This window comes from Lingula anatina, chromosome 2, assembly GCF_051362555.1.
Source record: "Lingula anatina isolate TDL-2025a chromosome 2, LinAna3.0, whole genome shotgun sequence".
Lineage (NCBI taxonomy): Eukaryota > Metazoa > Brachiopoda > Lingulata > Lingulida > Lingulidae > Lingula > Lingula anatina.
The window spans coordinates 18481601-18542548 of NC_141768.1; the positions used below are offsets into that span (position 1 = coordinate 18481601).

The 60948-nt window shown below is 34.2% G+C and overlaps 3 protein-coding genes and 1 long non-coding RNA gene across 10 annotated transcripts in view; 2 read left to right on the forward strand and 2 right to left on the reverse strand.

Moving 5' to 3' along the window:
• LOC106171104 (thyroid hormone receptor beta-A) overlaps positions 1–7012 on the reverse strand; it is a 20562-nt gene extending 13550 nt beyond the window's left edge. For 2 of the 3 annotated variants that reach the window (XM_087004435.1, XM_013551256.2), the window contains exons 1-2: positions 6717–7012; positions 819–899 (exon numbers count right to left, since the gene is read on the reverse strand). In XM_087004435.1, coding sequence (XP_086860561.1) covers positions 819–899; positions 6717–6825 — 190 coding nt within the window. In that variant the 5' untranslated portion in view covers positions 6826–7012. The remainder of the gene's footprint in view (positions 1–818; positions 900–6716) is intronic. The other variant, XM_087004436.1, reaches the window with a different exon arrangement.
• Positions 6991–12992, forward strand: LOC147763448 (uncharacterized). The gene is made up of 2 exons (XR_015332819.1): positions 6991–7135; positions 12012–12992. It is a non-coding gene; the product is annotated as an uncharacterized LOC147763448 (long non-coding RNA).
• Positions 12993–20894: 7902 nt separating this feature from the next.
• Positions 20895–53304, forward strand: LOC106171053 (retinoic acid receptor gamma). 5 transcript variants are annotated; one of them, XM_013551165.2, is made up of 12 exons: positions 20895–20909; positions 21139–21298; positions 38733–38792; positions 46210–46327; positions 46734–47027; positions 47566–47765; positions 48033–48174; positions 49176–49348; positions 49622–49798; positions 50319–50523; positions 50711–50869; positions 51124–53304. In XM_013551165.2, exons 4-12 carry the CDS (start codon positions 46258–46260, stop codon positions 51222–51224), a joined length of 1521 nt encoding a protein of 506 aa, XP_013406619.1. In that variant the 5' UTR covers positions 20895–20909; positions 21139–21298; positions 38733–38792; positions 46210–46257; the 3' UTR covers positions 51225–53304. The 5 variants fall into 5 exon arrangements, with proteins under 5 accessions (XP_013406619.1, XP_013406616.1, XP_013406621.1 ...); XM_013551162.2 differs by lacking the exon at positions 20895–20909 and having other exon boundaries at positions 20985–21298; XM_013551167.2 differs by lacking the exons at positions 20895–20909; positions 21139–21298 and adding an exon at positions 36516–36664.
• A 471-nt stretch (positions 53305–53775) lies between these two features.
• On the reverse strand, positions 53776–60145 carry LOC106171055 (Golgi reassembly-stacking protein 2). Its single transcript, XM_013551171.3, has 10 exons — positions 59957–60145; positions 59317–59397; positions 58833–59036; positions 58473–58559; positions 57951–58081; positions 57501–57654; positions 56376–56457; positions 55774–55875; positions 55310–55459; positions 53776–54940 (listed from the first exon to the last, which is right to left on the reverse strand). Exons 1-10 carry the CDS (start codon positions 60017–60019, stop codon positions 54762–54764), a joined length of 1233 nt encoding a protein of 410 aa, XP_013406625.1. The 5' UTR covers positions 60020–60145; the 3' UTR covers positions 53776–54761.
• Positions 60146–60948: the final 803 nt, after the last annotated feature.

Sequence of the window (60948 nt, forward strand, 5' to 3'; positions counted from 1 at the left end):
TTCTTCCTGAAACAGTAAGCATTCTGGTACCTTGTTTCAAGAAACTTGTTTGCTTTCCCAATACTGTATAGTTTTACATGTTATAGTAAAAAACTTAATACTTAAAATTTGTAGGGTTGTAGGGTTGTGACCAATTTTCTTCATGAATTTTTCATTCAAATCTTTGCAAATGCCAATACCATCTGAGCTTATATCAATCCATTTTTATCTGCCTTCTTAATCAATTAGATCATTAAAGGTTTTTATTGTTACAAAAAAGGAAAATATATTCCTGAAATAATATATTCATTACAAAAAGATATGGCACTTCATCAAATCCTCCATATTCAGGTACAAAATAATATATGAATCATATTTCTCCTCAGTGGGACTTCAAAGGGAAAAGATGTGTTTAAGATGTTCGACTGGTTTCACTCATTTTTGTTCATGAACACTATTAAAACCCTTTCAACTCTGTTTTTTAACTTGCATATTTCCAAGGCCTTTTGTTCAAGTCATCTTAAATTTCCCTTATGTTTCAAAAGGAAATGTTATATTATCCAAAAGCCAAACTTGAAACAAAACAAAATATACCAACAAATATAAAAATATAAATTCTAAATCCTTCTGGAAGAATAATTGTTGAATTCAAAATAAGGTTACAAATTTTTGACAAAAAGTCTCAAAGTCAGATTTTTTGTCCTTTAAAATGTCTAATCAACAAAGGATTTTACAGCAGCCTTGCATTTCAACTGCCCATATTGTTTCAGCTGTTTTTTTCAAATTTTAGAAATTATTATATATTAGTATGTATGTATATAGTGTGATGTTGCACCAACCTGAAGGACGGTTCTGTTGTGGGTTTCTTGAGGAGTCAGGACAAGGAGGTTCTAAGTAAATCTTCATACTGTCGTTTCCAACTAAATTTCATGTAAAGAATATAAATATGGAAAAGGTGATTATACATTTTCAAACTACAAAACAAGAATAACTGTCATCATCTGTTCTAAAGAATACCAAACATAAAAACCATCTTCATATTAATGGGCTATTTGGTGTAATTAAATATTCATGCTATGAACAGGAAATTTTCTTTCAATTTACTAAAACTGTCGACATCACTGACTTAGCATGCTATCTTTGAGACGCATCCTAAAATAAAGATTCACAAGCACCAATCTTTACCTTGCCGTTTACAAAAATATATTTGCCAAGCTGATTCACATCCTGGTAACAGCCCTAGATATTGCCTGAAAACCTCCAAATACTTCTCAAGTCATGCTACAGAAAACAACGCTGAGCAGATCTCTCACCCTAACCTGGACTGGACTGAAAACTAATATTCTTACACCACTGTCCTACTGCCCTGACTATGACCTCATTGGCGATAATTCCATCCACCGGTTTATAGCAGGTCCATGTGCATCTTAACAGCTTGATATTCCACATTACACCGAAGGTGGACTGCTGCACCTTGCGTAAGACCACCACCTCCCTAGACTCTATCAACCATCCAAAAATACCATGCAAATTTCAATTTCTTCCCTCTCTGTGCTTTTGAAACCATTTTGAGAAAGAATGCTGGGAGCCTGAATGCACACAAAAAAGAACTTCCATGCGGAGTTTGCCTGCCAATAGAGGTCACCACTGCCTAAATATTTTTCAGACTGGTTGGCAGTTTCATGTTTGTGTGCAAATAACTCCCTGGCCTTTCCTTTCATTATATCCAAGTCCCTATCATATAAAATTACAAAATGTCATTTCAACTAATCTAAATCATACTCTGCTGAGAAATAATGAAAGTCTCCTGAAGTAAACAAATATTTCCCTTTACAAAAGGTAAACTGCTAATTTGTAACATTTGACAAAAAAATTAATCCCTGCCAGAATGTAATGAGTAATGAGAACATTTAAAATCCTTACCGAAAGAATGTTTAAAAATCTAAATTCAGCACAACTAAATTTTAAAAAAAGTTAACACAAGTTTTATCATTTATTTCAATTTGTTTTTACAAAATTCATATGCCAGCTGGCAAATATCCTTGTCATTTTCCTCCCAAATTGGCTAATCATCTTTCAATAACATTGGTAATTAGTGAAAGGGCTTGTTGGACTTTCTTTCTCTCTCTCTTAGTTAATACACAATTAATATAAATGCATACATACATGTGCATAAATTTATTCATAAAAACTAATTTTTTTAGGATTCCTAATACATGTTGGCTATGTTAAATCATTTTAGCAAATTTAGAGTGGGGTGTTTCAGTTGAGTCACATTTAAGATACAATTATGCAGTAAACTTAAGATTAAACAATATGATAAAAGATGAAATAATTAAAATTAGGCAGCATTTAAATATAACAGTTTAATTTTGTGTGATGTTTTATATAAGCGTAAAAACATTCAAAGTTGAAAACAATATCATGTAACTTTTTTCCTGTAGCATAAGTAATGAAAATTTTAAAAAATCAGTAAATTGGTCATGATTTTTAAAACATTAGATCATCAAATTAGAGGATTTCATTTTTACTTTTCAAAAATAAATACAATAAAATGAAGAATTCAAATAAATTATCCAGTAAAAATATGTACACAGTTTTCATTTAATTTTGACAGAATGCACATTTTTACCACCAATGTTTTCAGAAGTTCAGCATTTACTGAAAAATATACCTAAGTTTCTGATTAGTATTATTTATTAGAACTGATTATTTGCAAAATGTATAATTATCTAAACCTACTCCTATAAATTCCTACATTAAAAAAGGATATTACCCAATTAAATAAATACCTAAAAATTTGAAAATTATAAAATTAGTAAAGAAAAGGAACAATATGAAACCCTTATTATATATATATCATTCCCTTATGGAATGCAGATGATTGTTTGAAAACCACACAAACGTCTTTCAAATATTTCAAATCTGAAGAAAACACAAATAAAAGAAAAATTTCATTTCTAAATGAAAAAAATTATTTTTATAGAATACTGAACACAAAAATCTGAGTACCACTATTGTAGAAGAAAAAAAATTATCAAAGTCTGTATCAACTACATTTTTGATATAAAAGCAACAAAATATTTAAGTATATAGCAATATTTCTTAAGCTGATGAAATTCTTCTCAAACAAAAATATTTGTTCAGAAAAACATCTTTTTTTTTCATGTCAAATTAATTTTTCTCTTTCCAATTAACAATTTTCATACATTTAAATTTAAGTGGTGCACAATTTTAAAACTTTACTCAAAACAATTTCACTCATTTATTAAAACATTTCATTTCCAAGGTAACATTTCCTGAAATACAATAGTCTTCTTGCTTCTGAAACATTCGTTTTCCATGACAGACTTTCACATCAACAAAATATCAAGCGCAAAAATCCAACCAGTAATTTTACACAGCAGCAACAACTATTCCAAAATGTTCATTTCGCCACCTAATCACAAACACATTTAGTTTTGTTTGTTCGCCATCTGTCCATCTGACCTGCATAATCAGAGTCCATTTTCTGTCAGGTGAGCAAACAACAGGAGCTGGTTACCAGGCAGTAATCCAGCCAGAACTTCTGGATTATGCAATGGCCAGATAGGAGCCATGTTTATTTAACCTCCAATGGGGTCAAATCAATGTGACCTCATCAGATATTGGCAAAATGGCCAGTTTCAAAAATCTATAAGAAACCCCAATCCTTTTGAAATAGTGCTGCGGTCCCCTGCCTGCCAGTGTTACATAATGTTTTTGCTCTCTCCCCTGAAATGCTCACCCCTCCCAGGGACAAAACGTTAATTTCGAAATTCACCCCACTCTATGCCACTGTCTGCGTCCAGTGAAAAGAGCTATATTGATTAGTGCTACGTCCACTGGTCAGTTCTCTGGTCATACAGGGTTCAACCTTCATGGGCGTATGGTTTCCATAGAAACACCCATCTATATTTGATTTATTGCAACAGCTCAGGTAATATGGTGCATTTGTCAAAGCAAGTTTGCACTAAGAACTGCCAATGTCTGCAGCAACATTAATTTTTTAAATTAACATTTTAGTTATAATTTTATTTCCATTGCTCTTAACTTAGAAATTGCCTGAGTGTCTCCTATCAGTTTTCATTAAGCCTGCCCTTTTCCCACCCAGACGATGTGCAATCTGTGACATGGTATTTCATTTTTCCATTCCATAAAAAAAGATGATTTATATTTCCTCAAGACTGACAAGTATGGGCTGACGCTTAGCTATTACATCATCTTTCTGTCTGACCTGTCTAACTAAATCAATAAAAAGTGCTAAATTTTTCTGCCCGATGCACCAAGAGAGTTCCAATTTCAGCAGCTGCCGCCAAAAGCAATTTGCCTTTATTCAGCCAAAAATTTGCTTATTTTCCTAACCATTTCCTGAAGTAATCACCCAAAAACATACTCGGAAGCAAAATGTTTCAAACCTTTCAGAACCCTTAAGTCCTCCTTTTGCCTTTTTTTTTATTTTTGTCTAAAAATGTGAAAAAAAATGTTACATAACGAATCCTACAAAAAATGCCAAGTAGGTTGTTGAAGATTCTTTTCTTAATACTCTGACATTTACCTATTCATTCCAACTGATAATATGAACAGTTAACTACATGCATGGCCAATCCTAGTGCTAGGTCAGCACACTCAAAGACTTGTCTGAAAAATATGCAAATGAACCAGTCTCTTTTTGCAAGGCCACAGCTTAATATTCCATCAAAAACACATTCCCACTCTTTTTTTTACTTCCCTTTTATTTAAGTTTCTTTCTTTTCATTAGATTAATATATTCTACCTTCAACACATCAGATTACTAACAAAATATGCTGCCAGCATCCAAACCTGTCTGGGTATTATGTAATTTTTTCAACTCAAAGGCCACTGGGTCACAGTTGTTTACAACTAGTGCACAGCCAATTGCATACAGCCTGCGGCATCCTATATCATCAGGCATGCGCAGAGGAACGATGCCTGGACAGAGCCATATGTATTTTTTTTCATGTTAATGACAGCAAGATTCCAATACCCACAGATAAAAAATTCAACATACTTGCTTGTCACCCAGTAACCTGCTTTCTTATCATCATCTCAATAAACAACATCACTGGGTTTCTTAACAGGTCTGTAAATTTGATCCGCCCTTTAAATGTAGGACAAAAGTTGGTCGGATAAATAAAAACAGCTCGACTCTCAATGTCACCTTGGCAGTGAGGCATCTATCACTTTTTCATATCTGACAATTGTTTGCAAATGGTCAATAACACCTTATCAGTTCAAACTAACATGGCTGTCTGGACGCCACCCCCCCTGCCCTTAGATGATGTAATAGGTTTGCCCTAGATCGACCTGGTCACTGACAACTGACCAGAGTAACCAGACCAAGACCAGAACCAACTCTTGTCAAACTTTTGAAATCAAGACACAGATGTAGCTACAGACCAGTGAGCTGCTCATATTTAAATTCTGTTTATGTCCTTATCAAGGCTTTCTAGTTCTACCCCTTCTAACTGCTGTCCCTACTTTTTAACAATAAGCCACCAACTGCAAGAATTAATGAACATTACACAATTTGTATCAATTATCTGAATATTAGTTTCTACACATAAGTTACCTCTCTCAAATTGATTTGTTCATTGAGGAGTTGAAAATTAAAAGATTTTTTAAAATATCATAACATCTTGGGCTAAATAGTCAATAATGCAAAATGAAATGTATGTTATCTTAATTATATTGAAAAAAAAAAAAGAAAAAAAAAACCTCAAGAATTCCAGTTAAATTGCTAACATGACTCTCAGTCTTCACCAGCCTCTTTTATCTGAAAGTTGCACAGAAATCTGAAGACTAGTCCTGCTTTGAAATATTTTGCTTAAAAGCCCCATGAAATGCAATCTTACCCAACAGATACCCTAATATTACTTTTAACGAATATTTTTATCTAACTTAATCAATTTAAATGAAAATATGAAAATTGCATACAGTGATATCCGTACTTTAAAACAGTAACTGATATAATTTTAATCTACAATGTTAACAAATGCAGATTATCTTTATGACACCAGAATTGACAACATATCTACAATATGCAGCTCAACATTGCCTCAAATTAACTTCTCTTGAAGATTAAAAAATTTGTTTTTTTCACTATGTTTTACCCATTTCTATCATTAAAAAACTTTCCCACAGAAAAAAAAACATTTCCTATGCTCACTATATCTCACTTTCAAAATAAATAAAATTCAAGGAAACCTTTTTTATTAACGATATACATAAAAATGCTGCTCCCTGTAAATAAAGTTTGTCACAATTTGCATCACTGTCCTTAACCTGTCCATTGTAACTTGTATGTGATAACTTCACCCACAAATTTTAATTTTCAACTTCACATAAATGACAGTTGTTGATTTTTGGCCAACTATAAGAAGCGAGAAAAAAAGCTTAAAAGTCTTTCGAAAAATTAAGGTTAACTCTTTTAATATCTCACGGTTTCGCTAGACAAGAAGAGCAGCTCTCGTTCGAGGACTGACCAGTTCAACTGCGGTGAGTGGGGATTACGTAATAAGTATGTGGTATCGACGGGCATTTTCAACGATCTATGTTTGGCACTTTCTTCCGTCGAACGGCTGAAAAACGGCACATTTTTAAGATCCAATCCGTATTTCCAACATGGCTGCAGAAAATTGTGTAATCAAACTTGTGCCTGACTCGGCAAAAGAAGAAGCAAATACTGAAAGGCTCACCTTTTGGTTTTTTTCTAGGTGGGTCCCCGTATGGTGGTGAATACCCAGCCATCATGTGCTGGCCATCACTCCGTGGCGAGTACAGGTTGGGTGGGAGCGGTAAATTCATGAAAAAGATGTCGTTAGCCGTCTCTCTCCGAGATTTTGATGGCCGGTATTATCTCCAAACCTTCCTCCTTTCCGTTTCTCTGTTGTCTCTACATAAATCTGCCCAACGAAGTCCACCGTCTCGGCCACAAGAAAGGTCATCAGCTTGACCTGATAGGGTTTAGCTTGGTAAATATGGTTGGGCGGTGATGTAATAGTTAGCGAATGAATGCTTGTGGGTAGACCTTATTTTCAGATAGGGGTAGTAGGTTGTGTCGTATCAAGACAGTGCCTTTTCGTGATCTTTTAATGTTGCACGTGCAGAATGTGATGTAAGTATATTGATCTTATCTTATAATCTATTTCAAAAAAGTTAATAGAATGTGTTGAGGTTACAAAGTCAGTAAAAGTTCCCTAACTTTTTAAACGAAAATTTGCTGTTATTTTAGTGCGATTTGGTCTTATTTTTGGTAAATGTGAACACATGTAAAATAAACCATAGCAGTAAAAATAATTTAATTGTGTGATTCGATAAAAACCAAAAAGGTCCTGATCCTCAATTCTGCATCTAACAACACCTTGCTTTCAAAGTCCGAGCACCTGTATCCCCTTCACTATATTGATCAGGATCGCTTTCAAATATCTAGACTTTCACTATTTTAAATCAATGATTTCATTCAAAAAGTGGTTGATTTTATGTTCCCATATGATAATATATATTTTATTATGAAAATTTTATTGATAAAATGAAAAATTCTGTGAACAGATTTTGAAATTATATTATCAACTTTTGATGATGGTCAATATGATTTGGCATGGCGTTAAGGGCATTACGCGTGCGCATTGCTCTTTCGATTTAGGTCAACGGGAGGAGTTTCGTTGATTGACAAACGGTAAATGATGTAATCGCGTGAAGTTGCACACCCGTACAATCCAATGTTAATCGTGTAATGCACTTTGAGTGACCCTGAATATACTATAGATTTACTTATGGACGACCGGAATGACCATAAGTGTGAATTAGCAATGTTATTCAATCGAGGTCATCTTGTCCGCGTGAGGTTCGATTCGTTCAGTTCCTAAGTATCTACTAATAAGAGGAGCCTAGATAATTTTTGCTATTGATTTCGGGTAATAGGCCCAATGGCTTTTTTTATCCAACAACATGCGGGCGACAGTAGAAAATGTACATAATTTATATTGTCGTCATACCTGATTTATATTTGCAGACGGATAAGCATATGCCTAGCAATATATAGGAGATATAGGGGCCTACAAATGATCTTAAATTATCAAAGTGTAATAAGCGAAGTAATATTGACTGGCGTTTAATAAATGATTATCGGATTAGCAAATGGAATAAAATACACAAATAAACAGACAAATGTGGTAGTAAACGAAAAGATAAAAATGGTTAGCCCATAGAATATACTGTAATATATAATTTACCAGTATATCAATCAATTTTCAACCAATTAATCCCTATGTTCGCTACAACTTTGCCTTCTCATGTCTCCTAGATAGGTCTACTAATGACAAAATGTATTAAAGATGAGAACCGTATAAGAAAATATCATTGATTTTGATACTGTATGTGGTCAGTGGCCATCAATGTCCACTGAAAAATATTGATCGTTATGCCTGTAGCGCCAAGTCAACGCCAGGAAAAGATCCTGAAAAAATATGTGGTGCATAATGCAATTATAATTTTACGTACACCATTGTCTCTTATGTAATTTGTCTCTTATTTGTGTATATATTTATAAGTATTGTACAAGTTTAGGGCCTATATAGGAAATGCCCAGATCAATACCAGTTGCGAGAATATTTATATGCGTTGTGTGGTTTTCTTCCTCTGACGGCATTTACCATCCTTTTTCAAATTTCATGATATAATGTAATTTGTCGAGATGAAAATCTGCTGGTCAGATATACACCTTTTTTTATTAATTATGTCTTCTTTCCTTTGTAAAGTCTCTTATACTTACGTTTACTCTTGTTCAACTAGATGGAAATTGATTATTTGGATACACCAGTAAACTAATTATGTTGTTTATCGTTATATTTATGTATATTATTTCCATAAATAACAAGGTAAAGCAACCGGGAGTGTAAAATAGCATCTAAATGAATGCAAATAATTTAACAGAAATTTTATCCTAAATAAAATCTCGAGAAAAAGACTACTTAAAAACTTGAATAAAGGTGCCCAAGGTAATTCAATAACGTTGTGAAACTTTAAGTAAAAAATACGTCTGTATCTATGATTTTTAAAATCTTTAGGGAAAAAACTTATTCAAGATCGGCCGTAGCTAAATTGATGCAAGCGGTGATTTAAATGTTTCCATTATACAAATTAAGTATTGAAAAGCATACTAAAATGAAGAAGAGGACGACCCGAATAATTCTAGCAGCACGCATGCTGTGTCATCACAACTTTTTTCAACATATTTTTTCTTTAAAAAATACAATAATAATAATAATAATAATAATAATAATAATAATAATAATAAAATACTGGACGTTCTGCACTGATCAGAAAAAAGGAAAAATAAACGTTTCGCATTGCTTATAGTTTTGGGCTTTGGTATAAGAACTCACTGGGTTTGTTTTGATTGAATTATCATCTCCAAATACATTTTTTTTCTCTTTTCTATGCTTTTACTTAAAAAGAAAGAGGAGTAATGTGAGATATGAGTATGAAATTGTGGACTGAGTTGGCAATTAGTTAAATGATGCTTTGATGGACATTCACAAGGAATTTTATTATCATTATTATCATTTTTATTGCAACAACATTTTAAATTCCGAGTTAATCCTCACAACCCAACCAACTAAATTGTATAAAATAGACGAAATAATTTATATTGATCACAAGAATATAATATTAATTTTATCTGTAGAGAAAAATACTGTACTTGTTAAAACATTTCAAAATAACGACTTAATCGCATGTGAAAATTGCATTTTAGATCCTAGGTAAAGTAAGTCATTGTTTCCATATTCTTGTAACAACAATTAACGATCAACTGTTTGACAGACGAAGCCCTTTACATTAATCAAAATATCTGCCCAACATTATGTAATAATAGAAGCCGAAAAAGGGCAAGTTAAAAAATATTATCAAGTATCGCTACATCACATTTTGAGAATAAAATGTCACTAAAATCAAGTCTTTCTGTAAAGCAGTCATTACGTGGAGACTAATAACGAGTGCTGTCCGGGCGATTTTACAGACAAAGATACCCCAGTGCCTCACCCACCTCAAAATTTATCATAGTTAAATTGGTTCGTGTTTCCAATAATTCTACTAGGTAAACCCACAAAAATCAATTAATTAATTAACATAATCCAGGACCGAAGGGAATTCCATTAAAATCTGCTGGATGGGTGCCTATCATTTAATGTCGATCCTAAAGTTTATCTATTCATCTAGTTTGTCGATTTACGGCCATTTTTTTTTTTTTTTTAGTAAACCAAAATATTAAATATTTCAGTCATAGTAAGGACAAAATTTTATGAGTAAACCAAAATATTTAATATTTTATGAGTAAACCAAAATATTTAATATTTCAGTCAAAACAAATGGGATTTGTTCCAAATTGTAGGCAATCCTATTTTTTTTACTATAAACTGTATAGGACGGATGTTGCGTTACTACAAATGTGTGTCCGATTTTTGTTATGCCCCTATTTCACACAGACCACGAATCCTACGAATCGCCAGGAATTAACTAATTTCTGGATTCGTGGTTGAATCGTAATCAGTTCGTGATTGATCAAGAATTGCAAGAACTGACTACGAATATATACGAATGTTAAGAACTTCACGAACTGATTACGATTCAACCACGAATCCTGAAATTTGTCAATTCCTGGCGATTCATGGGATTCGTGGTCTGAGTGAAATAGGGGCATTAGGTAGACTTCACTCTTCACTTTTTTCGCAACTTCTCAAGGTAAAAATATTGACAATTTCCTAATTTTGTAAACTTAACCACTACTTCATAAGCATTAATATTGTTGCTATGGCCAGTCAAAATTTGGGTCCACTCGAACTGATCTGATTTTGGGTTCAGTCGGTTCATTTCCACAAGTAGATTTGTCAGCTACTCGTACATGATGTATGACATGCCCTGCTGCAAGCCGTTTATATTTTAAGCATTGTAAGCCGTTGCCATTGGGAGTTAGCACTTTGCTGCAACTGCTGAATGTTTTAAAATTGTTATTTTAATTCATTTTGAATGTGTTATTTCAACGAATTAGAACTTACAGCATTAAAAAGTACGTTTCTATCTAGGAACCATCATAGTAATCAGTTTGATGAGTCCCGGTTTCAGGAATAAGACAAGCACATGACAGGAAAGTGCATAAGAATGCAATGATGAATTCAAATCTTTTAATGTTAAAAAATCTGTTATCCCGGCTTTCCACAAATTACAGTATACCTGTAACCATCTTCAATTAACATTTTTGGAAACGGTCCTAAATTTGGTATCTGATCAGCTGTTGATTAATAAACAAAAAACTTCATATTTAAGAAGACATTTATTTTTCCAAAAATCGCTTTTCTCTCATATGTAATGCCACAGATGGTAATGACTGACGTCATTTTGTCCCACTTTTTGCCATGTACAATACAAGCAAGGACCTCTCCCAATATCCACATAATGCAATCTCAGGATGACAAAATATCTGTTCATCTCAGGCAGAATATGATTTTCCATTTATTTCTGTGATTGTTAAACTGCACAACACACACCTAGTCCTCCTCCGATCGCGTCCTGATGAGTGACCTATGCGCGGCCAGTGTGGATTAATCACCCCGCCATGCCAAGCCCGCGACCCAGTGAGGAAACCGTAATTAACGTCTCTTTTCTGTGTAGTGAAAATTGATTTGCCACGATTTGCCGTTGTTGTGAAGGAAACTTCAGGAGATCGGGGGAAATAAAGACACACTTCACCTATATTAATTTTTCTCTTTAAAGTACCGCAGGTTTAGAGAAATGTGTGTAAGAAATAAAAAGATGCTTGTGATGCTCGCAATCGTATCTTATTGTAATGGGAAACCTGTGCATGGACCATCATCTCCTCCTAAGGCCTCCATAATTAGATAATCTCCTATAAACCTTATAAAACAGACATCTAATGAGCGATACTCAGCCATATGAGTGATATTCAATTTGTTTGAAATTGATTTTTCTTTCAGTGGGATTGTGCAATGTAACACAAACAGTAGACCTGGCAAAGGATGACCTTGCTGTCAGGTGTTGAGTTGCATACCAATAACTGAGATGGCCGCTGCATGAACCCGACGCCTTCGTTCAAGTCAGTGCACCAACAAAAACCCCATATTTGTCTCAGTGCCCGAAGATAAACAAAACATGATGGTGGAGTAAGGGGTCGCGTGATATTGAGTTATCCAGCTCCTGCGTGATGCTGTCACTTAAAGACCCCTGGTCGGGGTCACCGATCACGAAGCCTTGACAAGGCTGAACACGCCTCATACACAATTTTAATAGGACAGATATATAGCTCAACATATGCTGTGTATTAAATACAAAATGATAAAATTACTTGTTATAATTATATTATCGTAATATTGACAACGGATAGGTCTGATACCTGTGGACAGCAGGACAAAAAATGTTCCCCTAAATTTTTCTTATTTCTTCCATGCCAGCAGTCAATCCGAGTGCAGCGATGTGGATTTTGGTTACATCTTCCCCCGCCCTTCACCCCACCACCATATTCCCTTACTCCTCCCCCTCCCCTCCCCCTGGCGAATTCCTGGATTCATCACTGAAGAATAAAACATTTTGTCATCTACCATACAAGTCAATTATTGGATAATTAAAATCCAAACCAATCCTCTTTACAAATTAAAGCAAAGCGCATTTCTTCTATTCAAAACGAATGTCCCGCTGGCGATATACGTGGACTTTGCATTTGCATGTTTAAAGAATTAGTCACATGGAGCCCGTTTTCGCAGAGGCATCTCGCTACTCAACAAATGGACTCATTATGTTATAGCAGATTGGATAACTAAAATAGTAACAGCTGACCGCGACTTCACCTCTCTGAAAGTACCATCAACAATCAATATTGTTTGAACCGACAGTAGCTGAATGTCTACAAGAAGCCGCACATGTAATATAGTAATGAGTAAATAAAACAAAATGAAAACCAACGATTTATACGCGTCAGAGGGCTATTGCGTCTTCAGACTTAGTCCAGATAGCAGAAGTGAAGTGAGGTCATCAGACGGGGAGCATAAAGGCTTCAGAACGTTGGTTCTAGTGTTCTTGTTGCCTTTATCTTTTTTGGCAACATAAAAGTCAAGGACACATCTGAGAGAGCTAGAATTGATAAATAATATTGGACATGAAATAAATAATAATTATAATAATAACAAATGAACTTTTATTTTTTTATTTGTTTATTTAAATTTATTTTAATTATTGTTATTATTATTTTTTTTTTTTTGCAAATGATTTTTATATATCTTAAATTTTGCACCGATTTGTAACTTAATTTCACTTACTTAATTGTATTAGTTTAAAATATTTTACGTTGACGTTATGAGCTGCTTGCTAACCATGGGATGTTAAGTAGTTTTTCTTTCTTTGTCGACTACATTTTCAGGATAATATCCATGGATTGTTTTATATACGTCTTATTAAAGAACTATTTTTACATAGCATCTAAAATTTCCCCAGATTTATTCAGAATGCACGGTTTCGTTATTTCACCCCTACTATATTTCATACTTCTTTACAATCATATATCATATATGTACCGGTGTATTGGTTATATAATGTATTGCTTTTTTAACTCCTTCCCAACGCTTCCACCACTTATAGTCCTTGATCTACCTTAAACTCTAAAAAGATTACATATACTGTATACATTATATGTAATATTTATCCATTATCTTCAGAATCGCCGTCCATCATTTTGAAGAATTATATGGTACTATTTTTAATTCCTTTGCTTATGGTCAGGATAGAATAGTTTATTCTATTTTTTTGCATATTCCATTTATTTTATCGCCAAATAAATGGATAAAAGTATGACAATATGGGAAATGCAAAGGGAACAATGGTCCTACAACTTTTTCAATGTATTGTTTCACGAAAATTTCGCACAGGAACTTTGCTAAATTCATTATTAATTTTGGAATGTGACCAAATGAAGTTACACCTCAAATTATTTTGAAGTTACCAAAGTTCCACCTCAAATTGGCTATGATATTAAGAGAAAGTAGAATAAAAACCAGCAAGCACACACAAAAATGTACGATTAATTATGTGCGAAATTTCTGTGCCAAAGCACAATTAGCATCCAGTTATTCTTAAAAAAAAAAGCTTTTAAATAATTCTATATAACCATGCCAATCCATGTACACAATAACGAGCTAGCCAAGAGGAAATACTGTCCAAGGCCAATATTTCAAGCGTGACCGTGATAAATAGTGCTTTTTTAAAAGAAAAATTGTAAGATAAGGCCCGCAAAATAATAATAATAATAATAATAAACTGTGAAATGGGTCAGGGTTTCAAGCCGTTTAAGGTGGGGAGTAAAGGGTCATCCATTCACAGGGCGTAAACAGCTCAATCCATTTTCACTTTTCATAATCTTGTCCCTTAATGCGTAATCGTCCTTGCCACCTGATTGTGAGTCTATTGCCGGTTATCAGTGGCTGACTGTCAGTGTTGCCCTTGGGCGCTGTCGGATTGAAAAAAAAAAAACGCACACACACCGTTGAAAACAAATTGCCGTTGACTGGTGGAATTTGTCAACCAATACAAAAAACTGACAGATGTATTCATTTTATCAGTAGCCTTAATCTGCCAAGAGAGAGACCGCAAATAGTTACATTTCTGAAAAGGAAACAAGACAACAAAAAATCTTGCCATTTATCACAATCGGTTGTTCCATAATGTCAACCATCTCAACTAGTGCAATAAGAAGATAGGGGTGCCACGTGGACGTGAGCTTTCGTGCCAGAAGGTGTGCTGGGGCGGATCCAGGCTTATTTTAAGGGAGGGGGGGGGGGGGGGGGGTCCGAAACAACAGGCCTCAGATGCGAAGCCTACAATCGCCCCCTGGGTGTGGGGTTCGGGGCCTGCTTAAGGGCCCCTAAAATTTTTTGGTGTTTTGGAGAGCAAACAGTGCTCTTTGGTACGATCAAAAACTATGATTTAGCTAGTCAAAATTTTAATTTCAGGTGGGGAATATTGGTTTGTTATATTTTTCAGAAACCGGTCAGGACCTCCCTGCCCCCCCCCCCCTCTAAATCCTCCACTGGGTGTGTGAGTTTCGCTGGGGGTAGGGTAGAAGTGTATTTCAAATAGTTTACTGTTGAAGAAATATTCAAACACGTATTCAAACGTTTTTCGAGGCAGTACGACCAACGTACAGAAGCATAAGCACTCCTTTGTCTGAAATATTGTTGACAACACCGAAAAAAATGAATGTCATCAGAGACTTTAATTAATAGTGTTTCATGATACTATAATGCTTTTAAACAAAACATGAAAACATTTTAAAATGATATTAATAACTCTTATTGATGCTTGTTAAAATCAACATTTATTTCAATTCATGGAATAAAACAATTGCAAACTTTTTAACGATAAAGTTATGATTAAATTGTGCCCTGGTACTATTTCTCTCATAACACCACTGTGTCACCACATTTACGAAATATTTAAAGTGGATTACATGCTTGTGATTCTAATGAAAGCGAGCTTACATTTGGTAGTTTTGAGATGCAAGAGCCCAAACGCATGTGACCATAAAAAATTTGATATGTTGAACCCTGGGTTCTGTACCATAACTTGCATTGCCCAGCTCATTGTGAAATCTGTTATATTTTTGACAAACAATCTAGTTGCAAATTAGTACCAAAACTAAACGAGTGTTTTAACTGAAAACCGTAATGTGACTAAAACATTGAAATTCAAGATCTCACACGAAAACCTATAATAGCAAGAAGTGCATTTTCGTCAGGTGATTGAAAGCATAATAATAATAATAATAATAATAATAATAATAATAATAATAATAATAATATTATTATTATTATATTACATATATTAGCATCATTATTATTATTAGTATTAGTATTATTAAAGATTGATATGGAAAACGCTTTCGGATTCAGTGGTTTGAATTAATGAATAAACATACGGTTGACATTCGCGGAAGTGTCAAAAGTGCAATCAAAATTCGTTTCAAAAAAGATTTCACAGCAATTTGTCACGTACAATATTAAATATTTCTCGCATAATTAATTCATGTACTAAATGATGCTTTATTAAGAATAAAAAGGTAAATAGATGAATAAATAAATGAGTTCAACATCTTTCTGGTGTTTAATTCGTTTTAAGATAATTCAAGTTGAGAAATAATCTGCGGCATGGCCTGCAGAGACATAGATATTGAAAACTAATGATTTTCATGGTTCAGCGGCTAAACCTTAATGCATAACTATTGCCATACCCTATAACGCCAGGTCATCGATCTTTCATTGACCAAGAGTTGGCAATGGTAATCAGTAATAAAACAATAACGTAAACTCTCGGCGACTGTCTGGCGTTCGCTGTGGTCTGGGTTTGTCCATTTTTCTCATCCCACTGCGACTTATTCTTATTTCCTATTCATTCGTAATAACAGATAGAAATTAGCAAAGAGAACATGATCAGAATGACTAAATTTGTTTGGCAGTCAAGAACAGTAACTCCACAGTCTTCATTCTGCTTGACCAGCTCATAGGGCAAAGGCGTTACTGATTGCAACAGGTGAGAAACCCAGTGGATCCTATTGTGATAGTCTCAGCGTGTTGCATCAACATACGTCAGAAGCCGGGGTCAAATGGTTTTAACACCGCATCGTGGCCTGCCAAGGAAGTTAAAACATTACAAGAACGAAGAATGGTAACGTTGTAGAATTATGAAGTTGAACTTTTTTGTTTTTTTGGAGAAAGAATGTTACTAAGAATTTTTGTGAGATGCTGTTATTTCTTTTACGATAGTTGTGACGCAAAGTGATATAAGAATGAAAGATGCCCACGCAGTTGTGTAAGTGTCATTGAAATTAACAGCCGTGAAGCATTGGTTTCATAATTTCATTGCAAGAGCGTACTGCAGAATTTGCTTTTAGACAATTGATTAAGACTTTCTCTGAAAACAGTTTCATTATTCCAATCCATATGTTCATTTGACATCATTGTCAAAATCTCAAGAAATTATTACCCCTGGGTGAACTTGTTAACAAAGGGGGGGGGGGGGGGGAAGAATATTTAAGGTTTTCATCTCCCTGCCTCAGTCAGTCACAATCCAACAGTGCAGGTATTTTATTAAAACAAAAATATGTTTTAAAAAATCCAGATTGAAATATGTTTTGTTGTGGGGTAATAGCCAAGAATTCGTGAGTTGATTGTCTTGAAACACAGTATATCCCAAGATTCTTGTAATGACACTAATATATGCACTTTCCCCTCAAAACATTAACTCTATTAAGCAGCTTATGTATATATATATATATATATATATATATATATATATATATATATATATATATATATCACTGTATTAATTATGTATTAATTACTGTAGCTGAGAGATGCCTTCAGATATAAATGTGTTGTTTAAATTGTAGATCACTCATGACCATGGGCTGGACAGAATTGTAATTGTCCACTTCTGTGACTAAATTATTCTGTATTGTTGCTTTTAAAGTAAGTAGAATGTGTGTAGGTATGTTCAGGGTATTAAAGGCAGGCGATTCATTTCTTGTTGAGGCAGTGATGTGACAAATACATACATGTATATCAAACCATAGGTCTGTAGCCTCTAATGTGTCAAAGAAGGAATGGAAATGCTTTTTTCTGAAAAGTGAACTTTTTTTAAATTACCCCCCTTAGTTGGCCCAGATTGAGAAATGGCACAGGACCTAGATTAAATTTTGATTGGACCTTTTTCAGCTACTCTTGCTCCCAACACCTCCCATCCTCATTCCTATGGACCTGAACCAGCTTCTTATGACAGGCCTACCCAACTACCAGACTCGGCACCTAAGGATCCTGAATTAACCGGTATATCGGACCACGCTACCCGTTTTCAAGGTGTGTGTCAGATCGCATTTCGGAGTATCATACCCCAGAACAAATTTTGTAGCACGACTGCGGGCTCATCCACACTCGGCTGAACAACCTTAAACTGTACTCTTACTTTAGAGTACTCTATTTTATTGTCTCTATGGGGATATATGGGGACTTTACGACATTCGGTTTGAATGTTTTAACCACTTTTGATAGGGCTTTTTTGCATTGTATTAGATTAATGTGGTAGTCTAAGGTTCATCTAGGTGGCTTTCAAAATTATGCACCCGGTTTTAAAATCATATAGCGATTTTACGACAATCGTTTACTATCCACTCAAGGTGACAGCCGAGCATGTCAGGGCTCATCCTGTCGGTGTTCTGGCTGATACTCCGAAATGCTATCTGACACACACCTTGAAAACGGGTAGTGTGGTCCGATATACCGGTTAATTCAGGATCCTTAGGTGCCGAGTCTGGTAGTTCATGGGTAGGCCTGTTATGAGCTGGCTCACATTTTAACATTAATTTTAAGAATTTATAACTTCAAAAAATACAGGATCTATAAAATTTACAATTTTCCCCATTGAAGGTAGCATAACTATGTTGCCTTTAGCTTTATTTTGGATTAAAAAAAGAAATAAAACAGCATAACACCTTCATTTGCATTGTGGAATATTAAGAAAAGCACAGCCTCCTTATAGCTGGTCTTCAGGCTACAGTATACTTAAATGTAGTAAATTATGTCAACCACTGTCAAGACACGTGGCATGTATGTTGATTGTTATTTTGGCTATATGTTATGGCCTATCTGACACCATCATTCACAGCACTGCATAAGTGGCCTTAGGCTTGCAGCCAAAAGTTTGCTGGGGTAGCGCTAGCAATTTTTTTCGCTTAGCCAAATCATCACTTTTTTGTCAATTTGTTATGAAAAAGGTTTTAATTTGACTAAAATTCATCAAATCAAGTCATTTTTGTTTAGCCAATTTAAGTCAGTTTTAGCATTTGGCTAAATTGGCGAGTGCTAGTGCTACCCCAGGTTTGGATCCTGAGTTTAAAAGATTCATAGAAACTATACCCCCTCCCCCCCTCCCACACACACACTCTTACATGTACTAGTATATGTGACTGCCATTTTCAGTGATATTTTGCCAATGATGAAGAAAGCTTTTTTTTATCTGAAAAAACTGCAGTGGTACCCTTGTATATCAGATACTACTTAAAATTTTACATTTTCAAATTTTCAATTTAAATTTGTAAACTAAATTGGATTTAAACAAAATATTATGTAGATCTTCGCCCAAAGCAGAATAGGGAAATGAAGAAAACTTTTTTTGTCTGAAAAAACTGCATTGGTACCCTTGTATATCAGATACTACTTAAAATTTTACATATTCAGATTTTCAATTTAAATTTGTATACTAAATTGGGTTTAAACAAAATATTATGTAGATCTTCGCCCAAAGCAGAATAGGGGCTAAGTTAACTGGTAGGGCTCATTTCTATTAAAACTATTGATCTACACAGATTGATCCAACTCTGTGGGGACTTCAGCTGAATGCAACCAGATTAACATATTAACAGGGTTCCTTTTGTTTCCAACCTTCTTGTATAATCTCCCGTTTTTCTGTATTCTACTTAATGCCAGGAGGAGGCAAGTCAATCTGTTAAACTGATTGCATTCAGCGAGAGCCCCTGCAGAGTTGGATTGATCTTTGTAGACTGATATAGTTTCAATGGGAATGAGTCCTAATTCAGTAAATACTAGTACTCCTTTAGAAGGTACAATAACCCTAAGTAAAGTAAACAAATCACATCAAGAGATGGAGAACCCTTTGATGTTAGACAGAACAGTATTCTCTTACTTGAAACATATTGAATTTTATTGATTGAATTGATTGCATTTTATTGATCATTTTGTACTACATATTACTTAGTATTACTTAAGTGTTTTTTATTCAGCATAGAATATATGTGCAGGTGGTCTCATAGTAATTTTGTTTTTTGTTTGGGTAGTCAACAAATATGTAATGATTTTTTTTTTGCCAAAATTTTTCAGTAATGGCTTAAAAGAAAATTTTTTCAGTATGTCAGTTGGTATGTTAGCTTATCATTTGGATATTTTTGAAATTGTTTTTCAATAATATTTTGTACACAATAAGTGCACATTTTATATACAAGAAGAATGGCAATTTAGCACCAGAATTGTAATCTCTGATGGAGAGAAAGAATAAGATTCATGTAAGTGTTTTTAATTATTCTAAAGATTTTAAAACCGTTTTAAAGAGGAGATGGCCAAAGGAAAATTCTGAAAATGCAAAGAGAATCACTATTGAGCTTTCAAAAAAAAAGCACTTTTTGAAGGAATTTCAGATGAAGTTGATTCTTTAAAAAACTGCAGAAAACTCAAGAAAACAACCCTGTGGTTACAGGGAATTTAACATTTAACACTCAAGAGCCAGTTTTGACTGCAACAAACAGAAGACCAGTACCAGTGGCTCATATTTCACATTCCTTTTTAACCACATCCTTAGACTTGATTTTACTGATGACTATTTGTGTCCTTTGGTGCTTTGTGTTTTTTTCTCTCCTCTGGCCAGCTGGTGAGTGCGAGAAGCTATTCATATTAATTGGACCTTCTTTTTCTATTGCTGCTAGCCAAGAGTATTGATCCATAGCATTCAGACCTGCCCATAATGGTAGAAGTTACATAACACATGCTTGCCCAGTATATTCAGTTTCTTGCAACCAGGGTGTACTGCAATTTGCACTTTGATTTAGTTATATTATTCCATTCTTATCCCTCACTGAGATCCTTTTTAGGGCCTGAATATTCATGTCATTCATGGGCAATTGTGTTGGGTCCATTTCATGCAAAGCTGACCTCAGTGAAGCATAATATGGTCCTAAGTCAGGTAAAGGAGCTCTAGGCCGGGAGTTTGATTGACAACACAGGTTTCCTTCTTCTCTACCATTTGGCCAAGCTATTCAGCCATTGGTCAGTCTAGACTGTGTAATTACATAATACGTCTATTTAAATTAAGGCTTGGATAGCATAAACTAGGTTAGTAGGGTTAGGCATATATTGGTACCTTAAAACTAAGTGGGATTTATCATCGGCATGACCAGGTTGCATCATTAGGAAGTTTGGGTTTGATAAATAATTGTTGACATTGTCTACAGATTTAATAGTTTAATGAATTTATTTTCCGTTTGTTGTATTGAAGGAGAGAATAGTTGTGCTCAATCCAAGGTCAACTTATATGGATGTTAAATGAACTCGGCCGGCCGGAGTGGTCAACACAGTGTGCCCATATAGATTTGGTCAGTATTCGACCAATACAAGCTGCCCCGTAACTATGAGAAGGTAGCAGCCAATGAAGATCGGTAAGTTCTCTATGTGCAAAGCAAAGTACATATATATGTTTCAAGATCAGCATTTGACTTAATCATAACAAGTGCACTTATTCTTCCATAAACCTTATAATATATACACGTGCTGGTCAGCCATGCATGTGAGTTAGTTAAGAGATGGTTTGACCTATATAATTTTATATCATTCAGAGATCTGTGTGTAACTATATTAGCTATGTAACTTAAGTCATACCCAGTAAACATACTGCCTCCGATGTAAAACAAAACCAACAGAACCTATACTGTTGTATAATAGTTGGTCTAGATTCCACCTGTGTGTTTTGGATGGACATGCAAGAAATACATTTGCAAGAAATATCAGCTAAGACCTCTGACACATGTGACTTGACCAGAAGGTGTGTTGTTTACTAGTTATATGTGTAAGTCTTACAGGAATGCAGTGGTGTTTGAAGGGGATTTCATATTGGTTTGAATATATGCACCTTACCCAAACCTTCAAGACAACGTAGATAACAGCATAAAGTACCTAATTTACAGTCATATACAGATTCCATGCAGATTGGATTTATAATATATGCAGTTTGTTTGTGTTGCTAATTTTTTGTTTCTATTTAAGTTGATTTTATTCCTTTGGTAAATTATTTTGAAAAATTATTTTTCCTTACCTGATTGCTATGTTGTTTCGATAATTAAAGACTAAAATGTTTAATTTTGTAAGACGTGGGGAGAGCGGGGCAAGATTTGGATTAAACTTAATTCAACAATATTTTGTATTAGTTGTCATTAAAATTTTAGTTTCTTTATATCAGATATTCAATAGTAATGATTTCCTTTTGAAAGTCTGTACACTATTGAGAATTTTAAGACAGTTTGCACCTTAAAGCAGTTTATTCCATTGGCCACATGGACCACTAGGCTTCAGAAAACTGCTAGTAAAAAGATGAAATTTGTAGACTTGTAGTTTATAAAAATTAATATAAATATGAAATCCATGTCAGACAAGTTACTTGAAAAAATCCAATGTTCTTGCAGGTCAGATTCCAAATCTACTATAGTCACTTGGTCAGTTCAGTACCACTGGTGATGGATGTGGCAGGTCACAGTATTATTATGGATTAAATTGATGTTCAAACTGATTTTGCTATTGAGAGAAATATCAGAAGAATCAGTTGGTGAATAGCATAAGAAAATTGCAAGATCAGTTATTCAATGAAAACTAAAACGACTAATGAATCAGGCTAAGCAGAAACCTTGATCAATGAAAAGGAATGTACTCATTGCCCTTTTATAGGTACATGTAATTATAAATGATTCAGAAAAAATATATTTTATTAATTGTGAATTACACTATACTAGATAGATTTAGAAATCCACAGCTGTTTTCTTTTTGTATGAGAGATGCTATGGAAGCTATAGGAAACGAAGTTCAATGTCATTTATCTGTTATTAATAGCTTTTGGAAATTGTTTCATTTAGAAAAACAAACATTTTTGTTACACCACATTTTAGTGGAATTTCTCACAAAATTCAAACAAAATTAATCTTAAGAATTTCCCAAAACATTGTTATATATTTTAAATCCCTATAATTGATATAAAATCCTCACTAATGAGTTTCATTATGTCAGATTTATTTTTAAGATAGTATTGCGAATTTGAAGATAATAAGATGTTTGGAAAAATTTAGTTAAAAAAAAAATAAAATAAAGACCATTCATTCTGTTTACAAGAGTCAAGTACAGGGTTTTTGTTCCTTCTTTGTTCACTTAATTGTTCTATACAACCTATAATACATTTCCCACCAAGTGAATATTGATTATAATCTGTTAACCAGAAGCATGTTGAAATTCAGTTCTTTTGATGATGTGACAAATTCTTGTGTCTTTCATCTCTTCATACAATAATAACCAATACACAAAATTACCAAGCCACAAAACGAGATACATCCTTTTGTCTAAATTGAAGTGAAGTTTTTGCTCAAAACCCCCACATGTCACAGAACTATGATATGAGTTGAAACTTTTGTGAAATTGAAACAATGGTAGTCTGTTTTACTTGGTGAAAACTGATTTAATAATTCCTAATTCTTAAATATTTATTTTAAGAGTATTTTTACTGGGGGTTTTTGAAAGGAAAAAATAGTTTTTTTCATTGATGCCAGGAACATTCATCTTCTGGATTTTCGGCTGCTGTGTAGATACCCTGAACAGGTCCTTACTAAATGCTTTGTTTTATATCCTTACGTTCATTTAATTAAGTTTTTTTACACTTTTTAAAAGATCTTTGTCCAGCATTGCAGTATATTCAACCAGTTTATATATTATTAGTTCTCCCTTTATTTTCATCTACCAAGGATCTAATGGCATTGATCAACATGTTTTTTTTTTTTTATAAAATTGTATGTTTTTTTATCCAACAAGGTTTTTCTTTTGAGTTGATGTATGAAAAAGAGATATATAAATTTGATTCAAAGTAAATGTGAAATAACAAACAATTTATCCTAAATATTAGAGTACAGAAGAAAACTTTGCCATGTGTTTCTTAGTGTGGCTGATTACAATAAATATGGAAATTACCTAGTCATATTCTATTATATCTGATGTATTAGCCTAAGTGTGTATTTTAATCAGGTAGTAATGATAAGAAATATGTATGGGCCTAGTATATGTTTCAGAGTAGAGCTCATAGCTTGTAACACAAGCTGGTTGTATTGTATCACTCTCATCTTTATCTTAAATACATTTTGAAATTTAGCTCCATGAGGTCATTCAGAATGAGAAGAGCCAAGTGCTAGCAGGTCCATGGCCTAAATATGGCGGACCTATATGAAAGGAAGACTGCTTAATTCTGTAATGGTCTCTCCGCCTCTCACACGCCTCCCCACATATCGTCCATCGACTGGTCAAATTGAGCCGAGATTTAATTACTGTGCCCCTGCAGGGACGATGCATGGGGAGGCATGAAAGAGGCAGAGTGACCATTACAGGATTAAGCGGTCTTCCTTTCATGTAGGTCTGCCATATTTAGGCCGTGGACCAGCTAGTACTCGTCTCTTCTCATTCTGAATGGCCTCTATTTCTAAAAAGATACTAATGCATGACAAATCATGAAAGAGAATTTTAAGAAATCCTGTATTCTCTCCCTAAGCCTTTATTAATCTGAGAAATGAATTTAAGGGAACTTGTACTCACAATTTAAAATCATAAGTAGAAAAGGCATCCATATTTTATTACTAAAAACAGTTTACAATATTTGATGCATAAGATTTAGGCCTAATTGTGCTGTTTCAATTGCAGTCGAAAGCACTGGTCTGCCATCCTGTCCTTCGGGTCATCACCACCTCACAGACCCAAGCTCCCTCACACAGAAGCAACACACAATTTTCCCATCATCTTGTTATATTTTATATTTTATATATAGGTACACAATGTAGGTTCTTCCTGCAAAGAAAAAAAGAAAAATAACATTTTCATTGGGTAAGTGGTATTTTTCAACGAATAACCAACCTTTGATTTGCCTTTCCCGATTCTCACCATAACTCTGGTGTAATCTAGGAAAATAATAAGTCCTTAGCCCACCCTATAGATTTTTTTTCAAATTCTGTAATCCTTTGGGGTTAGTTCTCACTGACTTCTGAATTCCGCGTGATTTAAAACTGTTAAGTTGGTTGATGGGTACGTAGCCACAAGGTTTGTCAAAAGAGGGGAAATTTTATTGTTTTTGGCAATATCAATTCATACTTAATTAACTTTTAAATTATGAGTCTTATGTTTTCAGATTAATGCAATGATAAGTGGTTTGCGTATTTAATGGTGTTTGAAATCCTATACTTTTCCTCATAAATGGTTATCAAAAATTTCCATGTAAGTATACATTTCACAGCAAAAATCAGAAATAAAAAACATACAAGAAGAAATAATTTTTGAGTCTGGTTGTCATGTTCTTGTGGTGCCCATTACATAATATACAGTTTGAGGGCTAGACAGTTGGTGTTAGTCTCAAGGCTCCATTACCCCTGCCAAATGTACTGTAAGTCTTTGACTTCATGAAGGCTTAGCTAAGGCATGTATGATATTGTGAAATACTTTGAGAAATAGATTTTGGTAACATTTTAAGGCATTAAATTTCAATGTCACACACCTTTCACACAAAATATTACATATTTCTGGATCATTTTTTTATATTTTATCGGGATGAAAAATATTTATGACTGTCTCTTGTTGTGGTGAGCTTTTGTTTGTGTTCTGGATTTTGGGTCATTGAAGTACATTATAAAGTTTGAATGCTTTAAACATAGCATATTTCAGTGATATGATGCTAATATATAATCAATAACAAAGTTAACTTTTTTTCACTAAAAATTTGCCTCTTATGACATAACTTCGAAGTTGGTTGAATATCCTTAAGTATTCTCTGAAAAAAAAAATTGAATAAGTTGAGTATCAGATTTCAGGATAAGCAATCTTCTTACCCTTTTTTTGGGGGGGGGGGTGAGAAGTCTGGCAGTTTTGTTGAAAGATGCTAACAGTCTTTTTGCTGTTAAAAATTTGGCAGCTGAGAAATTGATGTAAGTTACTAGTTATTTACTTTTTGAAGAATTTTGCACCATTGACAGGCATTTGGGAACCTTGCAATAATGTACTTAGCCTGCTGAATGATTATTATAACAAATTATTACACGACATCAAGGATCACTTTCAAAAACCTTTATTATTATCAGTGTCATAATAATGAAGGAGAGTAAAACCATGTAACTATTATGAGTACACTCAACAGAGAATGATATCACTCCTGTAAAAGATGAAAAATGACATCAGAGACATACTTATCTTCATTGCAAATGGAGTGGGAATGGGCTCAGATTTAACAAATTAACATGCCCCTTCTTATTTTCAACATATTTTTATAATTACCAGCTTTACTGTGTTCTACTCAATGCCAGGACGAGGCGTCTTAATCTGTTAAACTGAATGCATTCAGTGAGAGTTCCCTTGAAGTTGGATCAATCTACATCAACTGATAGTTTCAAAAGGAATTAGTCCAATGAGATGAATGAGTGCAGGTACTGCAGTTAATTCTCAGTAAGTTTGAACAAAATTGATTTTTATTTCGAAGCAATTTTTTTATTAGTAATAACCCCAAAAAAATGTTTCATAAATTTTTTAAAGGCCTAAAGTTCATGTAATGGAATCTGTAATATCTGTCTTAAACCTAAAGTAATTAATAAGGTGAGACGTCTTCTAGTTGTGCTAGCATCGCATGGCAGTCTGACAACTAGGGATTGGTGTTATTATAGGAAGTTATATATATATGCCCTGTTTTGATGTACATATAATTATCAGCAATTAAAAGAATCTATAATTTTAGAATCCTAATGATTCATTTACATGAAGGAGCGCTTGACTCTGTATTCATTATAGGAATAAATTGATGTAATTTGGTTATTCTAGAATTGCAAATTTTTCTTAAAAGACAATTAAGGTCAATTAACTTTATAATTAGACTTTTTTTAGATATAAAGCTCTTAAAAGAGACCTTGGGATGGGGGAGATAATTTAATTATATTAGGTGTTTACACATGAAATAAAAAAAATTAAGGATACTATAAGCATTTCCAAAAAGCTTCTTATTTACTGCTTTATATACATTCTTTTGTAAAACAGATAAATCGTTAGCGTTCAGTGACTGAATTCAGTGACTAAATTAATTAACATTTACACACATGTCATCATACAGGTGACGTCATAAATGTGATTTTGAGGTAAAAATGAAAAAAAAATGGGATTGAGGTCCATAGACATGTGGTCAACTATGCCAATTTTTGTGATAAAATCTTTAGGGATGAAGTTACGCCCCATACCGATTGCTGTCTCACCTCAAAATACAAAGGTGTGAAATTGATAATAAAAGCTTTGAGTTGCCTATGCTTATGCATGACAACAAGAAATATAAACGGTTTATTAAAACGCAGATATTTTATATTTTCAAGAAGATTTATTATTGAATAATTAGATGCAGGAAAAATCTCATTTTCAGTATCTGGATGATAATAAACTTTACAGTATCCTTAAGTGTATATGCACATACATACCTTACTACTTACATATAATATCTAAAGTAATTATGGTAGAAAATATTTAAGTTATTAAGATATATTACTATCTTGTCCATTGATGTATTCCATATTAAAACCTCAAAAAAATTATCAATAAACATAAATGTAGACTAAAGGTGGTTGAATGGGGGGGGGGGGGGAGGGTTGGCATATTAAGCTATGAGCATCAATTCGAAAGATTATAATATTATATACATTATATGTGCCAGACAATGATCTGTATGTGAAAGTTTAAACATGATATGCAACAAATGAATAAATGAGGCCTATTTCATTTGATAAGTGTAGTCAAGATTGCTTTATGAACAGGAATTGAGCTTCTTATTCAGAGAAACCTTTTAAAAATTCTTGCATCTCTCTGTGCATCCAAGCCATTAACATGAGTAGAAAAAGGGCAGGTATAACCTCCATGCATTGAATAATGCCCCAACATATTGCCTGCTGTGACAGATAAACTTCTTATTAACTAGGCCTCAACATACAATTTAATCTAAGATATATCCTGTGATAAAATATCTGACCACTACTAAACTTGGAATCTTGATTTGATGGAGTATAATTTTCATATACATAATGATGATGAAGGTGCATGTTCATTGTCTTATGATTTACCAAGAGTAACATTAGGGACTGTTCACAATGGATTTTTTCAACCTAGCTAATGTGTTCTAACTCCACAGGGCCTCTTGCTGAATGCAATCAGATTAGTAGACTAACACGCCTTCTCCTGGCGTTGAGGAGAACATCCAAAGTTTGTGATTATAGATGAAAATTGAAAACAAGAGGGGGCGTGTCATTCCAAAAATCTGATTGCATACAGCAAGAGTCCATGTTGAGTTTGTGCACATCAGCTAGGTCATTAAAATTCATGGCCTACGGTCCCTTAGATACAAATGAAGATGGTCTCTGATATCCTTATTGCTATGTTAGGTTATTGCACCACCAGAGAAACCTCTCTTAAAAAATCCTAATACTCACTGAGGATATATCTGTAACAATTTGTTTGGTTTCCTTTTTAAAGACACCTGTATATACTGAGTAGACCTTGCATGGATAAGTCAGTCTCTGTATTGGAAGACCATTTGAGCATAATTACGTATAATACAACTTTTCAAATTCTTGAGCCAACATCACTTGACAAGTGATGTTGGCTCAAGAATTTGAATGAACTTTATCTTTTCTTTTTCCTAATGTGAAAGTTTGAATTCATATGAATGACATTTTCATGCAGTTTTTGTAATGTTTATTTAATATTTTACAAAATCACATATCAGTTAAATCTCCTTTCTCTCTCTGTCTCTCAGAATATAACAATGGTTTAGCAAAGAAAAGAAAAGAAAAGCATTTCTGACAAATCTTTGATATTCATGGAACTACAGTTCATCATTTGTAGAACCTGAGCATGTGAGTGAGTGTGTGTGTGTGTGTGTGTGTGTGTGGGGGGGGGGGGGGGGGGGGGGGGGTCAAGTTGGAGTCCTTCCCCTTCTTTTAGCAATGCACAATAATTTACAGTGTGAATGCACAACATCTGTCAATTTTTTTTTTTTTTGGAAAAAATGTGCTTAACTTTCTTGCCTGAGGATCAATAAAAAGACTGTCATTTTATAATGTAAGTAAACATTGCATGCGGTACATAACCATGATTTACTGATAGTTCTCTATACAAGCTCCTGTGAAAGTTACCATTAATGTTGACTGCCCTCATCTGCCCGTCTTATCTGTAATGAAAAGACTATAATTTCTTTGTATGTTAAAGATATGCAAAACATGCTGAGGTTCACACGGGTTACAAATGGTGGGTGTAAAGCTGTGCTCACATCAGAACTAATATAGTAAAAAGTCTTTCTGATGTCAGTAAACAACTAGAACTTATAGTCAAAAGTCTTCCTGATGTCTGTAGACTGCAAGAACTTAGTCAAAAGTCTTCCTATAATGTCAATAGATGGGTAGAACTTGGTCAAAAGTCTTCCTAATATCAGTAGACAGCTTAATTTTATCAAAAGTCTTCCTAATGTCAATAGAAAGCTTTTAATTATTATAGTAAAAAGTCTCTCTAATGTCATTGGACAGCTATAACTTGGTCTTCTTAATGCCAGTATAGACACTTACAGCTTAGTAGACAGCTAGAGCTTAGTCAAGAGTCTTTTTTAATTACAGCTAGAACTAAGTCAGAAGTCTTTCTGATATGACAAAAAAAAACCTATTTTGTGCATTGTCACCATAAATTCTATTAAAGGGAATCTGTGTTACATATCATTCTCTAACTTACAAGAATGATTCTTATGAGTAAAATACAGCATTTATTGGAAGATCAGTTTGATTTGGTTATTTTTCTTCCATTAATCCATTTTTTTGTGAAGTTTTTATTTTTCACATATTAGCATTTTCAGTGCATGACTTAAAAATCCCTATGCTAGTTACATTTTCTGAATGGCCATTTAAACTATGGTACATAATTAAATATTAGTGATTGCATTGGTAATCATTATGTAATGTTACATCAAAACCAACAAAAAAGTATATTGTGCACTAGCACCCTTATTTTCTGCTTGTTGTCTGTACATTTGACAGCTTTGCTGCCTTGTTTTTCTGAATTTATATGAGTAGGACATTTTTTTTGCATTTTCCTTTATTATAAAACTTACTTTCAAATTAACATATAGACTTTTTTGGTTATGAGGAATGAAAAGTCAGTGGGCAAACACATTGGGCATGTAGTCAACGAAGTAGTAGCCTGAAGGAAGACGTATAGCAAATCATTTATGGTAATTAAAATGAAGTGACAGCAATGGCCTCCACCATATTGGATTTTCTGTGTCATTTATTGGAAAATTCCAATGATTTTACTCCACTGGCAATTCAAGGTATCAATCGATCTTCTGCCAGTGGCACTGTCTTCTTAGTGAATGGTTCCCTTTGAGCGCCATGTAAATGGAACGTAAGTTGTTTTCTTTGGCCGTTGTAACATGAATAATCCCTCCTTAAGCAGTATTACCAGGAATGATATGACATAATTGATAATCAATTGTCAACTCAACCTAGTTGGTGACCCATTCTAAGAACACTGACCCTGTTTTTGTCTTTTTATCCAAGCAGACTACGCCTTTGTGACATCTGCTATGAAGATGCTATGTCAATGAATATTGAAGTTCAAAAATGTTGCATAATTTCAAGGTGGCACACTGTGCTCTTGACTGGCTGCTCTACTAATAATAATACAATACATAACCAATTGAACTCAGCAGTTCATTGTATTCAAGTCCTAAATAAATAAAATATGTATGTTTTCTATTTGGGATCTAAAAGAAAAGAAAAAAGGTGGTGCTCCAGGCCTTATAATTTTCAAATACACATGAAAGAAGTTCTTAAAAGTCAAGGTAATGACATTACACAGCTATCTGCAGACAATAAAAGAATTACCACTATAAAAAAGTTGGGTACATTTACATGAAGTCTTACCTTGTGGATCCAGGTTAAAATTAACAGCATGTTGTTAAGTTTTTTTTAGCTCTAGATTTTAAGTGTACATAGTGATTGGCAGCTGATGAATAACAATCACTGATGTCCCATTTATTTATTTATTTACTAATCATAAAAATGAACAAAAATTTTATAGGAAAATATTTATTCTTAACTATCGATAAATGTAATGTTAAAACTAGTTTTTGAACAAAGAAAAAATTAAGGTGATGAGTGTGATGATTTCAGTTTGAAAGACTTGCATTGTTATTGAAGAAACATGAATATTACACTTGAAAAAAGTTTATAAGGTACAGAATATAAAAAAGATAACATAATGATGGTTATATAATTCTTTTATGTCAGTATGAGTTTCTTGCTTGAAGGCTGACATCACTCTTACTCTATGACCACAGCTGCAGGCTTTTTCCTTCTTGCGCATTTTATATTCACTTTCTCTGCATGATCTCCTGTATTTTAGTGCATGTCTCTTTCTGCCTGTTATGTAACACTCGCCTCACTGCCAGCAAGGACTCACTGGGAAAGCCATCATAAAGTTTTACCTTTGTCGTTTAACAATCTTTTTGAAGGACAGTTATGCAATTTGTCACTGAGTACATTAATGGTCTTCAGAGCATCCTTCTCCTCATGGCTTTGAAATTATTGACTTTCAAGTAAAGATGGAATAGATAGTGATGGGATTGTAGAGTTATATGATGGGAGTTCTGTGGTATTTTTAAGGCAGGCAATTTCTACAAAGTAGTGTCAGTCACAATAAAGATTCAGAAATATTAAGAAGAAAATGCAAAAAAAAAAAAAAAAAAAAAAAAAAGGATTGATATAAGATTGATACAATTAATTTTAAATGGATAAAGAAAAATATTTGTCAATGTTTAAATTTGCACCTTAACATATGATGGTTATACTGCATTACGAAAATGGAAGTTTTAGCAGAAGTGGAGACTGGTGGATTTAGCATATATTCTCCAATTTGCCAGTATTTCCACATATTTTTGAAATATTTACATCAGTGAATATATGAAAAAAGAAGATAACATTCTCATACATCTCTGGATATTCAAGAAGGATTTTACATTTTATGAAACAATGGCTGATACTGTACTGTACTAGTACTTGGTATTAATTGCCTGTCTTACATAAAGGTAGAAAACTAAATTTTGTCATTAACATTGCATTTATATATATATATATATATATATATATATATATATATATATGTACTTGTTCATATTTTTCAGGCTGAATTACACATAATTTTGGTTAAGAGAAAAGTATAATGAAATATAGTTTAGAATGTGCAGGTCCTCCCCAAAAAAAAGTAATAGCAGCTTAACACTTATTTGTTTAACATTACTTTTTGACTGAATAAAATCTTTCCAATTCTCTCCATTGACCAAAAGATTTTTGGATATCCTAGGTTTACTATAACTCATAGCAATGCAGGGAAGATAATAGACAAGACATTATGCACTTATCATGGGAATTAGCATGTCCATACTAAGATTAAATCTCAGCTAAGTAAATTGACTCCCTCCAGTTAGAACAAGGGATATTATATATGAATATGTCATAAGTTTGAAAGATTGGCCATGTTTTTTCAGCAAGAAGCACTTGTACATGTTGCTCCTGGGGCTCTTATATGACTTTTTCCGTAGAGAAAATAAGGGAATGATGTCTTTAGAAAGGCTTTAAAAAGTAATTTGGAATATTTGCTGGCACCTTTGGTCATCATATAGAAATCACTTCTTGGTCTCAGCTGCAAAACTGTTTTGATAATGAAGCAAAGGGAAAGCCAAGGGATCCATTATTATGCAAATAGAGAGATGAACTAACTGTCAAGTATTATGTAAGCACTTGTATTATGCAACCCCTTGGTCAGTACATCACTGTTCCTTCTATTCAAACTGACAGCTCTATCACTGGGTGACCATTAGCTTGGCTGTTTGAAGTAAGGAAATGAGAATATATCTTGGCCAGCACAGGTTTGGCAGATGGATTTTATTGACCAATAGATAGATATCTAGATGGAAATATATGTAAAATGTATGTGTTTTTCCACACGATACCAAGGTGCAAAGGAATTTATTGTTAGTCATGACAAGAAGATGAAATAAACATGATGCTGCATGTATACCAGTAGCGAGGGTGATTTACGAAAATAAAAGTCAGAGAAGGTTGGGATGGTGAGACAGGATAACTTACACAATAAATTCTACCATGGCCCATCTCTCAGATGCCCCTTTGCATTCGAAAACAACATGCACCATGTCTATTTCCTATATGTTATTAAGCCCTATAGCAGCGGAATTGACAAAGCCCATGCCGCATACGTCTTTTACTACAGAGCCCGAAAATGACATGGCTGTCTGTTTCGCCACTTACTTAACTCCATAGATGCAAGATTGACACAACCCATGTCACGTTGTCTCTTACTGTGGATTTTTGAGCTTCAAATAGCTATGTTATAAAACTCGAAATTCACATGGTCATGCCTTGTTTGTCATTCACTGAGACCCATAAATGCGAAATTGACCAGGCCCGCGCTGCATTTGTCTTATACACACATTTGTCTTATAAAACACGAAATTGACGTAGCCATGGTTAATTCGTAACTTGCTGGCTCCCATAAATACAAGATTTGCCAAGTTTCATTTGTCTTTTACTGTGGAATTTATGCTTTTAAATGACAATGTTATAAAACACTAAATAGACATGGCTTGTGTGATTATCGCAGTTGTGTCAGTTTCGCATCTATGGAGTTTAGAAAGTGGCAAAACAGACACAGCCATGTCATCTTCCTGGCTCTAAGCTCTATAGTAAAAGACAAATGCGACATGGGCCTTGTCAATTCTGCTGCCATAGGGCTTTATAACATACGAAATAGACACGGTGGATGTCGTTTTCTAATGTTAAGGGGCGTCTGAAATAATGATACAGAATAATCAAAGCATTCTAACACATTGTTGCTGTAAATACCATTGACCCACTTATCTGAAATTAAAGACTTTAGGAAGACTTTGAACTGCACCCTAGGTTTGTGTTAGTGTAATGTATAATTGTATTTTGATATGAAGTTGCCCATGAATAGTTTAAAAAGTTTATTTGAAAAATGGAAATCCTTAAAAGATGTAATTGAGTTAATTTATACATGTTATACTGATAGATAGAATTATGAAAAATTCCTCTAGGATCCTATAGCTTCACACCTTGGTCACAGTGGCCCATCACAGTGAGTTGTAATTTTTTGCAGAGGTCGGGAGAGAGAGAGAGAGAGAGAGAGAGAGAGAGAGGGGAGGGGGGGGGACTGCACATTCAGGCCTTCCCAACTACCAGACTCGGCACCTACGGGTCCAGAATAAACCGGTATATCTGACCACACTACCCGTTTTCAAGGTGTGTGTCAGATCGCATAAAAGAGTATCATACCCTATCACAAATTCTGTAAGCCTACCTGTCATCCGGGTATCGCGCCTCGTTTTCGTCAAGTAGGAGTCGCATGAATACAACAGACGACTCCCTCAATCAGGGGGTGGAAACGCGCTACTTATATGATTAAGACGAGCCTAGCCGTCAGTACCGGTTATTGTTTTGTGACCTTGAGGAGCAATTAGGTTTGGTCGTTGCGGCACGCATCAACAGTAGATAACTACCACACCTGGGTCTTTTGTTTTTGACAACTGTTCACTCGTCATCGAGGCGCTTGTTCAAGACTACAGGCTGATATCTACTAGTACTACCAGTGGCTTCATTAGTAACGTTCCCACAATACTTAAGTTTTCTGTCCGTGCGTACAAACCCTGAAAAAGGACAGCCTCGCTGACGAGAACAATGGACGTTTCTCACCCCTCTCTAGGATTACCCCTGCCCTCAATCTCGTCCATCCCGGTAGTCACGAAAATATTTAACCCCCGACAGAATATGCTTCTGCTATCAAAATTAGGTCTACTTTTCTAAATTAATATATAAGTTTGCAAGTTCTTATTTACAAAACATCATTGGCTATGTCCGAACCTAAATTTTATGTTAAAAATTGCGGTACTGTCAGATTTTAGCATAAACAGAGAAAATTGCAGCAGCGCATGAATCTAGATGAGATGCACTACTTTCCAACCCCGCTTAGGATCATTGCTATCACTCAGTGTGGTGGCTGATACTCTGTAATGCGATCTGACACACACCTTGAAAACGGGTAGTGTGGTCTGATAAACCGGTTTATACTGGACCCGTAGGTGCCGAGTCTGGTAGTTGGGAAGGCCTGACATTTGCCATGTAAAACTTAAATATATCAGAAAAATTGACGTTTAGTAATCCAAAAATTTGCTATTCCCATTTGGGAGACTTATGTTCAACTCTAGTTTATAAATATGTCTAATTGGATTATTATTAATCCAAAAGTGAATATTACCTGTATATAAATGATGATATAATCCACCTTGCTATTTTACTGGATAATTATCTAATGTGAGAAATATGAATAATTCTAGCTGTTACTGGAACTTTTAGCAGCTGGCCAACCTTCCAGTAATGTATGTCTCATTCTTAATTATTCTACTGGATGACTAACAACAGTCATTTATTATTATCTAGTGTTATGAAGCAGTATAGATTACACACACACACACACACACACACACACACACACACACACACACATCACTACCACTAGTTTCTTATATGACTTATGGTCCACATGCCAAAGGATAAACCAAACAGTCATGCAATCAGCCAAAAAAGCTTTATTACTGCATATATTCTGTTTAATATATGCACAACTGTTTTATATCACTTCTTAATTACTGTTGATGTCTTTCCATATTGAAAGGTACTAGTAGTATAAGGACTCATTTCTGTTGGTCTCTGTAGATTGATCCAACTCGACGGGGCCTCTTGCTGAATACGAACAGTTAAACAGATTAAAGATCCTATTGTTTCCAGCATGACCACCAGCTTTCCTGTATTCTACTCAATGCTACAAGGAGGCGTGTCATTCAGTTAAACTGATTGCACTCAGCCAGAATTCCCAAAGAGTTGAGTTGATTTATGAAGACTGATGGTGTCTATGGAAATGACCACTAAAACGGTGAAAATAATGGGGCAGATCAAAATTATACAAATATTACTCAAAAGTTCACTTTTTTTGTGCAATTTTCACTCTCCTAATGCTTCTTGGGGATAAATTTTTTCAGAAAGATCTAATTTCCTTAGTTAAACTATTTACATTTTTGCATTCATTTTCTTCATAGATGTAGTGACACCATTTCATGGACAAATGAAATGTTTTTTCCAAGATCTTTTGCATTAGCTGTGGAAATAGCAAACTGGAAAAATAGCTTTTAAATGTAAACAGATTAATTTTTATTTGTTCATAGACCATTCTGATTTCTTCCTTTTTATTTCATCTTTTCAAATCCGTCTTCTTTTGCACTGAGTGAATAATTGAGAAGGAGCACCTTTGTAAACCAAGCACACTTTAAAGAGTTTGTTGAATAGGAACACAAATACAATCCAGCTACTTATACATATATACACCTTGGTCCGGTTCTGAATGACCTTTCAGCTATACCAGCTTGACCTTTAAGTCCAAACACCAATCAGAATAGAGTGGATGATGTTACGTAATTAGTCAGACTGAATAACCAGATCAAGTGAGTAAACATACAGGGCTGAGTCCAAACCATTATGGCGGACTGCATGCTTCAGAAGGAAAAACATATCATCTGTGGTGGAACTTAGGAAACAATTAACTTTGAAGTGGACCCACCTCAGTTACATGAACATTGTCAGGTAGATTTTAGTTCTTAGGTCAATGGGAAATCTGAACCTTGTGAGGAAAGGCTTAGAGAGAAGCATATAATGTGTTGTCCAGCTGCACCAATGACCCTAGCTTTAATATGATATATAAGTGGTCAGTGGCCACATATATTCCTGTCCTGAATTGATGTGTGGAAGAGACTGACTACAGTTAGACCCACAGCAGTGCAGTGTTGTGGATTATGTAATTTGTGTCTGTCTGAATTGTGGCTGAATCTCAGCTATCATTTGCTTATTTGATACGCACAAGCTGACAAAATTCATTTGGTTATATGAGGTCTTTACATTATGGAGGTTATATTGGCCTTCTGAAATAATTATGTACTTCTATATTATTCATACATTCAATATACATTCATTGTATCAGAGACATGGTGACTTTTGAGACTTGGTATAAAGATTGCCTTTGATAGCAACTTTTTTAATGTTTGTCTTTTATTCAGAACACGCCTTTGAGAGATGAGAGAGGCCCAAAGATGGTAGACTAAAGTATTTGTAGGTCGTGATTACATAATACTTCTCTCAGACTGGTAGGAAGGAATCAATTTCAGCTGTGCACCATGCTGGTCAGATGCATCAGCTTAAAATTGGTTTGTTAAAAAAGAAGGAAAGAAAAAAATAAAATAAAAATTTCCCAACTAATTGGTGAAAATGGCATTGTATTTATTGTGTCAATTATGCCAGATGATACTTTGATGCTTTAAAACCAGGTATTATTTTCAGCATTATCCCAGGAATTTATACATGAGTAAATGCACAGATAAAATAATAAAAATAATTAAGTTTTTTTTTTGTTTGTTTGTTTGTTATAGCATATTTTTATAAAGACTTTGACCAAACTGTTACATAATTAGAATAATGACATACTGATATGTTAATATTTAGTGCATATACTTAAATTATACTTAAATTACAAATATACTGTACAACCAGTAGTCTACATTCAAGTTAGCTAGATTCAAAACTGCTAATTTTTAGATGTGTAATGCTTACAAAGGGGAAAGTATTACTATTTGACATACATATTGATATGACTGTAAGCTTTGAGAAGGTATTAGTGGCCAACAACTGGGTTTGTGTGTCCATGAATCAGAATGCAATCAAGATTTACATACATATGCTATTAAGAATGAATTAATTATATATTAAACTAGTAAAGCATTTCACTTTCTTTGAGGTTTGTGGATTGTTATAACACTGTGCAAAGTCTTTTAGTATTATTGAAGGCAATTGACCATTTGATAAAACTCATTTGATACATGAAATCATATGTAGTTATAGATCTTAACGTGAAAATGTTATTGGTTTTACTGTCAGCATTTGTTTGAACTTCTTAAGAACAATAATTTGGCAACTTGGTACATACAATTTTATATCCTCAAAAAAAAAAAAAAAAAAAGGATTGCTGTTAATTTTTGAGAACACCTAAAAAGCAAATTCAAATGAATTCTTGTGAGAAAATATTTGTCAATCTGAGTTACCAGCTGGGCTAATTTGTTTTAATCAGGTAAAACCCCCTTTGCATGAGAGACTCACTTACAGTCCACCCAAGCAGACAGTTAAGGCTTTTTATATGTTGCCCAAAAAGGAAAAATGAAATATTTGTTTGTCTATATTTTGTTCATTCTGAATTTGAGTTAGTTGAATTGAAAGTTCATTTAAGTGTGAATAATTTCATCTTTGTTTGAATAGTTAAGAGAATCATGATACTGATACAAAGACACTAGGCATTTTCATAAGCTTTAGCCAGTTGGCTGGTTATTTGTTATAAATGACATGTATGCGATTTCATATTAAACAAATTTGTTTAAAAAGAATCTTTGATTTGATTTTATTCCAGTAATCTTTTCAATTAAAAAAAAAAGTTTAGTGCCAAAAAATCTTTGTGCATGAAGAAGATTATCTAAATGGTTGAACAAAAAGCATGAAGCAAAGACATGCAGACAAATGCTATCACGAAATGAGGACTTATATTTTGCTTTGCTTGTTTGTTTAGTATGTCTGTAGCATGAACTTAAACATGGGTTGTTTTCAATTTCAGGAACCTTCTGCAAATGTACTGCTTATTAGCTTGCTTAGGAAGATAGGCTTCTTTTATAGGGTAAGTGCTTGATTTAATTATTTTGTCTTGAATCAAACCTTATATGGTGAGTTTATCATATAACGTAGTTCGAAATGAAAAAAATATTATTAAATAAAAACATCTAGATTTTGCTATTGATTATTGATTTCTAAGGATATTGAATGAAGTGCCAATAAAACATTATATTTTTCATTAATTTTAGCCACTGATGGCAGTGATGCTAAAGTGAATTGGTAATTAATGATACTGTGGGTTTCAAATACAGTATATGATAAAAAAAAAGCAAAATGTCAAATTTTACTTTGAAAATATAATGCCAGTATAACTTAATGTGTCTTACTAGCAAATGCTTACATATTTGTGCATTTCTTGTTTAATTTTTATTTGTGTCGCAGGCCAGATTGAAATCCAGACAGATTTTAAAAAAGTCAGAATTGTAAATTCAATTTGGTCTAGGCAGATTTCAAATCGGTATAGGCCAAATTGAAATTTCAGTATTGCCTAAGATAAATTAAAATATGCATAAGATAGATTAAAATCTGACTAGGTAAGACTGACATTTCAATATAGCTAAAGAAATGATTTCAGAAAGATATTTTATAATTCACTCTGTTAATTATAAGGGTGTTAGTCAGAGAGTAGTATAATATACCCAACCTTACTTTTGTGCCAGAAAAAGAAAGTCAATTATTTAAATGAATGTCTGGCTTGAGTTGGTTATCATGCATGTGCCTATATATACTGTCTCTGACTTACATCCAAACTATCCCAGAACAAATTTGCCTACAAGTTTTTACCTATTCTCTAACTTCCAAACTCTTCCAACAGACTAACCACTTACATTATGTAAAGGTAGTTACAAATTGTATTTTTAAACAAACTATGGTGTTTATCTCACTCTGAAGTATGAGAATAAGGACAATAAAAACTTAAGAACATCTATTAGAATTTCTTTCTTGACCCATTTATGACCTAACCTGAAAATTCCATCTAAATTCATTAATAAGTTTTTGACTGAATCCTGTTATTATTTTTCTAAAGAAACTTGTTTACTATCTTCTTGAGATATTATAATTTAATGTATAGGCCTTTTATCTTCTCCATGAAGAAATTGCATTGTGGGAATGTGAGTCCTTGTTATGTCAAAGCACTTGTAGCTGTACTAAGTACCATGCCTGGGTTTATGTACTGTGTCCTGTTACAATAAAAATGGGTGAATTTTAAAGGTTCCCAAAAATAGGGGTAGAAAACATTGATAGAGCCAGAAAGAAAGGGAAGTTAAGCAGGTTAATTTGGGCCAAGAACAGGACACTGTGTTTGCGACAAACATTTCAAAAGCAGGAAGAAAACCTATAATAGTAGAAAACCAATAATATTTAAATAAAAACCAAAAAAAGGTTAATAAATTGAGGGGAATTTGGCAAGACATCCTTTGCATGTCAGTGAAAATGAAATGTCTAAAAATGCAAAAAGAGACAGAAGAGGTCATAATGATCAATCCTACTGCATGTAGTATTCAGACCCTCACGAACTGCTAAAATCTGTCAATGGAAATAAAAAAAGAACTGGAATTATTTATGAAATGGAGGAAAATGTGCATGCTCTTCAAATATAATTTTCAGAGAAATTAAAGCATCTGAAGTAATAGTGGGCTTATTTGCAACAGGTGAATAAGAATCCAGGGGAAAACCATGTGTGTATAGAAAATCATAAAGATCTGAAGAAAAAAGCTGAAGGTTTTTGAAAGTCTGTCAAAATAATCCTATGTGTTGGATTTCAATGGGTGTGCTTTCATGTGAAAGGTGTTGGATTTGTCTTATTATAACATAACATTTTATGTTTCCCAACATTGCTGTGTATTTTAAACTTTAAATTCTTAGCCAAAAATGACACTAAAACATCGCTTAAATCTGGGACACAGACATACCAGTCCGTTTTTAAGCTCTCAGAAAAGGAAAGTTAACTTACAAAGCACCATCACAATATCTAGCATAGACTTTTAATTTGATACTGCACAATTAAAGTTACTACAAAATGTCTTTTACAGTTTTATAAACTACTCATACATTTGGTAAAGGCACTAAATGAATAATAAATATAATCTAGCCATGTATATGATAAGTAATACAAATATATTAAGTAAAAAATTTTAAAGTGTAGAAATAAGTCTTTGTTCTATCTTAAAAATGTTGCGAAGTAGGAAATGTACATGGAAAACATATATCTGATTAATAAAAAGAATACACCTGAAACCATTAAATAATTTGCAGTATTTCTTTAATTTTGTTTTGGTCTGATGGATTTAGTTTCAGTTTGACAGAATTTTCACACTTGACAGACCGAATGGCATTTTTTATCTGTTGTAAAGTTTGTACATGTAACAGTGTAAAACATGGTAAACTGTGTAATTATTATTTAGGAAGGTGTCGAAATTACCTGTCTCACCTTTTTAACATATAGCATTAGAAGGTGTTAATTACAGAGGAAAGCCCACAGTTATAGCTCACCTTACGGAACAACTGAAGTAACAACTGGTGCCTTATCTGGTGCCAAATCAGTTATCCAACAAACAGTCTGCCTGTCAGTTTTACCTGTATACATGGTAGGTACAAGTAAAACAATGCAGGAAATCTTTGCACTTTATTTTTATGTACAGACACTGAATCAATGATACTTAAGTATTTTATTATTAAAAAGTGATGGTCATTATGTTGTAAAGCATTATGTAATGTTGCATCAAAATTGAAGAAAACCCTATTATGTGCACTGCTGCCACACATACCATTATAGGAAAACCATGTTACTTATGATTCTCAAACTTACTAATAAGAGTCATAGGACTGAAATGCAGCTTGAGTTGGAAAACCAGTCTGATGGCATTATCTTGTGGAAGCAATGCAGTTCTTAACAAAATATTCGGCATGAAGTCAAATGGTAACCAAATGTTCTGAAGGTTCATGTTATGTATGGTAGATAATCAAAAATTGGTGGTGATTATACTGTTAATCATTAAGTAATATTGAATAAAAATTGACAAAAAACCTACTTTGTGTAATGCCACCACAAACGTTATGAAAGGAGATTGTGCTACTCATTATTTCATAACTTACTAGAATGATTCTTATGATTGAAGTACAGCTCAGATAGGAAAACCAGCTTGATTGGATTTTTAATTTTTTCCTATATTTATGCAATTTTTTTATGAAATTTTCATTTTTCTCATTCCAGCATTTTCTAAATATGAACTTAACTGGCCTTATGCTAGCTACAAATTTTACTTACATCGGTATTACCTGTTGTACATAATAAAATTTGGTGTTGACTTTGCTGGAAAAGCATAATGTATTACTGCATCAAAATTGACAGTAGCCTGTTTTGTGCATCACTGTTTTCTGCTTTTTGTCTGTACATTTGAAAGCTTTGGTGCCTTGTTTCAAAAATCTCTTCAAATACCCCACATGAAATGATATGGTATTTATATAAATGAAATGATATCCCCGCAGCTTGCATTAAACATGTACCCATCCATAAACTTGATAAACTTGTGTATGTGTTTGCTTGCTACTTTGATTTTATAACAAATATAATGGGTCTCTTTCACATGTCTTCATTGCTGAAAGCATTTTAAAGAATATTGAGTATAACTATAGTCCAACATCACTAAAGCAAGTGCAGCCAAGGTTCGGCGCTTAAGTGAAGCCATGTTGTACATTGCATCATATTTAAGTTAAGTAATAAAACATTTAATTGCTTGCTTCACTGTCCAACTAACTCTGTCTCATTGCCTGTAGTTGACACATTTCTGTGCTTCAGCCACCTTTTTAGTTCTGGCAACGTGCATGCTTAGAACAGCTTTTTTATGCATGCATCAGGTACGTCACCCTCACATACCGATGCCTTGCTGAAAACATCAGAGGACTACAGTGACCCCTGTGGTGCACTGTTCCAATAATGTGCACTTTTCATTTCTGCAAAAGATGAAAAATACCTATATTCAGCCATCTCTAAAAATGTCATCAGTGTGTACCGCAATCATGAAAGTTTTGTTTTATATCTGGTATAAGTTTGTTTTCTCAGAGAATAATTGTGTTTCACTCACTCTAAAGATGCATTTAAAGTCAGATTCATCCTGATGCATTTTTGATGTGACAGCACCATAACATAACAAAACATAGTTTATTTTTGCATCATCTAAGCAGATAAGGAAATAGATCTGAACATATTGATCTACCTTATAGATGCATTTGAAGTCAGATCAAAGATGCATTAAAAGTCAAATTTTTGCCAAAAAACTTGACCAGAAGTCACCATAAAGTTTCAAATAACATAATCTTGTAGAAAAACCAAAGGACATCATTTTTTGAATAATGATATTTGAACCGATATTTTCTGCTTTCCTTCTGCTTTGGAGTGAGAATGATGATTATGCAATGCATATGGAATACTACATCATTGTGTGAATCTTTATTAAAGATGCATATGAAGTCAATTTTTTGGCATAAATGCCAACCAAATGTGAGCATATAGTTTCAGATAGTGTAGCTTTTTTTTAGCTGACCAAGAGATAAATTTAGTTTATGACTTGGCTTGTTGACTTAATGGCTTATATGTGTTGCTGGGAATCCACGAAACTTTCAAATACAAATAAACCCAAATATAACCAGAGTCTTCACACACACACACACACACACACACATGCATGCTTCATAGTCCAAGATAACTAAAAACTTTTTTAAAAAAATGTCTGTTCAAAGTCTTTAAAAGATACATAAAAAATAAACAAATAAGTAAAATTGAGGCATATTTCTTCCACTTCAACCATGACAAAAATGTCCTTGAAATCTTACATGAAGTTTCTTCTTAGATGCATCTTAGCAGAAGGAGTCTTATAATGAAGGAAACAGAGAATCATTACACTAATCTCTTCGATGGTCAGTAGGTCTCAATGGGAAATTTTACAATAATGACAAATCAACACCCAAGACATACTCCTGGCTAATACCAACCACATATTGCCCGGCCAATGTAATTTTCTGATGGAAAGATAATGTCTTGAACAATAGGTGAGTATCTGTGGTCTTAGTCTGCTGGGACCCCTATGCAAGTGGAACTCAGTTTATTCCGGGAGATATGATCAGCCAGAGTGGTGCTGTAAAGAAGATAAGTTACATGAAGTTTTCCTCTGTTGTTGGTCAGACTTGCCTCATACCTGCTGGCTTTGTGAAAACAGGATATTTTTATCAGTATGTGAGAGATTTCTAACACGACGGAAACCCAGCGGGTGAGATGCTTTTTCGTTAGGAGTGTTGTTGGCAGATAGTCTCACCAGTACTTCACCTTGTTTGGAATTTTAAAACATTTAGTGATATATCTGACAGCAAAAATGTTTGAAACTGATATAATATGGTATGTTGCTTTAAACTATTTTTCCGCAAAGTTTGTAGTCAACATTTTACAGTTTCTGCAGGCATTGATTGAAAATGGTCACTCATTTGTGCTGCCATCTGGTTTTTTGTGCACAGACTAGAATTGTTTTGTCTGACTTGTCAACACCTGATAAAATTATCTGGAGATGGATCCAATTTTTTTCAGCTGAGAACTTTAATAACTTAAATCTACTATACCTTAGTTATGTATTCTGTGTAAAAGCAAGCATGAATGCTGAATCCTAGGATTGATTGTTGTTCTAGAGCACAATTTAAAACTTTCTTGGGAGAAGGGATGTTCCACTTCTAATCATTCCCAATTGATGTGTGCATTATTTAACCCTGTCAGTCACCTTGCTTGTTTTCTGTAAAACAAGAAAGCTTATAGTATAAAAAGAAATTTGCTTCAATTTAATACTTATTACTGTTTTAACAACTGGAAAAAACATGTTTCCATAAGTATCCTAGAAAAGAGCAGTCTGGTGGTCAGTCTATGTATGGTTTAATATTGATTTCTGATAATGTGAATGAAATAGACTGAATCTTGCCACGTCTCTATTTCATTAAGAAAAGATCTCTTATCTTAATAGCTTTTTATATTGCTTGTATAAATTGTTGGTTAGTATGCACATTAATTGTCTTCTTAGCTTCTTTGCGCGCACTTGTGTTCAGTTTTTGACAATACTCTTTAAACATGAGGAGGGAAAAAGACCTTTTTGTCCCAAGAAAAAAATTTTTTTGGTTACACAGTTGTTGGGTTTACTTGTTTTAATTGATATACTTATTATTTGTCTAAAGAACATTCTACAGAGCTATTCTATCATCTCATCCCGACATAATGAATAGAATAATTTTAAGATAGAACAATGAGGCACTCTGTTTATGTCAGTAAAAGATTTCATATCACTTATTTATTGCTTTTTCTAAAATGTCAGACTTAATAATAATGTAATGAATTTTCCAATGCCAATCATTTTAAAACACCAACATGTTCAACACTTCTCAGTGAATGAATTATGAGTAGTTCCTTCATATTCAAATTGAAATAGTATCAGTGTCACTTGATGACCAGGTTTTTCTCATTTGTCTGTTTAATCTTACTTACAATATACTCATTGTCAAAATGAGTTCTATATATCTTAAGCAGTTATTATATATTAAAAGTCATTATCTGTCATTATTTCTTAATATATTGCCTTCATCCTTTTGGAGAAGGGCAATTTAGATTTGAGCAATAGTTATCCTAATTTAAATGATCAGTTTCATGGGTTGATGATCCTTGAATGTCCACTGGTGTTTTATCAAAAGAAATTTGGCAATACTTAATGTTACTGCCAACATGAAGAACTTATTATAAGGTCCTGTGTATTTTATTTGATAAGGATTATTGTTATGCTTTAAGAGTGCATTCAGAACAACAGACTAACAGATCTGCAGATCAAATATGGCGACCCACTAAAAAGCTTGCCATTTTATTTCCAATTAGTCAATGAATATATTCCCTGCGGGTCACATTCAGGTGGTTCGGCCATATTTGATCTGTGGATCTGCTAGTTTGCTGTCCTGAATGCTCCCTAAGATGAATGTAGTAACGCTGTTCACCTTTGTTATATTTAGGTTAGTCAGTCCATTTGTAAATTAGTTTTTTGTCATTTTGTACCCCTTTTAATTTTGTTCTTTGAATCTAGAAAAGCATGTGAGATATGTACTGGTAGGTCCCAAAATGTCTGTAACATGGACAACACATAATACTGTGCCCTGGAATGACAGGCCTGTATGAAAGTTCACAACCAAACTTGCTAAGACAAAAAATAGACTTAAGATCCATTTCCATTTAAGTTGGAACCACCCAACGTAGTAAGTAAGGACTATCAGAATTGACTAATTATGTCACCTTAGGGAGACGTGTAATGGCACTACTCTCTGCAAGGATCACAGATGGATTATTAAAAATTTTTGCTAAAAACCTACTTTGTATGCCCACTTAATCTTTCATTTTTGTTTTTTAGGAAGCATAGCGCTTTTACATGCCTGACCAGGTTTTGCTGTAACGAGTCATGTACAGTAGTAGTAGCAGCAACAGCAATACAAGCAATGGTATGCATGTGGAGAGAACTGCAGCAGACAGTGAGTAGTAAACATGCACTAGAAAACATTCAGTTGGTGTTTGTGTCATCATCTATACTCTTAGTTTAAGACAGTACAGATGATGATTCTAGTCCTGCAGTTTCAAAGGGGTTTCTTTTTCTCAAAAAGTGGACCTTTTTAATGGACAGGCCAGGACTTGGCTACAAGAGGGAGTCTAGTCCAGAGAGAATAAGCCAATTTTATGAGTGCTGTAATTTCAGTTGATTTTAAACTGCTTTAAATTTTTAGTTTTGTACAATAATACATTTTGTTTTAAGTGATTAAGAGGTTAACAGTTTTCATTCAGACTTTGTTTTTTGTTCAAATTTGTCAAAATTGAATAAAAAAGTTCTTAACTTAAAGTGATTCAGCAGCATGCAATATAGATTTTTCACTTTTCTTTCAGGCCTTCAAACATACAGTTCTGTGTCAGCAGAACCCTACAGCTATGGCAAACCACTGGACAGCAGCGGTTGCCTGGGCGAGAAAGATCAGCATTATAAACACTTCTTGCACCAATCACTACCACACCAAGCTCTCCCACCTGGGCATCACCCTCATATTATGGCGTCAGTGGGTAGCCATCATCCTCTGCCAAATCCTCCCATTACTAGCCCACATGGTCACCTGCTTAGCCAGCTTCAGAGGCCGCCTGCTAACTTGATGCCACTACACATGGCTTCAATGCCTGATCACAATGGCGAGTGAATTTTGTGTTAGCTTTAGCTTTTGTGGCGATAAACAGTATCTGAACTATACTATTTAGTGAGGGGTGGGGGGGGGGGGGGGGGGGCTTATAATTTCTGTTATGAAAGGTCTGCCTTTTGGTTACTTAAAATTTGTTTGGTCTTGTATTTAAATATAACAAATATTTCAGTATGAAAATTTTCCTCATTATCATCAAATTTAGAAAAGAAAATCCCCCATGCTTATTTTTACTGAAAATTTCATATACTGTAGAAGAATTGAGATAATTTTATTGAATTTCACACATAAATAATAAGTTCCTAGAGTCATAAATGAACAAGCAGCATCAGTAGTGAATTATCAGCTCACACTCCACAGTAATATTAATTAAGAAAGTCAAAAGGTGTAGCATTGCAAAGAGAGTACAATTAACCTAAATATTATTATTCATATTATATTACTCCTTTTTTTTATTCAAATACATACTAAAATCTACTTAAGATATTTTTTTCAAGTGTATTGTAAAGGTGTATATATTTCTCTTTTTGTAGGTGAAAATCACATATACCGCCAAGCACAGTTGCCCACATATCACCATGCCATGAACTATGATATGTATTATAATCAACACAGTCCAAATAGTCAATCTCCCTCTCCACCGCCACCGCCACGGATTTATAAGCCGTGTGTTGTATGTGGAGACAAATCTTCAGGTTATCACTATGGAGTGAGCTCCTGTGAAGGTTGCAAGGTATGATGACTATGGAATTGGAGGAATTTTTTTATTTACAGGCTCATAGAAAGAGGGGTTGGGGTATTTGTTGTTACAAGTCTGTTTTTCAGTCCTGATATAACTGTTCATTTGCCAGGTTTTGGCCATAATTATCCAATGATTCATCTGTAATGGCAACCCTTCATGTTTCGCAAGCATGTTTTACAGTGATATTTTACACGTCATTTTACATGTAGCATTATGCTTTTCAATCTTTCAAACTTTCTAAAAACCCATGTGCTGCAGGGGTTCTTTCGAAGAAGTGTCCAGAAAAACATGCAATACACCTGCCACAAGGATCGCCACTGCGTTATTAACAAGATCACCAGGAACCGTTGCCAGTATTGTCGTCTGCAGAAATGCTTCACCATGGGCATGTCCAAAGAAGGTATTAAATTGTTCCCCAAAAACATCATTATATGGATCATAATTGCCCCATTGACATTTTATTTTACCTTGTTCCAGTTTCCCGCATGCCCTTCAATTAAAAAAAAATTGATTAAAATCACAATTTATTTATCGTTTGTTGCTAAAATTCAAATGCAGTTGCTTAAGTTTGTTCATATTGCATGATAAGAACTCGCTGTTTACTTGTAAAAGTGCACCTATGCAGAGTTAATTTGATAGGAAATGGTAAGTCACATCACCAGTCAACCAGATAATGTGAGAGATGCCTGAAAGATTTTAACATCTGACTGGCAATGACAGTAATGACCAGTCTAGTTTTGTAACCATCTATTAAAACTGCAGTCCCAAATCTTTTGTTTATGACTCTTTATTGCATTAACTTATGTGATTTAATTCATTTATTAAATTACACCCTTAAAAACATTATTCAGTTCCTTTTAAATTACTTTTTTTACAGTTTTTCAGAATACTGCTTCCAAAGTTTTTTTTTCATATTTCTTAACTTGGCCATGGGTAATTGTTTAGATAAATGATGAAAATTAATGAACCTTGGGTAGATATTCTTGCTTAATGCTAATAATTACAGATGTGCATTAGCACTCTCAGACTGTTGTTTTCTGACACACACTAAAATTCTAGCAAAAAAAAAGTGCACACCCTTTTATGTTATGGCCAGGTCTCTTCATATATGACTAAGAACTGCTCAGGTGTACTGTGAATGTCAATTAATGTTAATTACTTCTGTCTCATTTTATCCAGACCAGCTGTGTCTTGTTAATGCAAAAGACAAGCTTATTTGGTATCTCAGTGGTATTAATGTATGTTTTTTAAAAGTTAATTTATCTCAGAACATAAGTGTAGAAATGAAAATACTTTCCAACATTAGCCAAGAGGAATGTGAAAATCAAAAACATCTTTTAAATGGTCAGAATAATTCATTGAAATGGGTGGAAAATAGAAAACTTAAACTTCTTATTCCAGCTGTCAGAAATGACAGAAACAAGAAAAGAAAAACTAAATCTGAGGACTGCGGATCAACATCCCAAGAACAAACAAATGAGCTGAAGCCCGAGCAACAAACTCTGCTAGAGGGGATTGAGACTGCACACCATGAGACTTATACTAGTGTAGAAGAGGAGGAGTATCATACTCTGGTATGTACTGGAAAAACTATGATAAGGACTCCTTTTTGGTATAACTTTAAGATTTTTTTTTTTTAAGTTATGGACTGTATCATAATAAAGCATGGCCTTAGAATAGATGCCTAATTGATCTAAAACTTTAAAGTTCACATGAATAACTATATTTCAAAATTTTTAGGGTGCTTGTCACCATGTTTCTTCTAATTTTTTAAGATTTATTGAAAGATATGTTTGACGAACAATCAAAAAACAAATCAATGAAAAAAAAAACCCTTTGCCTTACAGGAAGACCTCAAAGATAAAATAAATGATGAAAATTTTAATCTCTGGGAGCAAGTGACAGAACTGTCCTCAGATGGTATTGTTAAAGTGGTGGATTTTGCAAAGAAAATCCCGGGTTTTTCCTCGGTCAGCACTGGTGACCAGATAACACTGCTCAAGGCAGCATGTTTGGAGATTATTGTGAGTATCTGTGCTTTTGTTGGCTTCAAAAGATCTAAGAAATGTACCACTTCCTGGCTAGGAAGTAATTTCAAACATCCAAATCAATTTCTCAGGGATTTTAATATCCTGTTTTAGCTGTGTGCCTGCATAGTTTTAAACTCACTTAAAAGCACCTTTTAGATACAGGCAAAATGAGCATCTTAGGAATTTATTGGCCTTGTAGAAATTTCTGTTCTGTATGAGTCCTCTTGCACATAAAAATTTTTTTGATGCCACAGTGTCTCCAATAATAGTGTTTAAAGACTGGAAATCTACATGAAACTTTAAAAAAAGATAAGATAATGGTTCTAAAAGTTTCACATATTTAAGAATCATTAACCATTTTCATATGATAACAGCATTAATTATTTATTCAATTATGTCAAAAGAAATCATTTTCATGTGATGATAAAAAGAAGTATTTTTTCACTTATGTCAGAAGTAATCAGAAGATGGAGTATTTTGTTTTGAAAAACATTGTTGCCTATTTCTCCTTCAGATATTAAGGATGTGTTCTAAATTTGAAGTCAACCCAGAGACAATGATATTTTCCAATGGGCTGAAATTGTCCAAGGAAGAATTCAGGGATTGCGGTTTTGGATCACTGACAGAAACTATATTCAGTTTTGCATCTTCTCTCAGAAATATGGACACAGATGATGCTGAATATGCAATGCTCGCTGCTATTTGCTTAATAAGTGGAGGTAGATAAATTTGACAGGTTTCAATTTATATTTGAAATATTTTTCTATCTTTTAAATATCTTTACTGCAGTTTCTTACAGATGGCTCTTGCAAAGCAGTTTGTTAGAAATTGATTTATTCTGCAGAGATATCCATTTACTTTTTCAGGATTTGAAAATTTTAGTTACAAAACTTTTCAATATTTCAGATCGATCTGGACTTGAAGATCCAGAAAATATTGAAAAGCACCAGGAGCCTCTTCTAGAGGCCCTGAAAAACTATGTGCATAAGCGCAGACCCACGCAGTCTCACACCTTTGCCAAAATGTTGATGAAACTTACAGACTTAAGGAGCATCAGTGTTAAAGGTGGGGATATTTTGAAATTTCTTTCATTTTCAGTGAAAGCATGCAGTATTTATGGAGAAGTTTTGATAATCTTCTACATTTTTTTTGTAGTAAATTGCTTTTATATTCAGAATATAGACCATGAGATATAACTACTTAGGTATGTGTAAAATTCTATTTGAAATATAAATAAGGTTTCTTGAAAAAATGTTTCAGTCCTGCATTTTTGATGAACAAAAGAAAAAGGTTATGGCTCATTGTTTGTGTCTTTGTAGGTGCAGAACGTGTGCTACATTTACAAATGGGCCAGCCAGGGGAACTGCCTCCATTGGTTATAGAAATGTTGGACAGAGCTGAGAATGTTTGTTTACCATAACAGACGGGTAGAAAACAGAACAACTACCTCTCTATCACAATACTCAGAACTAGATGTTGTAATGCTGATGATATGATGCAATTTAATAGTTTATTTTTTCTTTCCTTTGTAGTTCTTAAATGCATAGCCAATAGAATAGGTGCACATGTGGGAGAGAGAGAGAGAGAAAGAGATAGTCGAGTTAACTGATCACAAGTGTCAATTGATTATCAAAGCAAGGGGTTAGTACATATATGAAGTGCTACAACGATTACTTTCAATAGTTCTGTATGCCATATAATGAATAGTTTTGCTCAAGTAATGTCATAAATTTTAGATCCTCCATCTGTGTCACACCTCTCTGTGCCTAATGAAGAATATCCCTGCCTTGTTTTTACAATAATATACCAAGGAACAGGCAGCGATTAAACCATTCATTGCATGATTCTATGTAGTAGTTAAGAGTATTAAAAAGAAGTTGAAAATGGTGATTATTTTATTTTCAATTTTCTTTATCCTTGTTTCTTTCTCATTGTTAAAGGTGGAGATGCATTATTTTCCAAGCACAAGTTAAACATTTATTATTATTATCATCATTATTATTCTTAAGGGGAAACAGGGTCTCTCTCTTTAATACGCAGTATATTGGATGTTTAAGGATTTATACCTTAGGACAATAGACTGTCCTAGATGTGCTCAAGATGAGATTGTACATGTTAAAGTACCGGTGACTTAAAGTGTTTAAATGTGTACTCTCATATGTAAATTCTAGGGCTAAATGCACGAAGGTATTTTTTTTTTTCTCATAGAGAAATATAATGCACAAAGACACAGTGGCAGGGAGCTTTACACAAAGTTTGAAAAAACATAATGTATCTTTCACAGGTCCCTGGAGGCGTCCATTTTGTTGTTAAGGATTATCAAAAAATGTTTTTAAAGGTCTCTACTCAGGAAGTTGTTTATAGACTCATGTCTATTGATGCATGACATTAGGATTTATTTATCCTGATATCTGTGAATATTATTATGTAGTATAGAATATAATAATAAGAACCGGTGGAATTTGATAGTATTGTTGTACAGTACTTTTTAAGTGTAATTCTGTAGCTTATTATTATTATATTGCATAATGATAATGGTGGAAGTTGAAAATAACAGTAAACCATATCTGGATGTTGGGAATGTTGATTATCAATTAGTTCATATTAAATTTGATCCATTCTGAAGTGAAATATTTAAAGAAATAGATCTTATATTTGTAGTAATTGTTGATTGTAACTTTTATTAGACTAGTAAATGCAGTGTAGTGTGTAGACTTTTTCCCTTATATGTGTAGGAGGCAAGGCATATATTTGACTGGGTTGGGACTCTGTATTGTTGGGGTTAAATTATTTTTTTAGCATTATACAGGTGATATGCAGAGTTCCTCTTGTATTTTATACAAAGCAGTCACATGCAATGCAGTACTACTTGTATATTGTACATAATGCATTTAACGTCATTATTGTTGTTGTTATTATTGCTGTTGTTCCTATTGTGTGGGATTTTCATTTAGTATTTAAAACAGTACAGTCCAAGAGAGATAGAGAACAAAGTGAGAGCAATTATCCCATCTTGGATTACTCAGTTTGCACAACCTGTGCTGCCACCTATAATGCTCTTAAGAAAACAAATCCTCTCAAATGCAATCAAGTCTTATACCGGTGACATCTAATCAGTTACTTGAAAGTCATACGGAGGCCTAAGAATGTCATCTTATATTAATGTGAGGCATTCTTGTTAGTTGCATCTTGCTGGTGATAAATAAGGCACTGCATGCTAGACAAAACAATATTAAATATTGATTTTTCCATTTTGATTTAGGACCTTGTTTGTATACTCAAAATAGTATTGTATTTAGATTTTTTTCTTTTTGCATCATAATCCTATGTAGAAGTGTGGAGCATAAGTGTTGTTAAAATGCTGTTAGTCTGATTTGATCTAGAATTCGACTTGTAAACTGATATTGATGTTATAGTTTCAGTCTAATGCCATATTTGTCGGTCTTCCGAAATAGTTTCTTTTGGGTATTATTGTGGAATAAACTATATATACATATATATATTCAATATCTGGATATTATTCTTTCACTTTTGTAACTTATGATACCACATACTTATAGCTCACCATAATAGACCACCCCTTTGTTTTGGGAGATGTATATAAAAGCACATTCTGAAAAGCAAAACTATTTTCTCTTTGTTGCCATGATGAGCTAGAAAAATGCCTCGCCATGACCTCAACTCGACCACTGAATTAATTTGGGCATAACAACATCTATTACATAATTAATTTTTTTTCTGATATTAGATTGCATTTTAATACAATTTTTTATAAATCTTGATGTGATAAAAGAATTGAAATAACTGGTTGTTAAGAAACCCCGCCTTTATATAACTTAATAAAATCATTAACAATTCACTGATAACTTGACTGCACAAGGAAATGTTCATTCTGGGAGACTTCCATATACTTGAAACTGAACATTGTCCATAGGTAAACTGCACATGGACCTTCTCCAGAGCAAAAGCACTTGAACTTGAAATATTGTTTTTATTTCTGAGTATTTAAGAAAATAACTACATAGTGTACATTTGCAGAGGTATTCACAATGTCCTCTCAATTTGCCCAAAATCTGAATCAATAAATAACTTCCTGGTTGGCTAATGCTGCCAGGAACTCTGAAGAAACGTGGTCTTTGTAGATTATTAATTTCTCTTCTTTGATTACTTTCGTTCTCATATGTTGCCACAAAGCATATTACCTTCTCTGAGTGTTAATTTATTGTTTAAAAGTTACACTATCAAGTTTGTTTAAAACAGTTTTAATGAAACAATACCTGGTAAATTAAAACATCAAGCCATGTTTTCAAACTTCAATATTATCTTCGTTTTTCACTTTTCCGTCAAGCATACCTTTTTCTGCCACAATGAATACAGCTACAATCTTTACACAGTGCAATATATACAAAATGGGGTTATATTTTAACATGCTTGTATGGCTGAATATCTTGGCCTTAAATTGCATTATACAGCTTAAAAGAAATCCACAAATCTACATTATTTGGACATTTTTGCTGGTGCAAATTGCAATATTCCCTAAAATTTTGTAATACCTTAACATGCCCTGACAATGAATTTATATTTGGCTGAAACATTAACCACCACCAATATACCGGTTCAAAACATGCTGACCAATTGAATTTTACATCAATAGGCAGGAACCCCTCGGTAAACATATTTGAGAATGAACAAATAAGTCTTCTTTTATCAATAGTCACCAGCTAGTAATCCTGCCAAAGAAGTGGCATGCTAGTTAATTCAACAAAATATGTATACACTTTGCAAAATATTACCAATGTTGTCCACTCTTGACACATTCAAGCACAGAAAGTAACCCCTTAATCATTTGCATATTAAATATACACCATACAGAACACCAATACTTCACATTAACCCATTGGTCAAGTCCATTCAGTCTATCCTCCCACTTATCATTACATACATATGTGTATTGTCATTATGAAACTGGCGTTGTCTGCGGAACTGGGGGCGTTGACGATGCTGTTGATGGTGGAGCCACCTCTTGGACAGGTGTTGCCTGAACATTGGGGAGAGGAGCTGTCATAGCTAGCGTTGTGCTCAGAGAAACTGGTGGAGGTGGAATAGAGATATCAGAAGGCACTGATAGGGGAGAACCTGCAAGCAGACAACAAAACCCAGTTATTCTTCTGTCACGACCATTCTTTTAACAAATCAAAATCCCCATTATACAATATTCACTCTCAAAAATGCCTTAAAAATTAAAAACTGATATACAGCATCTTTTTTATTACCTAACACTATTGTTCTTAGCACTTTTGTAAGTCATATTTGGCAAAATTCCTTAAAAGGTAAAATGCACTCATTCAATCAAAACAATGACCAAATTAACAATCTTGGCATTTCAATATGATGGATATGAATTTGCCACTAAAATGTTTAAGAAAGAGCACAAATACCATGAAAGCAAAATTGCCTACAATACACATGATAAAAAACAGTCAGGTTAAGCAGTAACAGTCTTACCAGTGGAGAAAGTTCCTGTAGTTGTAGAATTCAGCAATGGTACAGACAAAGGTGGCAGCCCAGCAATGGATATTGGTGTGGTTAATGGTGGTAAATTTGCTAAGTTTGGTAAACCAGGGAGGTTGGGCAGTCCTGCTGGTGCGGGAAAACCTAGCACAACAAAATTTCACATCGTCTATGAATCAATTTAATCAGTTAGTTACCTGGGGATCTCTCATATATACTTAAATGCCTCTGTCACAGATTCATAAGCTTTAGAAATTTCCAGGGTTTTTATTCCCTTCCGCAAATACGCTTCCAACTGTTTGGAAGCCCCAATGCACTAATCAAATTTAATCTAGTTAACTGATCGTGTCAAGTGTGGGGACTCCATTAACTCAAACTGGTCATATACAAAAAAAAAGCATAGATGGCTTGAAGGACTCCTGGTCAGTCTGTTTTGTTAAGGTCTATATGTAACTCACCAGCTGGCATGGAGCCTGGAGTCGTGGACGCTGTGTATGGCATGGCATGATTTCCAGGAGATGCCACAGAGCTCTGAGGAATCACAGGAATGGTTGGAGACCCTGCAAAATAGAATGTTAAACATAACACCTCTTTCAGGATGCACACAGTCATAAATATCATGATGTTTAAAACAACCCTTGTCAATCCTTGTATTCACTAAACTCACATCTTACACCACATACAAAAACAGAATATAAAAACAGAATGTACCAGCACAGATACCTTAGCTCAGGTGACACACATTACTCTGAGATGTTCACCCATCTATAAAACTACAGCCACACACTTGATACCAAAGACATTTTTATCTCCGATAAAGAGGAGAATGGGCCCAGACAAGGAGAGACAGAAATCATATGAGTGGATTGAAATACCCACCCTCAACAATGGCCTGAGACACCAACTACCGCTGTTGGACTGTGGGATTTTACTGGACCATGCAGGGGAGTAAAAAAAATAATTCCCTAGTTTTGGTTGCCATTGTATCAGCTGGCAAGAAAGGTTCCAAGAGCGCACACCCCTCCCACATATCAACCTACTTACCTACACATAAACCTACCTGTATTTAATGCTGGATTGATCAGGGTCTGTGGTGCAGCTGTATGGTTGATATTCAGATTGGCCATTCCTTGCAATGGGACCTAGAACCAAGTAAGTTTATGTTCATTTGAACATAAATTAACATCTCATATTTCTGGTATAATAACAAGCATATTTCTTTTCTAAATCAGTGATCTACAAAAACAACTATACATACAACCTTGCAAGCAGAATATCAATGTTTACAAGAAAATATCACCCCCTGCCGCCCACTAGACGCTTTGCCACAAAGGGAAATTCATAAGAACAGTTCATCACAAGAGATAAAGGTTACAACATCCATTTACAGTACTAAGATTCAACGTTTTCTTTTCCAGAAAAACTTAAAACAAACTTGAATGCATGTTACAGTGCAGACTTATTTCATATCAATCAAAACAATCAGCGAATTTGGTCGAGATATTTCTTGTATACTGCTGGAGTCATACAATTGCTCATTTCATTCAAAGGCACTGTTATCTGTGGAAAATACACTTTCTTACGCCAGTGAAAGTCATTTAGAAAAGTTAGTAAGAATGTACATCAAAGGAAAAGCAATAAAAAATAGGAATCTTAAGTTAAAAGAAGTAACAAAACTATATACACTTGACCATTTATTGAAACAAAACAAGATATTGTACAGAAAATCTCAGAAATAGAAATAGAAATGAGCGCAAAATAAAATTACCCCAATAACCAAAGCTGATTCACATTCAGCATTCCCTCACTATCTTCTTGTCACACACTCTTACACACACACACACACACACACACACACACACACACACACACACACACACACATTTCCTTTTACACACTCACATACACTATGTCATCCCCCACCGAGCTGATTTGGTGGGCTAAGGTCTCACACATGGGCCACTTCACTAACTTTCTCCTCATTTTCAGTCACCATGCCACTTTCAGTGTGATGCGGAGAAACATCTTCCAATGGATTTTCATTTTCTTTATCCTGCAGAGAATCGCCTTTACCCAGGATCTCCTCCTTTGTCACATTAAACATGACAAGGTCCTTTTCACTGGGAGAATGCTCAGAGTGACCATGAGTGTGGTCAGGCTGACCATGGTCAGTGGTGAGATTTACCTCAGAGAATCCATCAGGCTTGGTGGTGAGGACAGGGTTAGTCGTGGCAGCTGAAGAAGGAGGGGGTGCTTTCTTCTCTCTCTGTTTCTGTTGCTCCACTATCTGCGCTGTGGGTATCCTATGCAGGTAGCCATAGCCTATGTCGCAGCCCAAACTGAATTGAATGGATCACAATGTGATTAATGAGTGGAAACCGGAAAGCTAATTATATCTGATGAATTTCAATGAAAAGTGTGTTCACCTGGAAATACTCTAACAAGGTAGGGCTCCAACATACCTTTAGTTCAAAGAAATGAGTGTCAAGAGAAGTAAATCAAGAATTCCAAATATTGCGCTTTGAATAGTCAAGCCAGAATTTTGACCAAGATTAATACTAAAGTAAGTTACAAAATATCTTTCTGCCAAACTTGTCAACAGGTGGCAGCACAATGAACAACATATGGTACTTACCTTCCCTCTCCTCCCCATGCTCCATTTGCAGTGATTGATACTTCCCTACACGTATCTGATTCCAGGTTGTACACATACAGCTTCAGTGGTTTCCCCTCATGGGACTCTATTAGTGTAAACAGATCTTCAGACTGAAGTCAAACAATATATAAACACATAATTATTCATTGCATTATAACTAAAACGACCAAATGAAAAATGGCAGCTTATCCTTATTAGACATGTAGGCCACATTTCAAAAAAATCAGAACACTTTTAGTTTAGGCATAACAACAATGTTCATTCTGACTTTAAGAGTTACAAAATGAGTGAATAAGAGGCAAAATAATGGAAAACTGATTTCAGCTGACCCTAGGCTTGCTCATAATTAAATTCCTTTTTTTTCTTGATAAATTTTAGTCACAAATTGAAAAGGGCATGCATTTTATACTTTTTATGTCAAAGTTAAAGTTGTTCAGTATTTGGTTAAAATTAACTGACCTAGAATGAACCAAAGGATACTTTTTCACTTAGACTACTCACTTCATGTAGCACAGAGTCGGCACCTATGATATAGTCTGTGTAAGGAATCAGACCAGCAGCTGAGGCTGGGGACTTGGGCTGAACCTCCTGAAGAACAAAATACAAAGAAAACAATAATGAATGCACTTCTAAAACAATAGAATATGACAAATGGATTTATATATAATGACAATACTACATACTAATAACTTAGTTTAAATGTTACTAGATAATTTACATACACATAACTCTTCATAAATAAATCAAAACTTAGTTTCAGTATTCTTTGGACATACATATATTATTCTCTTTTTTTTTCAAAATAATAATGAAGGATAGTTAGAACTACATATTTCAAAAACTGATATAGTCTGAACTTACCAACACATGCCAAACATTTTCATTAGCTCCTTCAAATGAACAGAACCTTATGCTGACCCCTAGTAGCCCTTGTCCACCCCAGTCCTGGCTGGGAGTGATGGTCACTTCTCGGACCATCTGTGTCTTACTGCTGTACACCAACATTTTGACTGGCTTCTCCATGTTGGCTTTAAGCAGGTCCTTCAGAGTTTCATTGTCTTGGTTCTGGTTTAAATCATAACAAAGGCATTCCTTCTGTAAATTGTCTTTTTTTTTTTTTTTTTTTAACAAACAAAGCAAAACTTTTTAATGTAAGAATATTATTGATGTAAATGCAGAGTCACTCCATGTTAAAATCATTTTAATAGTGAATCAGATCTATAAGATTAATTTTTATATGAAACTACAGAATAAGACCATTTAGGGTTAGTGTTAATTTACACAAAAATATATCTATACTTGACCACAGCTTGAAGAGGATAAGTAAGTAAGTATATGAACTTACCAATCTTGTGTTTCCAATTGCAACAATAAAATCAAAGAAGGCTTCAAGTCCAGCCTTGTAACCAGGGGACCCTTCTTGAACCTGAAACAAAGGTTGCAGAGGCTTTTAAGTCATATCTTGGGCATGAAACGAAGCATTTGGCTTTAAATAACATTATGTGTTAACATTTTCATATGTATGCTGACTAGATCTTATTTTAGTGCCACTTTGTTGCATGCATGTGATATTCCAGATGGCAAGACTGTTACAGTGTTAGGTGAAAAATATCACAAAACACAAATGCAAAAACAGGACCCAGTCCCAAAACTAGTTCACTCATTGCATATCAGAAGTCAATTGCATATGATCCATTTAGTTGTTCCAAATAAGGACACCGTGAAAACGTTGAATGCATCAGATACTAGAATAGCCCCCAAGACAGTTTTGTTGTAAACATGATAACCAATGCATATCATTTTGAAACATAAGCCCATTATTTTTTCCAGTTATATCACTTCAAAAAATGAAGTCTGGAAACTCTTAAAGCAACACTGTCTGTCCATTTAGAAATTTAACTCTGCCAGCTCAGCAAATGAAACATGAACAACAACACAGCCGGCGCTGGCAACGATGCTAACTGAAATTTTGAAAGTGTACTTACTCTAAGAACGTGATAACCTTCCGTGCCCCCTCCCGGGATCTCAGCACTTTGTGATCCTCCCATAGTTTAACTGTTATACTGCTGCCAAGACAAGGACTACAGAAAACTATGAGCCAAGAGAACCAGCTCGGTGCAGCCTCATTCAAGATGGCCGCCTACGTGGCAGCAAGTGCTCCTAAAATTATAGATGGCGCTCGCTGAAAGACGCTATTCGAGTGAGCAAAGTGAGAAAATATAACGCTATTAACCCCTTTTAGCCCTCGTCATCAAAACGAACGGCAGCCATACTGGAGGGAGACCGGAATCGTCTGCTGCGCATGATCATGTCTACATGTACAATTTAGCATTTAATTTCTGTGTTTTCTTTGATATTAAACCGAGTAAAATGATGAATTACTGCAGGGTATATGATAGAGAGAAGATAAATAACTTTACAAGTGTTCACAGACTGCCTGCAGTGGTAACAATCCAAGGTGTAGGGACGAAAACCGTAAACGGAGGAGAGACTGAGGAGTGGCTTTGAACCAAGACTCATCGGACAAGTAAAGGATAAAACTAATTTATTTTACAGCAAAGAATGAAGACCCAGCTGTGCAGCCTTTACCATAAAAGAAAAAAAGTAGAAAACCAATGACCGAGGTGTATAAGATATGAGCGCACGTACACTGCATATTAGTAGTGCCCAAAAAGTCTTGGTGGAGAGTGTGTTGTAAAAACGTGTGGAAATACCCAGGCAGGGTTTCGACTTTCATTATGAAGACTCACTTATTGCCTTGGGTGTAATTTGTTATCAGTTATGGTGCTCTTTGGATTTTATCTGCTGTCATCTACCTCTTTAATACCTGGTTAGCATTATTGTCAATTAGTGTCAAGGCTACAGTACAATGTACACAGCTCAGCTGGGCCAATTAAATCAATTACCTGTGTCATGTGTATTTGGAAGTAAGTGGCTTGATTTTAGATTTAGTGTAGTGTTAAGAGTAAATCTGTTT

What these genes read in the sequence shown, in the direction of transcription:
- LOC106171053 (XM_013551165.2), top strand. Translation starts at nt 46,258, where the DNA reads ATGTACAGTAGTAGTAGCAGCAACAGCAATACAAGCAATGGTATGCAT. An exon ending in TATTTGCTTAATAAGTGGAG is followed by an intron (nt 50,524 to 50,710) that starts GTAGATAAATTT and finishes TCAATATTTCAG; the next exon opens with ATCGATCTGGACTTGAAGAT. An exon ending in AAGGAGCATCAGTGTTAAAG is followed by an intron (nt 50,870 to 51,123) that starts GTGGGGATATTT and finishes GTGTCTTTGTAG; the next exon opens with GTGCAGAACGTGTGCTACAT.
- LOC106171055 (XM_013551171.3), bottom strand. Translation starts at nt 60,019, where the DNA reads ATGGGAGGATCACAAAGTGCTGAGATCCCGGGAGGGGGCACGGAAGGT. An exon ending in CAATTGGAAACACAAGATTG is followed by an intron (nt 59,037 to 59,316) that starts GTAAGTTCATAT and finishes GATTTAAACCAG; the next exon opens with AACCAAGACAATGAAACTCT. An exon ending in CAATCCAGCATTAAATACAG is followed by an intron (nt 55,876 to 56,375) that starts GTAGGTTTATGT and finishes TCTATTTTGCAG; the next exon opens with GGTCTCCAACCATTCCTGTG.